The sequence below is a fragment of a genome, unplaced genomic scaffold, assembly GCF_019419815.1.
Source record: "Pyrus x bretschneideri cultivar Hongxiangsu unplaced genomic scaffold, Pyrus_bretschneideri_v1 Contig1, whole genome shotgun sequence".
Taxonomy (NCBI): Eukaryota; Viridiplantae; Streptophyta; class Magnoliopsida; order Rosales; family Rosaceae; genus Pyrus; species Pyrus x bretschneideri.
The window spans coordinates 8,525,365-8,577,005 of record NW_025999390.1 but is presented as its reverse complement, the minus strand read 5'-3'; the positions used below and the strand labels follow the sequence as shown (position 1 = coordinate 8,577,005).

At 36.3% G+C, this 51,641-nt stretch overlaps 5 protein-coding genes and 1 non-coding gene across 7 annotated transcripts; 3 read left to right on the top strand and 3 right to left on the bottom strand.

The window, feature by feature from the left end:
- Window positions 1–600: 600 nt before the first annotated feature.
- Window positions 601–1,302, bottom strand: LOC125477994 (VQ motif-containing protein 31). Its single transcript, XM_048585781.1, has one exon. The coding sequence runs from the start codon at window positions 1,261–1,263 to the stop codon at window positions 601–603; it is 663 nt and encodes a 220-aa protein (XP_048441738.1). The 5' UTR covers window positions 1,264–1,302.
- An 8,729-nt stretch (window positions 1,303–10,031) lies between these two features.
- LOC103967920 (cleft lip and palate transmembrane protein 1 homolog) lies at window positions 10,032–17,213 on the top strand. The gene is made up of 12 exons (XM_009381248.3): window positions 10,032–10,362; window positions 10,850–10,996; window positions 11,109–11,223; window positions 11,318–11,412; window positions 12,308–12,411; window positions 12,705–12,742; window positions 13,605–13,840; window positions 14,537–14,630; window positions 14,720–14,910; window positions 15,222–15,441; window positions 15,859–16,026; window positions 16,764–17,213. Exons 1-12 carry the CDS (start codon window positions 10,156–10,158, stop codon window positions 16,931–16,933), a joined length of 1,785 nt encoding a protein of 594 aa, XP_009379523.1. The 5' UTR covers window positions 10,032–10,155; the 3' UTR covers window positions 16,934–17,213.
- A 2,767-nt stretch (window positions 17,214–19,980) lies between these two features.
- LOC103967921 (MACPF domain-containing protein At4g24290) lies at window positions 19,981–25,398 on the bottom strand. Its single transcript, XM_009381249.3, is given in 8 exon segments — window positions 19,981–20,424; window positions 20,427–20,904; window positions 21,390–21,556; window positions 22,312–22,504; window positions 22,928–22,990; window positions 23,822–24,023; window positions 24,158–24,396; window positions 24,959–25,398. Coding segments are annotated over 8 exon segments (1,833 nt in total). The 5' UTR covers window positions 25,244–25,398; the 3' UTR covers window positions 19,981–20,218.
- A 3,171-nt stretch (window positions 25,399–28,569) lies between these two features.
- LOC103967922 lies at window positions 28,570–37,481 on the top strand. The gene is made up of 12 exons (XR_007258227.1): window positions 28,570–29,249; window positions 29,418–29,743; window positions 29,844–29,936; window positions 30,035–30,125; window positions 31,159–31,228; window positions 32,281–32,378; window positions 33,474–33,543; window positions 34,444–34,547; window positions 35,822–35,938; window positions 36,248–36,324; window positions 36,458–36,502; window positions 36,616–37,481. It is a non-coding gene; the product is annotated as a protein PSK SIMULATOR 1 (transcript).
- Window positions 37,482–38,908: 1,427 nt separating this feature from the next.
- On the top strand, window positions 38,909–43,734 carry LOC103967923 (probable LRR receptor-like serine/threonine-protein kinase At5g63710). Of its 2 annotated transcripts, none has more exons than XM_048583628.1 (11): window positions 38,909–39,227; window positions 39,921–40,075; window positions 40,208–40,340; window positions 40,427–40,498; window positions 40,943–41,086; window positions 41,273–41,338; window positions 41,444–41,514; window positions 41,602–41,745; window positions 41,964–42,305; window positions 42,470–42,864; window positions 43,135–43,734. In XM_048583628.1, exons 1-11 carry the CDS (start codon window positions 39,085–39,087, stop codon window positions 43,444–43,446), a joined length of 1,977 nt encoding a protein of 658 aa, XP_048439585.1. In that variant the 5' UTR covers window positions 38,909–39,084; the 3' UTR covers window positions 43,447–43,734. The 2 variants fall into 2 exon arrangements, with proteins under 2 accessions (XP_048439585.1, XP_009379527.2); XM_009381252.3 differs by having other exon boundaries at window positions 38,912–39,223.
- An 828-nt stretch (window positions 43,735–44,562) lies between these two features.
- On the bottom strand, window positions 44,563–49,885 carry LOC103967924 (ammonium transporter 3 member 1). Its single transcript, XM_009381253.3, has 3 exons — window positions 49,001–49,885; window positions 46,581–46,866; window positions 44,563–45,368 (listed from the first exon to the last, which is right to left on the bottom strand). Exons 1-3 carry the CDS (start codon window positions 49,664–49,666, stop codon window positions 44,848–44,850), a joined length of 1,473 nt encoding a protein of 490 aa, XP_009379528.2. The 5' UTR covers window positions 49,667–49,885; the 3' UTR covers window positions 44,563–44,847.
- Window positions 49,886–51,641: the final 1,756 nt, after the last annotated feature.

The following is a 51,641-nucleotide window of genomic DNA, read 5'->3' as shown; positions in this document are numbered from 1 at the left end:
CTCGAGGCGTGCCTAGGTGGCTTTGGAGGCGTGGTCGAGGCATGCCCTTGGGCGTTTTGAGGCGGTTGTAATCCTTGTTTAAAATTTTTGAAGGTTGGGCCTCAGCGTTCTGGATTTTTGTTTTTGTTTTTATTTTTATATATATATATATATATATATATATATTGTAATCAATTGCAACGGCAACGTCTTCACTAAAAAGACGATTGCGTAAAAGAATATTTTTCTTAAGACTTGGCCTGAAACAACATTGTTTTGGTCAAGTCTTTAACTTTTTTTAAATGACTTGGTCTAAAACGACGTCTTTCTGACTTAGTCTATTTTTTTTTTTTTATTACCCACAGCAGTTCCTAATTGTTTAGGTCCCCTAAAGCTGAGCCTCAAGCCTGAAGGCTTTTGTCTAGGCGGAGTAATCTATGAAATGTCTTGGTTTCGCTTTTTAAAACATTCGTAATGGACACTAGGATTAAGGGGGTTGAGCAAAAACAGACTATAATTGAGAAGGAACAGAATGCTAAAAGAGAACCAAAAACTGAGAATTAAATGACAAATAATTAAGTTGAAATTAAGCATATAAATATTATATAAGGAAACTAATTGTTATTCGTTTTGACTTGATTTGGGAGATGTTAAAGGGAACAAGGTAAGGAGTTCTAGTGGCCTGCCCCCTCTAGGTGATGGATGCATGTAAAATCTCCTCTCTTGGATGGCTTTCTCTTCTTCTTTTTCCTGTTCTTGTTCTTGATGATGAGCATTCATTACTGCTTGATGATGATGGTGGTGGTGGTGGTGGTGGTGATCCGACGATCCAGATGTCATCTTTAGCGTCGGTGATGACGACCCTAATAACAACAGTTTTTTTTCTTCAAGTTGTTCCTGCTGCAGAATGGACAGCTTTGAGAACATTGTACTTGGGCTGAGTACTGATGGGGACGGCGGTTTGGAATGGAAGGTGGTGGTTGTGGGTTTAACAATCTCGAGTTTGGGCCTCATCTTCGCACATTGCCTTCTCTCATGGAGTTTGCTTGTCGAAGAAGAAGCCGCCACCTTCCTAGTACTACTGTTATTAATCGTATTGTTGGTGGTGGTGTTCTTGTTCTTCCCTAGTACTTGTGGTGTAGCTGTTTCATGATGATGCTCCCCGCCGCTGCTGCTGCCGCCTGTTAAACGCTGCACTATTTCTCGGAAAGTGTTTGCGTCTGTTTGGACAAATGTGGTCGATGGACTGGTGGTGCTAGTTGTGCGTAATTCTGACGTGGCCATCGACGCCGATGGACTGGATTTGTGAGAAATTGACAATGTTGAACAAGTAGGAATAAAATTAGGGAGAGATTAAGGAGATGTACAGAAGTTAATGTATATAATTATTATATATAAGAAAGAAAGAAATTAGTTGAAGGAAGAGTGCTAAAAATGAAGGCATGGTGTGGCTGGCCTACACTCAGAACAGAAGCCAATTAAGGCAGTGAGGGAAGGAGGACAGGCAAGGCAAGGCAAACAAAACTATCTACCAGATTTGCTTAATTTGTTTTAACATTTTCCATTTTTGGAGGATTTTACCACTAATCACCCTGTCGTGTTGACTATTGACTTGGCTTTTTTTTTTTTTTTTCATAACCAATTGTTGACTAGTAAAAGAGCAAATGAGTCATGCTTGTTGGTTGGTTTCATTTCCATTTTTAGTCTAATTATTTATGAAAAATGGACACCGAAAAATTTACGTGATTCTACTGTACCTTTGTCCATGGAACAACAGTAGAAACTTCTTCCACAATATCAAATAACTGGTACAACAAGAGCTACCCTAGACTCGATGAACATAGGAGAGTACAAGAACAACAATCTCACACACTTAACAGCATGTTTGTTAATGCGTGATCGGAATGAAATAAGAAGTGAATTAACAAAAATCTAATTTAAATTAAAATTGTTTACTTAAATTATGTGGAATCAAACTAGGATGGAATTGATTTTATTTAAATTGTTTGCCAATTCACCTTACTCAAAATGGAAACAAATATGATTGCTAAATTGTCGTTATTATATATGGATGTTAATTAATTATTTTATATAATAACTATTTAGTCATTACTTTACATAGTAATTAATAGGGAAAAAAAATCCCATATTAAAATTGGGATAGGGAGAGCTTTAGAGCATATTCAAATGAAATGTCAAAAAGTCTACATCAGCAATTACGGTAAAAAGAGATATCACTAGTGTTTTCCAACCAAAATATCAATTCCTATGTAGCACGACATGGAAAGGCAGCATGTGAAGTTGCTGTCAAATTTGACAGCAGCTTCAAATCTATTTTTAGAAACTAATAAATGTTTTTAATAATTTTTGTACTTATCTTTGGTTTTAAAATACTAATTACAAACTTACAACTATAAAAAGTAAATAATGTAATAAATAATTGTGACGACCCGTCCCAAATTATAATATATTTTATTCTCGAGTGCGCTGAAATGACTATTTTGTCCTTGTGGGCCTTGTGACGTGGATGTATGTATATGGTCTTCAATCATTTTTCCATCGACATGAGTAAGTGGTATTCGACGTTACGAGAACGTGGATGCAAACTAGGGTCGAGTCGAGTACGTAATGGAGATGTTGTAAAAGAATAAAGGAATTGGGTTGGGTTTAATTGCATGAATCCAAAGCATGTAGCCCAATTAGGGCTTGAGGCCATTTTAATATGGCCAACCTGTGGCCACACACACACGCACACACGTGCAACCTGCATCCTCTCTCTCTTTCTCGAATTTTCTTCCCAGTCCGTATAACCGAGAGCATTCACCCTCAAACTAAACCAAAACTCTACGGATCGAACTTGGTGTTTCTAGATTCTTATTCTTCTCGAACCCTAGAACACGGTGATACCTTTTGTTAAGTGGTTTGACTTCGAAAACCCGTGCCGTGACTCCATAAGCTCCGGCGAGGGGTGTAATTTTCTCCGACGTGATCGTGAAGGTTTTAGCTAGTTTTGGGACTTAATAAGGTACTATTCTTGCTCCACTAGCAATTTGTAACAATTTTAGAGCAATTTTGACGTTGGGACACTCAGGTTTATCGAGTTGCAGATTTGGCTGGATTATCGAAGAATTTTCCGACCATATACTGTTGATTTTAGGACTCTAAATAGGTAAGAACATGTTCTACTCATTTAGAGCTTCATTTGGTAAAATTTTCATGAAAATTGGTTGAAAAACGAAGAAGATATTAAGGTTTAAGAATTTTCCAGTTTTCAACGACGCAAACGACGGTCGACGACAGAATCCGACGAACCACCGGAGAATACAGAGCATATTCCGTCAACTTTGACGGAATATTCTTAACGGCGTTAGGTATATTTAATGGAATATCCTATTATTTAACGGCATATTCCCTAACGGTGTTAGGGTTACCGTCAACATGCAGGCACGTGACCGCGCGTGGCCAGCGTGTATAGCCACACCTTAGCCGGTGCGTGAGGGTGCATGGGACGTTGAAAAATTATTCTATATGGGGATGCTCAGGGTGTTGAGTAGGCCACGATAGTATATTCAAACACCCAATTGAGCAACGTATGAGAAGTTATTTCATAGTGATGGTTATGTGCTTAAAAATAACATTAAAATAGTTGTTTCACATATAAGTGAGACGTTTTCATAGGACAAGTGCAGCCAGGCGAGACTTGGGGGTTACGACCCGGGTACATGTCACATCCCGGCCTGGACCCTCACCACATCCCGAGTTCGACTCTACCGTAGCACAATATTGTCTATTTTGGGCCCCGACCATGCTCTCATAATTTTGTTTTTGGGAACTCACACGAGAACTTCCCAGTGGGTCACCCATCCTAGGATTGCTCTCAAGCGAACTCGCTTAACTTCGGAGTTTCTACGGAACTCGAAGCCAGTGAGTTCCCAAAAGGCCTCGTGCTAGGTAGAGATAAGAATATACATATAAAGCTTACAGGATTCACTTCCCTGGGCGATGTGGGATGTTACAATCCACCCCCCTTAGGGGCTTAATATCTTTGTCGGCACACTTCCAACCAGGGATTGGTTCTGATACAAAATTGTCACATCCCGACTTGGGCCCCCACCACATCCCTGTTCGACTCCACTGTAGCACGATATTGTCCGCTTTGGGCCCCGACCACGCCTTCATGGTTTTGTTTCTGGGAACTCACACGAGAACTTCCCAGTGGGTCACCCATCCTGGGATTGCTTTTGCCCGAACTGGCTTAACTTCGGAGTTCCTACGGAACCCGAAGCCAGTGAGTTCCCAAAAAGCCTCATGCCAGTTAGAGATGAGAATATACATATAAGACTTACAAGATCCACTCCCCTGGGCGATGTGGGATGTTACAATACATACCAGTGAGTGGGCTTTTGGGTTACACACACACACACACACACACACACATACATATTTATGCCTTATGTTTCCCATAAACTGTTTAAATGGTTTTTACGTTTTAAATGCCATGTCGTATGCATTACATATTAGAATATGCTTTAATATAGTTGTGCATATTACTACTCAACATTGTGGATGCTCAGGTAAGCTTCAGGTGAGTATATGGTGATGGTTGTGATGGTAGTGTATATGATTATGATGAGTTGCTTTTAGCGATTTATATCCTGCACCCTGGTGTTAGTGCTTCGCCCAAGGGTAAGGCCTAGCCTTCACGTGATCATTCACCTCCCACACCATACGCGCACCTTGGATCCAAGGCAGGTGCCAGCCTGTCATACATACCACATTAGGTGGTTCCGACTCATAGGTGACTTGCGATACTTCACACAGCCTTCACATGATCGTAGCACTTGAGCGTACTTATTTACACCTAACCTGTCGTACAGACTACATAGGTGGTTCCGACTAGTGTGCAGGATTTGATTTGATTGTTGAGTTATAAATTCAATCGTACATGTCACGTTAGGTGACTCCGACTGATACGTCACTTTATATTAGTGCAATTCACCTGGCTTCCTTTTTCATGGTTGAGATGATTGTCATGGCATACACATGGTTTGGTTATTCTCGAGTATAGTTTTCATATATGTTTACAGTATTATTTTCTGGGAAACTTATACTGGTTTTATAGTGAGGGTTATTACATTTGAAAAGATAAATGGTTTTGAAAGTTTTGTTTTTACCCACTCACACTTTCTGTTTTACGCCCCTCCAGGTTCTAGATAGAAGTTCGTGTCAGTGGCTCTCGAGGACTTCACGGCGGTTTTGGCAGACATTCACCAGTGTAGGGTTTCTTTTATGATCTGTATAATTAGTAATTAAACTTCTGGACTGCATTCTGATACCTACGCTCTGGTTATGTGTGTCCTTTACTCTAAACATTTTCACTCGCACTGTTATGTTAGTATAGTGTAATTAATTAGCAAGTTTTTATTTATCCGTATTTTCATATCACGTTTACTTCCGCACATTGCACATGACTATGTCACCCTCACGTGATAGCCAACATGCCTCGATTGGGATCGGGACGTGTCATAATGGTTTAAATTTGACATATCAGTTAGAGAACAAAATTTAAAAATAAAAAAAAAAATCAATGTGCCACATAAGCCTTCAAATTTAAATTTTATGTTTAAAATTTGACATCTTCTTTGAAAATGATCTTATTCATCCAACGTGCATTGTGCATGATGCATTGACCAACAAAAATGCATGAACCAGCCCCACTTCATTCTCCAATGACGCCAATTCTTAATGAAGGAATTTCCACCGAGTTACTTTGAATTGTTCACGTGTTCCAAGCAGAAACCACTCTTTTATTATCATTCATGCTCCTTGATGAAAAAACAATTATTATAAATTCTAGCAACAGGAACACACGTAATGCGTTAAAATTAGTTTCGAAAAGAAATACCAAATATTGAATAGAGAAACAAATATTGGATAACACTTGCATCATTCATGGGGAAATGTACATATCTCACAATTTACGAATTATTTATTAACAGTATAAATTTCATATTTTGAACCTTTAAATCTTGTAATTTTCATTTAAAGATATTTTTTTAATATAAAAAAATCATTTAAATCAAAAATCATTTAACCATTAACATGTATAAAAATATTAGACGGTTGATGATGTTACTTAGCACTCACACTTCTAATCTGTTTCATACATTTGAATGTATAGACAATCTTCAATTCAAATGTTTATTTGAATTTGTTCAATAATAATTTAAAAAGTTTAACAGTCTTGATTATTAAATTTATAAGATGAGAATATAATACAACAAAAGGTGAGATACATGTGTTCTATGCGATTATCCAAAAATATTTATAACAAGGAGTCGCGGTTCACGGGGCCACCAGACAGGTTTTGGCGGGAGTTGTTGATCCCTCAATCGTCTCCCCATGTTGTTTTAAAGCGCCCAAACCCAAACCCTACCCTCAGACCAAGGAAGGAAGCAGAGATAAGAGATATGGCGACTCCGAGCTCAGCCAAGAAGTCGTACGAGAACGCCAAAGCAGAAGGGAGCCGTCGGTAACATGTTGAAGAAGAGAGGGCATTAGGCGGAGGCCCTCAAGTGGCCAACATCGACTGCCATCTTTCTGTCAAGTACTTGTGCCAAACGTATTTCCTCCCCGCCTGGCGCTTGTCAGTCTATCGGCGAGCTCTATCCTTGCCTCGAGGTTTTCCACACGCTCTTCTTTTTCAGGTATACATTTTGGCTTATGGCTTTTGGCTTTTCAGTTGCATTCAATCTTCACATATTTTCAGTTATTGAGTTGAGAATTTTGTGGTGGTTTGCGTGCTAAGAAATATGGGGAAACAGAAATGTTTTTAAGATCTTGTAGAGCAGCAAAGAGCGAGTACTCAACTAGGTCGAACCTGTCATAAAATGTTTTTAAGATCCGAGGATGGTCGTTACTATGTTCACATCAACGCTCAAATTTATTCTTCATGTTTAACTGCAAATTTATTACCATGAAATATAACTGTATTCTTCATATATAATTAAATTTGTTCCTGCCTTTATTGTGAATTTATTTTTTAGCTCTGTGAGTTTGCAAACATGAAGAAGATAATAGCAAGTGAACTTGATGACAAAGAAAGGGTCAGCGATTCATTTTGGTTAATGAAGAAACATACGAGAAGCTAAGAGAGTTCGAGAAAGCGCTTGAGTGGTACAGAATGAATTGGAGAGTACCGGTTAATTGGTGACTTGGAGGTACTGTTGGCATTTTCGATAACATTGTACAACACGCCTTGTGTTTTGTTCTTTTTAACAAAGAAATATCATAGGTAGGATTAACAAAAATGCTTTTATAATTTTCTTAATGTGAATTAACATGATTTGTACTCTTTTCCGTTTGGTAGATGCTTACGCTTACGCATAATCGCTATCCTCAGGGGCAAACATTAGCTAAAATTAATACAGGTAATGTTCTTGAGAGCACTAACAATCGGCAAGGAGCATTAGAGGCGTACAAAGAAAGCTGCAGGTATGGTTTTTCTAAAGAGTTACTGCATTCATGCTTGTGGTTGTGCATATTTGAAATTGTAAAATACAAGTTGGTGTCTTTCTTTTTTTTATCTGACCTTAGATGTTTATTGTATCAAAAGCTTGTATTTTACAATTTCAAATACGTACAACCACGAGCACGAATGCAGCAGCTCTTTAGAGAAAACATACCTACAACTTTCTTCGTATGCTTCTAACGTTCTTTGCCGATTGTCAGCGTTGTTTAGAACATTACCTGCATCAATTTTAGCTAATGTCTACCCTAAGAATTAGCGATTATGCATAAGCGTAAGCATCTACCAAACAAAAAATAGTACATATCATGTTACTTTACACTAAGAAATTATAAAAGCATTTTTGTTAATTCTACCTATGCTATTTCTTTGTAAAAAGAACAAAACACAAGGCGTGTTGTATAATGTTATCGAAAATACCAACGTACCTCCAAGTCATCAATTAACCGGTACTTTCCAACTCCTTGTGTACCAGTCACAGGCTTTCTCGAACTCTGTTAGGTTATCATACATTTCTCTAATAACCAGAATGAATCACTCAACTTTTCTTTGTCGTCAAGTTCACTTGCTATTATCTTCTCTAGTGAACAGCTTGATTCAGGCACAATGTCTCCTCTGTCAGATTTCGAACACCAATCCTCTGGCACATTTTCTTTTTGAAGCTCTTTATTTTTTTGCCGTTTCAATTTGTCAACTAGCAGCTTCACTCTCCCACATGGAGTTACTTTCATTAATGGTAACAAATACTTACATCTTATCGAAAATGAGTATTAACCGTTCGTATTTAGTTTCCTTGGAAGTTAGAACATAATTCCGCTTTAATTTATATGATTAAACGCATGCATCAAGGAATCTTCAACTTTATCAAATCTTATCATGTAGCTATGGTGCGTATTATCTAGACTGGTGATGTTGCTGCTGTAACCTGTTGTTGTGGGCACAATGGTCTCTCGACTTCCTTAATTTCCCACACTTCATCACATTCACTGTTTTACAGCGAAATGGTCTCTAGATTGGCGACGTTGCAGCCCGTGTTGCAGGGAGATTTGATAGCAGGCTACTGCAATTCAAGTTGGGCTGTTTCTTGCCATCTGTGAGAGCTCTCTCGGGTCATCATCTATGGCGTTCCTTTCTGCTGCTCCGAAAACGATTCTCTTCAAGTTAAGAAGAGAGGTAACATGTGCTTATTGAAACCTCCAGTTAAAGAAGTCACCATACTAGCCGACCTGAAGCTCCACAGTGACGTGTGGACGACAGAGCGAGCTGAGTTTTACCATCACATGATATTTAAATACTTGAGCCTTAAGAACATGCATTTTTTCTCTATATTTTCAACCAGTCTCTGCTCAATTGAAAACGGTGATCTCTATTCGGAATATGGACTAACAACGTACATGCAAGAACTAAAACGAAATTAAAATAGTGGAAGCGTTGCATGCACTCCACTTTAGGCCGAGCGAGGTGCTTGGCATGTGTTGGCCCAGGAAATCTTGTAACTAGCTCTGAGCAATTGTTACTTTATCTCCATGGATCAATTGAATAATGGAGTAGCCAGCAAGTGGTGTCTACGTATTTAATTCATTTAATGCTAAAGCGGTAAAATAGTTGAAATCTCAGGATTTTTGGGGCTCACTAAGAGGCTACATAAGAGGGATGAGTATCTTATATAAGCGATCAAACACACAAAAGTAAATTTACATCACACTGTTGTGGAGCATTTTTGCAATCCACGTCAAATGTATACAATTGATGCAACTCAATTTTTAAGATGAACCACTTAAACTTTGTGTTTCTTATTTATTTAACCTTTACCCGAGTTCCATTGAGGGTTGATTGTACTGGTCTTTTGACTTCCCAATTTTGAGTATTAACAAGAATACAAAAATTTGTGAATTAACATATTGTATATAGGAAATTTTTTTATAACTATAATCATAGGTTCAATCTAGAATTTCAGAATTTGATCCTAATTTTTGGTAGCAAACATATCAATATGATCAAAGCAAAATCTGTAGACAATGACATTTTAGAATGAACTCACCGGACACTACATAATTTACAAGTAAAATAAAATAAACAACTAAATAAAACACAAATTTATAACACTCACTCAAGAGAAGCAACAGTTAGATTTAGTAATTATAAACAAGTTAATTTAGAAGATGATGAGAGTGAAATTCATTAAAGTGTTAGAATGCCGTTTGATAATCTAGACATTAACATGGTTAAGCAAAATTTTGGTCAAAGTTTATAGAAGATATTGATAAACTGTTAGGATTACGTAAAATATCAAATGAAAAAATAATTTGAACAAAAGTATGGAACGTACTGTAGGAGGAGAAAAAGTATAACAATATTTAGAATTAAAAATTGAATATAACACAACACAAGAAAGTTTTGTAAACAGTATTCCGATCCAGTGAAAGTGATAATTCTTAAATTAAATTAAATTAAAAGAGCGGAGTGGAATTAGAGATTCGCCAAAGCACTATTTCCATTCCTACTTTTTCGATAGATCATCAAATAATAAACAACTACAAATATCTCTCTCACACTCCTTCACGCCTCTACTTCGATCTCACCGATCTCTCTCTCCCTCTCCGAAACCTAAACCTCCAACTGAGAAGGAGAAGAAGGAGAAGAAGAAGATGGCGCCGCCAGTGGCAGCGGCAGCGGATGGTCAAGTCCAAGGAGGACAGCAGCAAGGAAGAGGCGGAGGGTTTGGTCAGAGCATCACTGGAATCATACGGATGGCTGTGTTTTGGTACTTCGCTTCCAAATTCTTTTCTCCCAAGAAGGCTCCTTCTGACCCCTCTCAGCTCAGCTCCAATCTCTTCCAAAAGGCTGAACCCCTGGTCTGCATCTCTCTCTCCATCTCTCTTTGTATTTATTCTTCTAAAAAAAAGATCTCTCTTTGTTTTCACCCATCAATTTCAAGTTCTGGCTTTGTTTCCTCAAGAAATTTACAAATTGAAGTTAATATTCATTACTTGGTGGTTGTATCAGATACATATTTGTAGCAGCCACGAGATATGTGTGTGTGTGTGTCCGTGTCTGTGTATGGACGTTTGAAGTGGAAAGGAAATGAACACATACGTTATGATTGTAGAACCAAAGTGGATATACAGGGAAAGATATACACCGAATGAAAGTTTTAGTCTTGGTGATTGGTTATGGAAAAGAGAGCATTTTGGGTTTAAATCTTTGACAGTTAAAAGGGTTAAGTCAATACTGCGGCTAAGTGTTATTCTTTTCTGGAGTATGCCTGATTTTGCCTTAATACTATTGTTACTTTTCTTATTATTAGAATTAAATTTATTGTAATTTATGTATTCTCCTCAGGATATGTGGTTGTATATTTCCGAACGCGAGAAGTTCAATGAATTCGGCAGTGAACGTGAACTTGTGTGGCATGAAACTAATATCCCGTATGCTGTCTGGGGGCCAGAGAGTACCCGGACTCTGTCTACGAAGTACTATCCATCTGAGGTATTACTTTTAAACTTCTGTAAATTTGACACGGTCCATGTGTTTTCTCATGTACTAGTATTTGGTAGGCTGCCAAATTCAAAGGTATAAGTAGAAATATTTCTTCTTTCAGGCCTTAAAGCACAATGGAAGTCTCTATGCTCATGTTTTCTTTGCACGCTCTGGATACCCTCCAGACCCAACTGATCCGGAATATCAGCCTCTTGCTGCATTTGGAAAGACACACTGTAAGATTGTCTCCTAGAGTTCATTTGTTCATTTTCTTTTCAAATTCTTCCATCTCATCATGAATAAGTTAATTTCTCTTTTTGTTGCTGTCAGCTATTGTGACACACCTGCCAAAGTCGAAAGCTGATAAAAAGAGGAGTTTGCTGGGGGGCTCAAAAGATTCTGATGAGAAGGAACCACTTGTTGAGGTACGTTGTATTCTTTTCTATTTGCTATTTACAGAAATTGTTTGGATTACTGCTTGGTTCCAGTTGCTTCTCTTCTTGACCATTTTTTTATTTTTATTTTTTGCTCCCTCTAGTGCTATTGTTTGTTAGCAATAAAATTGTCTGTATCTCAAATAAAAAGAAACAAAAAGATTACTATTAATAAATGAAATTTGAATACTAGAATCTCTATCTATATGTTTGGTCTTTTTCTTGCGAGAAGAAACAGTAGTTTTATAAAGAATTACACCCTGAACAAGGGGTTGGGTGGGCTAGAAGAGTCCACCTGAAAGGGTTGAAAGTGATATTTGCTGGATTTTAATGGGAACTATGGATACGGATGTAGATATGGACTATTGAGTTCTAGACTTAATGGACCTACAAAGAGCTTCAACTGTTGGCTTTATATCATGGTTGGTTGCTAATTTAAAAGTTTTTTGGTATAGGTCACTGTCTGAGTCCTCTTTCTCACTTAAAAGTGGTTTTGAACTATGGAGATTGGAACATTGTGGACCCAGGGGGGTGGGGAGGAATATTTTTTAATAGTTCAAGGCTAGAAGGTTGGTGATATTCGATCAAGGGAGTCGGATACTGTGGCTGTTGGTGGGGTGATTGGGAGAATGAAGAATAGCCTAATTTGTATCTGAAATCTTACAATTACTTCAAGTTTGGTGTCGATTGGTCCTTGACCAAGTTCTTTGTATCTTTGTCTTGGTTTTCAATATATTTGTATTTAAAAAAGAAAAAAAAAGAAATAGAGAAGTTAGAACAGCAACTTCAAATTCTCATGATAAGAAACATGAGTTTCTGTCCTTTTTTTCTTCTTCTAAAGTGCTATGGTTATTTATCCTGATGAAATTTATCTTGGTTACTCTAGGTAGTTGATGATACTCAAGGTGATTCTGAAGATGATGGTCCTGTGGAGTGGGTATCATATTGGAAACCAAATATTACTATTAATTTGGTCGATGATTTTACACGGTAAGCTTTCTGAGTATGATGCAACTGTAAGGTTTTGCAAGTTCTTGACAGAATATCTTATTTAGAAGAACTTGCTTCCGAATTCGAAAGTTAAGATATTGTAGGCTAATTTCAATGGTATTTCATTTTGCCAAGTTCCCAAAATAAACTATTTATAAAATTGCAATTGGTGTATTATATTTTAAAGAGAAAATGTGCTTATTTCATATTGCTAGCATTTCTTTCTCCCACGTACAAGCATATTTTTCTCAAATGAATTTTCCATTTTTTTGACTTTATTTTTTCCTCTGCAGGTACCCTCATAATGCTGTTCCACCTAATGTTGCCCCTTGTATCCTTCTAATTTGCCATACTGTCTTTCATAGCCATACTTTATGGTCTTTTATGAAATTTGTTTGGTGAAATATCTGTATTGGAATGTTTGTTAATGCAACAGTTCGTTGCATTACATGTTTCTGTGGCGTATACTAATTTGACTGTGAAGTACGTTGTGTTTGTCTATGTGCATGTAAGTATACTCACCAACAAATATTGGCATATTGTAGAATCTAGTGCTGTACACTTTCCCCTATTAATTTGGTTGCTGGTGATGGGGATCGATTGGACTACACCATATCATTGAAATTTCTGCATGATTGGTTTCATGATAACACATTTTAGTTCTGGACATTGGCTGAATAATATGTTTCCCTTATTCATTGTGTCTAACTACATGCTACAACAAAGTTATGCCTGGTGGTTAACAGATACCAGTTAAAAACATCTTAGTTTTCTGCCACTGCACAAAAACTAGACACGTACCAACATTATAATTTTCTTCTGTTTTTTTATTCATTCATTTCTGTTTTTGGTTTGCTTTCTGAGTTTCATGTTTTTATGACAAATTACAGCTCCCAATATATATTAAATCCCTGCAGGGGGATGAGGGTTTTAGATGTGAAATAAAAATTGTATTCTTGGTGGTTGTATGCATAGGTATGGTGCTTTTCAGTATGGAAAAAAATAATTTGGAATTTGTGTTTTTATTGTTAACATCGTCGATTGAAAATATGTGATCTTCATAAGTTCTTTGATTTATGTTTGTCACCTTTGTCTTTTGGTTGTAGCAAGCATTAACTTGACTAAAATGTGGGGTGTCTGAGGTAAAATATCCTAAGACTGGAGCTTTGGTTTTCTTAACTTTAGATTGGCAGACTTGAATGTTGAGCCTAGTTCAGGGGACTACTTTCCAACCATTTTCTTCAATGAATTTTGGTTACTTCGAGATAAGTTGATACCAATTAATGAGACGGTGAAAGAATTACCTCTAAATCTGGAGATAGGTCCCATAAGCATGACCAAATGGCAACTATTCCTGCAGATTGATCAGTCTTTCCAGATTCACCGTAGTTATGGAAGCATGCTCGAGGGTGAGGCTGATGAACTGAAGGTATTGCTTATTTTTGTTACTGTAGGAGATTTCTGGCATTTGCCTTTAATAAACTCAGTTATCAGATTTTGATATACTTCCTACAGTGCTTGAAAAATGGTAAATCAGATTATTGTTTTGGTCGATAAAAAAATTGGGGAGTTCAAAAAACAAACAAAAGATATGCAATGTATTGTAATATAAGCATTGTATGTGTCTTCATCCTCTTTCCTATGCACTGATGTGGAATTCTGGGTTTCATATGGATCTTAGTGATGAGGAAACTGGGGGAGTTTCCTTTCTTTTTTTTTTTTTTTTTTTTAATCACAATTAGTGTTAAACTGCATCCTTCTAGGCAATCTTGGAAGAACTGGAAGTTGGATTTTTCAGGGGCATTTCTTGTAAATCTTACTTATGAAGGTTCTTTGCTAATGGGAGGGTGCTGAGAGTGAAGATAATTTGTTTCTGCACTGCCTTGGCTGTTTTGTGCTTCTGGTTTAGGCGGTTTTGGTAGCCAAATTTGAGCTGGGTTGTTCCAGGATTGTGTGGCTTTGTAATGCAAGATGCATAAGTTATTTTGGAGGGAGGGGTGTGGTTCTGGGGATATGTGCTGTAGTGTTATTGTTTTTCATGAATCTTGCTGCTTGAGGACGAATTTGTGATATTTATTGGTTTTCTTGTTTTTTCAAATGCTAATTGATTTATTATGCATTCCAGAGAGTATTCTTGGAAGGAAACCCCTACCTCCTTGTAATCACAATGGTTGTTTCTTTACTTCATTCAGTGTTTGACTTCTTGGCATTCAAGAATGGTAAGTATAGTTCTTTTTTGTCTTTGCTTGCTTAAAAACATATTGAGGATATGTCATGGATTTTTAGTCTAATTTTTCTTTCTCTGCAGATATTCAATTCTGGAACAAAAATAAATCTATGGAAGGACTATCTGCAAAGTCTGTTATTGTGAGCTTCATATGTCAGCTCATTGTCTTCCTCTATCTACTTGATAATGATACTTCATGGATGATACTTGCAAGTTCTGGAATTGGCTGCTGCATTGAGTTTTGGAAAATTGGGAAGGCGATGCACATAGAGGTATCGGATTAAATTTGCATAATGTCACAGAAGTGATTAGGCTAAATAAATCACCTCACTTTGTTTTTTGTATTGTTTCTCCTCATTTTTTGACATTCTAGCTACTCTTTTGGAGTTATGCTCATGAGTTTGGAATGTGCGTGTAGAACGTTTGTTTGCATCTTTTAAATTTATTCCTGCAAAAGATCAGGAATCCTCTATACGTTTGAAACTCTGCAGATTTGAAACTCAGTGACATAACAAAGCTATTTTAAATAATGATCCTGATCTCTGGCTTATAAGCTTAATATTAGTGTCTTTTCCATCTCCAGATTGATAGAACCGGGAGGATACCTAAGTTGAGGTTCCGAGACCGTGAGTCATATGCAGGGAATAGGACAAAAGAATATGATGATATGGCAATGAAGTATTTGTCATATGTGCTCTTCTTCCTTGTTGCATGCTCTGCTATTTACTCGCTTAAGTATGAGCGTCACAAGAGCTGGTATTCTTGGATTCTGTCTTCACTCACAAGCTGTGTCTACATGTTTGGTAAGTTCTTGGTTCCCCCCCATTGTTTTTATATGCTAATATTTCTCATTACTGTAGTCGAAAATTGCACAACTTGGTCATCAGTTTAAACCATTTCAGTACTCTGTATGATTGTATCAAAGACGGTATGAGGGACCTCATATTGAGGCTGCACTAATCACTATAATTTATAACTGTATTTCAGGATAGCTTTATATTTTTCACTCTCCAGTGAGAATTAAGTTAGTACTACCATTTTCATTAACTTTGGTAACCCTGGTTTAATTGACTTTGAAAAGAGTCTGCACTTCATAATAATGAGTTGACGACGTAAATGTCAATCTTCCTATATTGCATATATTGGTCGTTAGTCTTATTTGTGGTTAAAAATTGATGATTGCTGGTGTCACACTTGTTTTTAATACATTGTCACTGCAGGTTTTATTATGATGTGCCCTCAATTGTTCATTAACTATAAGCTGAAGTCAGTGGCTCATATGCCATGGAGGCAGATGACATACAAGTTCCTCAACACCATCATTGATGATCTATTTGCCTTCGTCATAAAAATGCCAATGCTACATCGCCTTTCGGTCTTCCGTGATGGTGAGTTGTGGTTTATTTTCTGCAGTAGTCATATACCATAAAATCTGTGCTCTTTTTTGGTCCATAACCTGTGTTTGCGATTACATTGTTACCTTGTTGAAATTTGAGTGAGCTAGTAAACATTGGTGGCAGAATCCTGTTTAGGTTACCATCATGTTGATATGTCAAACAGTGTGACGTAGCTCATAAAAAATAGTTCATCCTTAAAAGCTCTGTGTGGGACTGAAAACCCAAACAACCCGTAATCTTCTTGTTTGGGAAGCAGTGTGCAGATGCTTAGTTATGATATTTGAAATGCTGTTAAGATTAATCTTTGGAGGGTAAACTGTCAGTGATTTGCATTTGTGTTCTGGATTCTCCTTTTGTAAAACACTGCTACTAAGCTAGAAATTTGTGTCTGGCTTTTTCTTTCTCAAGTTCGAGTGCCGGGAACACAGCGCGGTAATACCCACTGTAATAATAAAATTAGTTGGACACTTGAAAAAAAAAAAAAGTTTTCCACTTGGTGATACACTTGGTGGACTGGGCTGTATTCCTGGCACACTGAAAAATTTCTACTCAAGTTCGCCCATTCTTGCGCCTAGGTTAGCGTGTTACATTTAAGCGACTCTCTTATTCTGAATGCTTATTTGAAAGTAGTACGAGAGTAGCTGATTCTTTGTTTGTTTGAATGCTGGTTGGACTTTGGTTCGTATATTTATCTCCCCGTTTTACTGATTTTCATTCTTGGCTGGCAGATGTCATATTTCTGATATACGTATACCAGAGATGGGTCTACCCAGTGGACAAGAAGCGTGTCAATGAATTTGGTTTCAGTGGTGACGATGAGGTCACGGGTGGTGCAGAGGTCACGGATGGTGCAGATGTCACTGCTGTTAAGGAAGAAGAAGAGAAGAAAACCAAATAAGCTGTGATGTTTTATAGATGATTTCGGTTTTGTACAACGAATTGTAACTCAATTAGGGTAAACATTATTCTCTAAATCTTGTTTTCTCCTTTTGGGTTTACGTATTTAAGTTAGGTCTTGTTTTAGTAAAGGTTTGGTTGCAGGCCTTGGCCGGTAGGGTAAGCTGTTCCGAGTAGGTGATCATATTTTGGTCTGGTTGGAGGGAGTGTTCTAACTTGGTCCTTTGTTTGAGCATGTTCACTTTTCTGTCCCATTGATAATGCCACATTTTGAAATTTCATTTTTTTCTGTAATATTTTTCTTACTGGCTCTGCATAGAGTAGTGGAGCATGAAATATTTCATCAATTTGGCGACATGACTATTAGGTTGATAGGCAAGTTGAATTATTCGATTTTAATTGTACTTTTCGCCGTTTAGTACATTAGTCTAGTGGTATTCTTCTTAATTTGTAAGTGAAAGGTTTTAGGTTCCATTCTCATTGAAGGTGAATTTGAACCACATTATTGATAGCTCTATGTGAGGCTAAGCTCACCTTCTTCTCGATAATATTGTTTGTTAAAAAAAAAAAAAAATTGTACTTTTCAAATCCTTTAGGGTTGCTTATTTTTATGCCATCTTCAACCAAGGGTTAGTCAGATGGCTTGTTTTAGCCCTCTGGTCCTCTAAGATATTAATATTTTAATGAACAGTACAATGTCATATTTGTCTCCATCTCCAACCAAGGGCCAAAGCACCATAGGGTTTGTTTTAGCCTTGTCACAAAAAACTATCTTCAACTGAGGGTTATAGGGCTAAACATAATTTATTATTGAAAAAATATTGAAGGAAATTTTTGAAAATTTGAAAGAAATATTGCAGATGAAGGAAATATTGAAAAAAATATTGAAGGAAATTGTTGAAAAATTGATAGAAACATTGTAGATGAAGGAAATATTGCAGATGAAGTGAAGAATTGAAATAGCTTCACCATATATATAGAAGAAAAAAAAGGTTTAAATTCAAAAAAAAAAAAAAAAAAAAAAAGGAATAAAACGGCTAGCTGCAGTCAGCTAGCCGTTGTATTCAAATTTTTTCATACTATTTGTGTCGGTTATAACCGACGCTATTGCAATTCAAATTACTATTCATGTCAGTTATAATCGACATGAATAGTAATTAATAAAAAATATTCATGCCTAGCCGTAATATTTAAATCACTATTCGTGTTGGTTATAACCGACACTATTGAAATAATCTAAATTATTCTTATCAGTTATAACCAACAGGAAATCCGACACATTTAAGGCCATCTCCAACCGAGGACTGGCCAGAGGGCTCGTTTTAGCCATCTGGCTCTCCAAGATTCTCCAAGATATTAATATTTTAATGAACATAACATGACCATATTTGCCTCTGTCTCCAACTGAGGGCTAGAGGGCTTGTTTTAGCCATGTCACAAAAAACCGTCTCCAACCGAGGGGCAAAGGACCATAAGGCCAAACATAGTTTATTATTTAAAAACTACAACTTAAATGTTGTTTAAGTTTCATGTTGTTAAATGTTTTTTTTTATATTGTATAATTTTTATGTTGGTTAATGTTATTAATATTGTTTAATGTTGTTTCACTTTACTTAATTTAATTTAATGTTGTATAATGGCTTAGGAGGTTATAGAAAAAAATAGAATTAAAAAAAATACAAAACAAATTTTGTGAAATAGAAGTTATAGGAAAAAAAAAATAGAATTTAAAATAAAAGGAAACAAATTTTGTGAAATAGAAGTTATAGGAAAAAATGAAATTTAAAAAAAAATGAAACAAATTTGTAAAATAAAAGTTATAGGAAAAAAATAGAATTAAAAAAAATATATGAAAAGAAAAATAGAAGTTATAGGAAAATTTTTGTAAATAAAAAATAATAATAAAACTTCCTATCAGTTATAACCGACAGGAAATCCAACATAAGCAAAAAATAGATAGCCAGCCCTCTAGCCCTTTTCGATTTCGTGGGGCCCTCTCAGATTCCAGAGCCCTCTGGCCTAGCCCTCGGTTGGAGACGGTTTTCGGGCTATTTTCGACCCTTTGGCCTTCTGGACCCTTCAGTTGGAGATGGCCTAAAAAAATTATGGTCAGCCTGGGGCTGGCTGGAAGGGGCCAACCCTCTAGCCCTTGGGCCCTTTCAGATTCCGTGGGGCCCATGAGCCCTCTGGCCTAGCCCTCGGTTGAAGACGATTTTCGAGCTATTTTTGACCCTCTGGCCCTCTAAACCCTTCAGTTGAAGATGACCTTATCTGCTGTCGGACTACCATGTATCGGTTTTTAGAGCATCGTCGGCATGTCGTGTTGGGAACTCCAATTATTATTTTTATCCAATCTGAAAATTTTGAAAACCATTCCTAGGGGGAAAAAAAACAATTTTAGACAAATTTGAATGTCCATGAAACCGTTTCTGTAAGTTCTTAATCCAAACTTTCTTTTTCACAGTTGTAATTTATATTTTCCATTTTCAAATTGCTAACAAATATAAATCAAAATTCCCTTTCTTGGAACCTAAAAACCCCTTCATCTTTGGAAAGGTTTCCTGTCGGATCCTTTTCCTGGGGATCCTAAGGATTCTGTGATCGTGATCGTTCATCGTACATGGTCAGTTTTCGTTAGGTACTATTTATATTTAACTTTAAATTTTAAATTTTGAAATGATTTTTTACCGCACAATGTATGATAAACGGTCACGAACCGAACGAAATTCCTTGGATCCACCAAAAACCCCCATCTTTAACCCCTTCATTTCCTACTCCCATCCCATCACTAGTAAATTCCTTGGATCCACCAAAAACCCCCATCCAAAGTAAGATTATGATTTATATGATGAGTATGCGACACTTATCATATTTTTCATATCGTATTTCTACCTATTCTCTAGTAAGAGTATAACTCACCTACACATATAAATCTCATCTTTACTAGAGAGGTGTGATGCAAACATGGTGTGAAAAATGGGATAAGAGTAGCATTTTTGTTGTACAATTAGCCAAGGAAAAAAGAAACAACATAGCGATTCAAAAACGAAACCACAACAAACCAACCTAGTCAATTAACTCATCCAATTCAAATATCCAAATATCACCACAAAGACAAGTTCAATCTACTTAACAAAAGAATAAAGAAGAATTTACATAGGAAGTTACATATTACAAAATAAATTATGTACAACCAAACCCAAACTCGACAAACATTCCAACAGAATCCCTGCCCTCCATCTGAGAGATGCGAATACGAACATCCGAGTACGTGCCAGACGAGCTTTCAGTAGTTATCTTGCATCTCTTCATCCGGCAAAATCATGGTCAGCAGAGAATACTTGACTCGTAGAGATATTTTACCATTCTCAGCGATAAGCCTTGCCCCCGACACAACCCAATACCCAGGTGAATCCTGCGGTCCTCTTGTCATTTCGGTCGTATCCACAAACCTCAATAGTTTAGGTGTCTGTGTTGGCACTGGAGGCCCCCAGGATACACAGCCGAGTTTATGTTCACATCAGCAGGCTGAGGAGGTGGCTTCTTAGCACTCGAGAAACGGGTGCTAATAAGGGTTGAAATTAATCCAGATTTCTGCGCCAAGCCGGGGGAACCATCCCACTCAGCCTGTCTAACATTAGTCGCACCTATTACTTTAGAAAAATGAAGCCGTAAAAATAAAACTTTCTTCAGGCCAGAGTCTCCAACTTCAAATTGAGCGCCAGTGACAACGGACAAATCATCATTAGCCTCAACAGGAGCTGTGCAGACATGAGAGAAGCTCTTCCATTGAACCTTTTCGAAGTATCTACGGTCTGATGAAAGTCGAGAGATATTTCCATTCACTGCATCCTGGAGCTGGAAGGTCTTTGGCAGCGTAGAGAGATGCTGCAGGTGAATTGCCAAGCAGTTGCTTCTTTTTCCCTCCAAATACAACCGGAGGCCAGTCACCGGCTTCTTACCCACATCAACCTATTATGTAATTCATCAAAAATCAATCACCATGATGCTAACTAAATGCATAATAAACCATAATCTACCACCATAAGAACTCTGCAATGTCATTTCCTGTAAATTATTTAAACACATTTTCCCGTATCATAAGGAGATAGGGAGGGGGGAAGAGACTAACCGCAACACTCAAGTTTTTGGTATTTTAACTATGAATATGCATTGTTGAGAGAGTGAGGGTTTAGGCCTAAATAGCTGCTAATAGTGTAGAGGAATCACCAGTAAAATATCATAATCAAGCTTATGCTAACAGAAAATAATGATCATGCATTCCCTAAATTGTTTGTGAATGCTTAATGCTTAATCTATCGTCTTTTCAGTCAACTTTAACTAATGGAAAATCCAGGACAATACATCCATTTTTACATGCATTATTAGGACAAAGATCCAAAGAAAACACAGTAAGCTTTTCTATCTTTAAGAAAACACAATACTAATACCATTACCGGATTTTTGTTAACATAAAGCTTAGGACCCATGAAGCTAAACTGTAAAGATGCACCGCTTTGCTGCTGCCTCTGAGGACCAAGAGCAAGCTCACCAAACACCGGTGCCCATTGCCTTGGAAGTTGAAACTCCAAAAATTGATGCAGCTCTTCAATTGGCGGTTTATCTGTGCTTGATGAAAATTGGAAAAGGTAAAACACTTGTACTACATTTTCCTTTATTTCTTGTATGTTTGTACAAAAAATTAAACAGAAATTTGAGAGAAATTTGGATTAGTATGAAAATGGTAGATTGTCGATTTGCTACTAAGAACCAGGAGAAAATATAAGATAAAGAATCTACCTCTACAGAATTGGATGTTTATACATTTCTGGGATGGAGTCACTAACATAGGTTTAACCTTTATTCTGAAGAAACTCGGCAAATCACAGGAATAAAAATCCAAACACTCACTATTATTTATGTCATTCTCTAGAAAGTGCATTCACTAAGATAGATAGTCTTATGTAAAGCATGCTGTTGACAAAATTATGAATACAAAAGCTATTCTGTTATCACAGCTATCCAAGCTTAAGCTGTCAGGAGGAGAACCCGACAAAGCACATGGAGATTACCACAAAACAGGACACCTACATACTCGCCCTCCAATGAGTATTGGATTCAGATGTACCTCACAAAAAAGGACACCTTCATCGCCCTCAAATGAGTACTGGATTCAGATACAACTCACAAAAAAGGGCATTATAAAAGCTAAGCATAACTAGGAGAATTTTGAAACTGTAGGGCACAAGTAAATTTCATAAAAAGCCTGTTGTGTTGTGTCATATTGGATATTATTTTCAGAGGATATTAGTTCCCTCGGCAAGCAATTAGAACTTTATAAATAAATTAATTTGCTAAGGAAAGTAGGATTCAGCTTACAACGAAGATAGAGATTAATAGCATGGCTCAAAAATCCACTCCCATGTATCCCACTCAGTAAGGATTGGATAGGAACTAATGACATAGAGATCACATCAGGTTCAGTCTGAACTGTTTGACACCAATCAACGTGAGGCAGATTTTTATACAAGCTTCCACCCTTCCGCTTGCACATGAATTTAATATCCTGAAACTGAATTACAAACCCAAGATTTAAGACATTAAACAAATGAGGCTAAGGACATCCCCTGCATAACTGCATACAGTTTTAACCTCTGCACGCTCCAAGATTTAAGATGCTGATGGTATTTGAATTTTATGGTTCTATAACCAGAAGCCGTTACCAACTAGAAGCAAGAAATTATATCAAAAAGCTTACAGCAAGAAAAGATAAGGACATCTAACATGTTATGGGTAAACCCAATATGAAAAATATGATTTTGGTAAGCACCACAACATGATGACAATGACAGCATTGTTACTGATACAGATGGTTACAGGAGTGTTCAATAACAATCAGAACCTGCAATGTACACTTGGTCTAAGTTGTACCAAGAAGGATCTTTGACCCAACAAAAGTCCAATTTAAAAAGAGATCTTTCTTATCTTTTCTCACCTCTACAGTAGCATAAGAACTGGATGGGATATTATCCATGATAGCCCTTGACTCCTTGACTAACTGAAACAAATTAAAACAGAGGTTAAGTAAGCTATAGAATATGACATGATATAAATCTGGCATTATTTTCATTGTATGAAGGCACGGTAGCAAAAGAAATGCATCTGCTAAATCAAACCAATTCCATTATACATTCAATAGTGTTCTATATTGAGTCTCAGTAACATAATATGTTTGAAACTGTACTCAAATTTAAATTAAAACTTTAGTTTTAAGAAAATTATAATGAACAACCACAAAGAACCATCACAAAGTGACAAGAAACGACCTCTATAGTGAAATCACACATGAAAGCTATAAAAAAGAGAAATGGACAAAATTCACGAATACAATTTGACAGGTTTGAGCAGAGATCAACTTAATTAAGTCCAGGCACATAAACACGGTCCAAAATAAATTTCAAGAACCTTCTTACTGTTACAGGTGAAAAAAACAAAGGATGCACAAAACAATAGTCTGCATCTAAATTGATAAACAAAATGTAAATTGTACATCTTCCTCAACAGTGAAACACGAAAACCTGTAGCAATCCAATGATAGGAACAATCCTTTATTCCGGTTCTTTTTCAAGGATCATAGGTTTCCACTAGGGTTTCTGACAAAATGGTTTACATGACCTGCAGAAGCATTACTAGTAAAAGTGCTAGGTTTGCTCCTGAGTAAAACCTTCTGGCACAGAAACACTCCCTAAGTGGTTTCTTAGGAAGCACTTCCAAGAGAGTATGTAAATGCATGTGCGGTTTTAAAAGAAGTTTCTATGTGCTACAACCAAAAGCACGTTTGTTTGAATTGAGTGGTATTAACCGTAGCATAGGATCGAATTGTTCAAACCTTGTCTCTCTCATTCAACTTTGCGGAAGTGAGACTAGAGTGAGCAGTTGCATCTATATACATTTTATCAGCCATGTCCTTCAATTTTTTCTGAACATCAGCAGGTTGGAGAGGCGAGGAGTGCTGCTGCTTGGCATATATGGTATCCTTTCCACCCATTTTGATCCCAACGATGACATGTGTGCCATACTTGTCAATAAACCTGGAAAGAAAGAATGGATGAATGAAATGTTAAATGAAGAATGGATGAATGAAATGTTAAATGAGTCTGTTTGTTTGTTTTGTAAAGTCATGTGGTATGAGCATTCGATGGGAATGGGAGGATTAAGCAATAACCTAGCAAGTGCGGCGGGATCCCAGGAGGAGGGGACAGCTTGTTTGATATGGTCACACAAGGCAACCTGGGATTTATCGAGAGCAACGCTGTAGAGGGTGATGGAGACTCCATCAAAAGCAAGTGTTTTGGTGTTGGCAGCGTCCTTTTGCCATCCTCCTGTAAACTCAAAAGCTGTATTGAACTGCCCCGTTGGTATTTTACCTGACACACCCACTTCCTGGTTGAATTGCTCCGACATCTATAATCAATTAACAATTAATTAATTCTCACAAATTCTTATTAAGGGGGTGTATTTAATTGGATTTATAAATCCATGAATTTTGACGGAGTTTAATTGATTTGTAGAGTCCATGTAAAATTTTAGTAATCTTGGGAGAGATGTGAGATTTGTGAAAGCTTAACCTACACCACAAAATCTCTTCAATTTCCTCAAATTCCTAAACCTTTTAAAAGTGAATACACCGGAATGTTATAAATTTCTTCAAAATATTAATTGAATACAGGATTTTAATCAACTATCTTATAATCATGATTGAATACACATTAAATTTCAGAAAATCACTTAAAATACTAATTGAATACACCATATTTATTAAAAAATAAAATCACCAAAATTTCTAAGAATTTTAATAAACCGACTTAAAATCATGATTGAATAACCGTTAAATTTCATAAAATCACTGATTGAGTACCCTTATATTTATTAAAAAAATTAAAACACCTCATAACCCCAACTGAATACACACCCAATTTCGATTTTCAATTTCTAATTAAATCTCAAGTAAAATGGTGAATTAAACCTGTTGGAAGGAGAGGACGTCAGAGGCGAACCGCATGCGCTCGCCTTTGTCGCATTTGATGGACTTTGGGACATTGGGTATGCAAACGCCGCCTGCGCCCGGAACCGCAATCTCTCGAACTTGATCATCATCGATGACGATCAACCGACTATCAAGCCCTGACTGCTGCCTCTTGCAGTACTTGAGCTTCAAGTCCACGGTCAAATCATACCCCAACCCTATCGACTGTATTGCAAGCTCCGCCTCCGCCGCCGCCCTTCTCTTCCCACTCGTCCGACCGCTCATCTCTCTCTGTGTATTTTTCCCTCACTTTCTCATCAACCAAACACCTTTAGCAGGATGGATGGATGGATTGCCAAGCGAACCGGCGGCCGTCTTGTTCGTTTTTCTTCTCTTGGTTGCCTTCGTTTTATCAAAGACTGGTCAACACAGATACAAATATTATTACAACAATATAAAAATGCATTAGTTATTTATTGGTGGTGTTGTGCATTGTGTTCATGCATACAGGGTGGGCCCCGTGGGGGCGGGGGTGGGTGGCGTTTGATTGGGTGGAGGCTAGACTAGAGGCACCGGTATGGTTTTTGAGAGAGCAAGTCAAATGTTTTGTGCTGGCGTCTGCTTCTGGGAAGATGCTGCTGCAGCCCAATTAGCTGCCTTTGGAGTTTTCGAGCAGGTCTATCGTTTTAGTAGAAGGAAAGACCATTCATATGTCAAATCTTGGTAAATCAAATTTCTCAAAAGAGAATAATTGAAGGTAGAAAAAAGTTTCAACTGGTATATCAATCTTACGTGAATTGACATATGAAAGCATCTTTAAAGTAAATGTTAAATTTTTTATTTTTATTTTTGTCAAACGATAAATTTTGTTAGATTAGGTGTTAGATTAGTTACCGATAGAGTTCAAACCTATGATATCATGCAAGAGCGCAACACTTTTCCACTACTATGGTAAAGAGCCACTTACTAAGTAGATGTCAAATTTAAACATTAATATGATATTTGATGGCTTATGTAGCAATTTAACATTTTTTTTACAATTTTTTGCTCTACCTGATATATTAAATAATAATGTTATTCTATATTTTATTTTTATCTTTTTTTAGGGTTCAATTATTGAGATAACCAATCAAATACTTATAACACACAAAATGTAGGTCCAAATCATCTCTAATGAATGTATTTTGGGATGAGAAAAATGGAATTTTGGGTTTAGGGTAGGTATTTATGTCTTTTACCCATCCATTTGTTCTCTAATCCATTAAAAATTAATTTTCTCAACAATTTTTTTGTTCAAATTTTGAATTTTTACATCGAAATGTTTGCAAAAATAAAACAAGATAGATTTTACAAAAAAACTAAATTCAAAATTATTAGAAAAAAAAAATCAACAAAATGCAAAATCTAACCAATTATAAAGTTGAGGGTGGGAATTATCGGTCCCATCCTGTTAGATGTAAATACAAGACTAAAATTTGGAATTTCCCACTCTTAGCTTCGAGATAGCCTTGTCCTGGACTCTTGTCTTTTTCCTACCATGCTTCCACCCTTTTCCCCCCATATATTTCTCATGGCTCCGCACCTGCTTTCTATGCTCTAGGAGACTTATTTGTTATCCCACTTGCGACTAACGAACATTTATCATTTAAATGGAAATTGTTTGTTCTTTTTATCATCATCTAATTTTTTTGAATTTGGAAGTCATTTAGTCATTTATGTGTGTTAAACCAATAAATTGTTTTGGTAACAAGTAGCATTTTCATGATAAACCGTCAATTTGTTTTTATGCATATGAATAGATAAAAGATCTCTAAATTAAATAATTTTTGGATATATGATCTTTATATAATAATAAAGATAATAAATGATTGTTGGGATGGAGGACATAAGCATTATCCTTCACGTAGACCATCTCTAACCTTTGACTTAAAACCTAAAATTTTTAACCCATCAAATTTAGGTTTTAACTCACAAACAGTTTTTATGTTCCAACTCTTTGGATTAAATTTTTAGCCCAAGATTATTAAATAATGAATTCAGGATAATATTTTTTTTCTTAAAGTAACTTTAAAAAAAAAAAAATTTATGTAGACCATCCAAATTTAATTTTATGAACATTTTAACCTAAAAATATTTAGATTCCAATAATACCAAAAAAATCACTAAATTGACACCATAAAACTCGTGGAACACAATGAAAGAATATGAAACACATGAAAGAATTTTTTTATATAATTATTTTAGCAGTTGATTTAAAATTTGGACTATTAGATCTTTTTTATTACCATTGGATTTGATAATATTAGACCTTAACCGTTGGATTCAGTGAATTTATAAATATAAAAAAAAATACACATATATAATGGCCCAACCCACTAATCCAGGGAGAATCTTGGCCTAAATTTGTCCCTAATGAGTTTTAATTTTGGATTAACTCATATTTGACCCAATAGTTAGCAAATTGGGTAGGTTTACAAGCTAAAATTTGAGTTTTACTTCAATGATTAGAGTTTGGTATGACTCAATAAAAAAATGAAGCCCAAGAAAAGTTAAATAGCCCATTATTTTTTAAAACAGAAAAAACATAAACATGTGTTAAATTCCATTGGACAAAATCTAAAACTGAGTAATCACTAATTAGTGTTCAAGTATTATCATAACTTTCTTTGCAGAAGCATGTTCAAGAAATTTGTTTGTGTAAATTGTCTTATTTGCAATGCTAGTAGTTTTTTTTTTTTTGAAGATTTATGAAACTCAAGTGGAGTATCCAGAAGTCTACTCACTTAATCGTAGTGTACTTTTTTCTCAACAATCAGGATTATTTTGTCTCGTTAGATTTTTGTTGCCTTCTAGTGCGTTTTAAATACGTTTAGTTTTTATTTAGGTGATGCTTTCCATACACCTATTTTTATCTTACACATACTCCTATCAATTTGTACCCTTCGAATCTAATAAATTCAAAAAGATTAATAGACAAAAATTAACCACTACTCTTTTGACTTAATTCATCTTCTCACTTTTTTCCTTAGTTTATGAGTTTTGTCTTGCCTTGAGTTTTACCACATTCAGGTTTTGTAAAGTTTACTTCTATATGCATTTTTTCGGTTTGTTTTGAGACTCACCTTTACTCAATGTGCTAATTAGATGAGATGACTTCATCAATTGCGTATACATTATTCAAGAAAATCTGATGCTAAAACTACTTGAGTAATTACACATTCAAAATAAATGTTATGGTATTACTGCCGTCTCTTCTTCAGCAAAATAGCCCATAACAGTAATAGTAGTATTACTTTGATAAGATTTTAGGGATCCTCAAATCAAGTTTGTTTATTGCATATTGTACAATTAGTTTTTATCACGTATTATTTATATTCAATGTTAAATAAAAAAAATTTACAATAATTTCTAATTTCTCGATATACGATAAACTGACGTGATTGGATGATGCTCTTTCTTACTTTGACAAGTGAAAGAAGAGTAACTTAAATGACAAGATCGTAATAATAAAATAAGAAGGTGGATAAAACCTTCCACATGGCAATGAAGGTGGTCAGCGTTCCAAGTTTGACTATTGACCATTTCTCTGTCTGACCGAAGTTTCACAAGTCTGAGCGAGAGCGAGAGAGAGAGAGGGGACTAGACGGCTGCTGAAATTCGTCTCCTATGATGAATTTGAGTGCGCTGCTCTACCAAATTCTTATGCATTTATTTAATCTTGTTATTTCAAACTCTAAATATAATAAATTAAAACAACAGCCAAGGCTCGGCCTGCTTCTTTGGCTGCAGCCGCTGCTTCTACTTCTGGGCTTCGGCTTCTGCTTTTGCTTTTGCTTCTGCTGGCGGTGGTGGACTTTTTCTGAATTGGGGTTTCATCATCATCAATCACTTGTTCATCTATCAAAGTCCCAATCTCTGTCGTTGCGGTGGTGATCATTAGGAAATTAAGAAGATGGGAGCGGTTTGTTCCAAGAAGTCGAGGAGTACGAGCGTGAAGAGCGCCGGTTGGGATATCAATCGGCAACAAGTTCAAGTTGATCAGCCCAAGTCAAGCTTGAAGACCAGTGGCGGCGTCACTCAGTCCTCGCCTCAGACTCCGCGCACGGATGTGCATTTGCAGAAAGACAAAGAGGAACAGTTATCAGACAAGGAAGACAATCAGATTCAGATTGATAGAATTAATCCTCTTGCGTATGAGTCTGACGATGAATTCTACGACGGAATTCCGCGCTATCCCGCCTCCTTGTCTCAGAAATCCAGCTCCTTTCGCTCTAAGCAGGCCGCCACTAAGGTTACTTGTTCTTCCATTTCTCACACTCTGATATAATACTTACTATTTGTACTGTGTGTGTGAGTTGTAATATTGATTGCTTGCGTCTCTGCTGCCCCTTTTTCGGTATATAGTGAGTAGGGGTTAAATTTCCACTTGAAAATGGTGTTACTGCAAAAAATGCTGCAGGTTTCTGAGGTGAGTTCGCGTTTGGGCAGAGCTGGCAGTGCTGGCCTTGGAAAGGCAGTCCAGGTCTTGGACACACTCGGGAGCAGCATGACAAATTTGAATTCCGGCCCTGGTTTCGCTTCCGCAGCACCTGCCAAAGGCAATGAAATTGCAATCATTTCGTTTGAGATTGCCAACACTATTGTTAAGGGTTCCAATCTAATGCAATCCCTTTCCAAGCGATCTATGCGCCAGTTGAAAGAAATGGTGCTTGTTTCACAAGGTGTGCAGCATTTGGTGTCCAAAGATATGGATGAATTATTAAGGATTGTTGCAGCTGACAAAAGGTGGAAGCTCAATCTAGTGCCAAATTCTTACCATTTTATTTTTCTGCCGATAAGTGAGCTTTATTTTATAAATTTGTACAACTTTACCTTTGGTTTATAGGGAAGAACTACAAATTTTTTCGGGGGAGGTTGTTCGTTTTGGAAATCGATGCAAGGAGTCTCAGTGGCACAACTTGGACCGATATTTTGACAAGTACTATAGACTTGCCTTGCATTACTTATTTTAGGAATGCCGTTTTCATTTTTTGTATACCATGTCTTTACTTGGTGACGTCTTATTTTGCTCTACAGAATCAGCAGGGAACTTACCCCTCTGAAGTATCTGAAGGAGGATGCAGGTTCGTTGATGCAGCAACTGATGACTTTGGTCGTGTTTACTGCTGTAAGTATCATCTTGTTTGAATTTGAGTGGAACAGAGTTCTAAGAATATTCAGATTCGTAAATTGTTTCTTTGAGTGATCTTTCTTCAACTAGTTAATTGGATCCACGCTTTGACCCATATAAGTTGTTCTGCGAGTTTGGTTCTCCAAATAAAATGCCACTTTTCATCTGGTTGGTGGTTCATGGGAAAATATTTACTTGTGACTTCCTCCATGAGAAGACCTGTTGTATGTTGTCTTCACAATGGTGTGAGTTGTATAAATAGGAGGGGAAGAGCTGTGACCGTACATTTTTACAGTGCAATTTACTAGGAAAATTTGGGCTGCATTCTTGGAGGTTTTGGATTGTTTGGTAGGAAATGCATAAGGATCTTTGAGGAAATGCAGTAACTTTGGGATGTGAATAGGATTAAATATTTTATCTTTGCATTGGCTTAAGCATTTTAAAGACAATCTTTCTGATGCGATTCTTCTTGATTTGGGAGTATTATACTGAGTCTAATATATTTTCTTGTTTGGGGATCTTAAATTAGATTTGACTAAATTCTTTTCCATCTTACCAGTATATTCTTCTTCTTTTGTTGTACAGTTGCGGTCTTACATGGAAAAATAATTAAATAGATCTTGCCATTGTTTCCTAGAAGTGTTTGTTTCCTTTCTCTTGAAAGATGGTCTTCTTTGATTTAGTTATCTTGTCAGAAACTAGTTCCTCATTACTAGTCATCATTTGTAAGAGATCTGTTGTGAGTGTTGACTGCTAATCATCTAATTTTTTAAATTAAGCAATCTGATTATTTGTAATTACTAATTACCAATTAGCATAAAATAACAGAAACAATATTTAGTTGTTTGACTGACTCGTAGTAATATTTAGAGCATCAGCTTTGATTATAGTTGACCCATAAAAGCTTAGGAGAGTCCCTTATGAAAGTTTCTTCCGTTGTGTCCTCAAATACTGTATCCAACACTGAGCTCAGTGTTCAATTTAAAGTGATCTGACTTGAAAATCAAAACATTTATATTCATCTCCGCAGGAATTATACAATGAGTTTCATGCGTTGGACCGATTGGAACAAATCTATGCACGCAAGCGTCAGGAAGAAGGTAATTCAGTTTCCACACAAAGAGGGTGATGAAATGATTTGTTTTCTTTTTTAGGACATTTTTTTATACAGGTTGAACTGTAGGCAGAACCAATTAGATGTTTAGACCATTTGAGGAGTGAACACTATATAGGCATTCCAAAATAATAGAATCCGGAAAATGACAAAATATTGCAAGGCATTATAATTGAACCTTGAAAACTAAGTCCCCAAAATACTAAATAAGAAATGAAAATTTTATCCTTATAATTATATGCATGCCTAAAATAAGTATAAATTTCTGCATGCCTAAAATAAGTCTAAATTTCTTTGTTGTGTCCATCACAAATAGGATATTGAACGGACATAAAATCTCCTTTTCACATAATTTATCGTCTTGTAGTTTTATCGTTCCATTTATTTATTATTTGACCACAAAAGTGACTGTAATAGATTTTCTTTTTTTTTGTATTACGTGTATAGTGATGAACCTTGAGACCCTAGAGTCTATCACCATGTGCTACTTTGTGCATTCATGTGAAAAAGTCGTGATTTATGGTCTGATGTAGAGTAGTCATTATTTTTCCATATTCATTAACATTGCATTAAGTAATGCATGTCAAATAAAGGAACTTTCATGAAAAGGACTTGGGTTAAGTTTAAACTTTAATAAAAAGGACAAAAAACTTAAAATTTTAATGAAAAGGACATAATTTTAATATTAAAAAAAAAAAAAAAAGACTCGTGGGACCCGCTCGTCATCACACATACCGTTTATGAAACTTAACGGTACTACACTGTTTATGAAATTTACTACATTGTTTATGAAACTTAACAGTGCTACATTGTTTATAAAACTTAACGATACTGCATTGTTTATGAAACTTAACGGTACTACATTGTTTATGAGACTTAATGTGCGCTGGGCACACATATTTATATTTTATGTTTTTTTCTTTTTGTCTTTATCATTAAATAAAGTTATTAGATGGTTTTTGGTTAAAATGCAAAGTTTTGAAGCCCTTTTCATTCATTTTCCTGCTAAATAATTCAGTGTTTCTGTTCATCTCATAGGTGACAGCCTTGGAAGCTTGAGGTCAGGATTAAAAAGCCAAAGGAAAATAGTTAAATCTTTAAAGAAAAAGTCGCTTTGGTCCAAAAGTATGGAAGAGGTAAGAGGTAACCATAGGAAAACTTCATCAAGTTTTATTTTTAGGCATTTGTCTTTTCCTGTTACTGCATTTATATATGGCTGCTTTCCTATTATGTGCTGTCTACCTTTAAAAGTTTAAGTCTGTGCAATAGGCAAGATAAATGATATTGCTAATCCATCCAGTGCTAATTAATGTGTAATATTACGAAATTTTAAGTTTACTTTGTAAAATATGTTCTTTTGTTTGTCAGAAATTAATAAGTTATTCAGTACTCTAATCCCCAAAATACAGAGGATGAGCTGGGGCGCATTTTGTAAATGAAAACAAAATAATCTTTTGTTTTTGAATTTGGTTTTTAAGTAAATATAGAAGACATTGATGAAGTTGTCCTTGAACAAAAACTAACATGTGAGGTACGTGACTTAGTTAACAAACAGGAAATGATATCCACACTCTCTTTTTATCCCCTTGCATTCCCCCTCTTGTTTCTTGCAACATGATTGAATATATCAACATTCAACAGTGAATGAAGGGACAAAAACAAGCACAGGAGTGCAGGAGAAGAAAAGAGTAGTGTTAAAATCATTTCCCCTAACAAAAATGTTGACAGGAACGGGACCTAGGTGACATGTTGCAACAAATTTTGGGTCTGACTGTTATTTTCTTTTCGGTGGGTGGTTGGCAATCACATACCCCTCATATTTCAGGTGGTATACGTGCAACTTTCCCAAAAGAGAGTATTACTTATCTATTAACATTTCTTGTTTTAAACTATGCCCTCTTTTAGGTAAACTCTGATATGTTTTGCACCGTAACTTTAGACTGCTTGTTGCATTCCAGAGCGCAGAAGAAATATGGAAAAGCTACTAAGGACAGTGAAATAAGTATAAAATTGAAAATCTTAACACATCCAAACAATCTGTCTTCCTGAAAGATCAATTACATGGCCTAGGTTTTTTGTTTCATCTTTTTGGCACTGTATTGTTAATAATATGTTTGCTGTATTATGTATCTTTTTTTTGCTATAGATAAATAATTAAATATAAACCTGAAAGTTCATTAAAAAAGGAAGGGCATTTTGTAATTTGGAAAATTTGACATTTTGGAATACAGGTGATGGAGAAGCTTGTTGATATTGTCCACTTTTTACATCTAGAAATACATTCGGCCTTTGGTGGTGCTGGTATGTATCTGTTATGGTTTTTAAACTATGCATATGCCTGCCTTGGTTAATGATTCATCTTCATCTTTAAAGAGCCTAGTGTTTCAGGCTCAAAAGGTTTTCTAATTAATGAAATTCATGATCACATCTAAAAATCTAGAGTGTGTGAAGCGCAACTACAATTTCTCTTTTATCTTGTTTAGAAAATATATTTCACAAAGGGTACTTTGCACCATGATATACACTATCCTGGACCTATCTACCCAATTACAATTAGGCGTGCTGAGAATATAAATACCACTTTGATTATGTCAAGTGTTGCACCAAATATTTTATATCTTGGGTGTCCCTACCTATATCCAATTCGTCTGGAGTTGCACAAAGAACTATTAATCACTCTTGCTTTAATAGTTGAGTTTGTGGTTCAACTTAATCTTATTTTGCATATAATTAATCACTTTCTTACTACTTAAAGAGCCATTTTCTTTTTAACTTAAATAAATTAGCTTAAACAGCCTTTAGTTTAGTTAATAGCATTTCATGCTTGGTGTACTTACAAGATAAGAAAGATATTGATACAAAGAATAGATGACTGTTCAACAAGCTTGTTCAGAAGTCTTATTAATAGATTAGTTTGTAGGGTTTAGTCCATTAGCCTATAGATAGGTGCTTAACCCTTACCCATGCTACTTTTGAAGCTATTTAGAAGGTAGTTTTCTTCCATCCCATAAATTCTCAAATACTCTCTCCCAAATTATTTTTCAACTCTGTTCTTTGCCGCTGATAGTCATCGCAGAGATGTTTTATTAAACTGTAGGAATAGTTCTTCAATGAAAGTGAATTGTCTTTAAAGTGTTCTATATAATTCCTCTTCCTTTGAAGAGAGCTGATGGAAACGATGCTTCTTCATTACATATGCAGATAGTCATGAAGCAGTGGAGGGACCTACAAGCAATCATCAAAGACTAGGACCAGCTGGACTTTCTTTACACTATGCAAATATAATCCTCCAAATTGATAGTCTTGTGAGTGTACTACTCTATTCTGTCCTTTTCTTGCATTTCACATGATACTGATGAAAATAAAGAGTTTTACCGTTGCATCATTTACTTGTCTGTTTTTACTCTTTCAGACTTTATCTGGGTGTATTAAACTAATATGAACAATGTTTAGGGTAGCAAATCATAGAGATTGGGGGGATTGTTGATGATTCCACAAAACTCAGGCATGAGATGGCCTGAACTTCCGAATATAAGGATATGCTTTCAATATGAATGTTGAGGGAGGAAATTATCTTTATTATTGTTTGTTCGGGGGCTTTGGCCCTCCTTAGCAATGAGAGAAAACAAAATGTTTCATCATGTTTTGGAAGGAGGTACGATAATTTGGTGCCATATTACTTAGAAAGGTAGGTTGCTTAATCAAAGTTGGTAAGTTGAACAAGGAGACTTTTCTCTTTCTCGTTCTTTCCTCTTTCTTTCAAAAAAAAAAAAAAAAAATCCATTTTGGTCCTTTTTGTGCATGAAATTTGATGGAGTACATTTAGAAACTTGCTTCAGCTTTTCAAAGGCATGTGGAAACATAGGATGGTGGTGCCTGTTACAAACAAAATGGTAGATACCCAGTAATCTTGACTTTGTCTTTGTCATCAAATTTGGTACATACACCATGGTCATTAGGTCTATACCATTTTGTCTGTATAACTTGTGTCAAAACTTATGCATGACTCTCTACCATATAGAAACATTATCGGTCTAACAGAATATATAATACATTGTAAAGTCAAGATAATATGAAGAGATACTCTGAAGTTCAAACCATAATGTAGACGTCGTTTTTGTTGTTAAAATTTAAATATAGTACACCATAAAGTCAAAATAATATAAAGAGGTACTCTGAAGTTCAAACCATAATATCGATGGCATTTTTTTTTTTGTTACGCCTTATATAGTTGTCTTTACGGACTATTATTGGAGATATTTGGTGCAGTCCTAACTTAGCATTCACGCTCCAAGTGGCTTCTTTATCAGGGGTCGAGCGTTGCACTTTCTCATGGTGACCCTAGATATTTCTCATTGCACTAATGACATATGCATAATCAAACAAATAGATTATGGGTTTTATAATCAAGTTATTTAGTTTGGCACGCACTGACATTACGCAATTTATGTAGATTAAATTATGGTATTCTAGCAGGTAACTTCAGATCTTTGGGCTCAGCTGCTCAGGGATAAAATTATGGGTATTATCTATTGCAAAAGATATGTATGTTTTTCTGACTCTGCTTCGGTGTATATAGGTAGCCAAGTCAAGTTCTATGCCTCAAAATACAAAGGATACATTATACCAGAACTTGCCGCCTAATATAAAATCATCCTTGCGCTCCAAATTACAGTCTTTTCATGTTAAAGAAGAGGTAATATCTCATTTCTTTATCTTTAGCTATAAAATATATTCCGAGGCCAATGTTCTCTTGCCTATCAGGTTGGTTCTTGTTTGAATGTGCGGTTCAAATTCAGTTAGGTAAATATGTAATTGTATGGCAAGAGAACTTTACTCTATTTCTATATATATAATTATAATAATGCACCTTGAATATGCATAACATAACTTTTGACTGCTTTTGGTGGACAGCGTTTTGGTACTTTGGTTCTTTTGTTGTTGCAAATCATTCTTGGGAGAGATTTGTGTCCACTAAATTGTTCGACTGAATTTTCTTCTGCAGCTTAGTATTACAGATATCAAAGCTGAGATGGAGAAAACTCTACACTGGCTTGTTCCAGTTGCTACAAACACAGCAAAGTAAGATGGCCAGCTGTTCTGCAAAACATACATATCTTTTGTATTTGTGAAACTCTTTTTGTAGCTGTAAGCTGTAACGTTTCTATGTTATTGATCATGGTTTTGTTGGTTTGGATGCAAAAACTAATAACAGAGCGCATCATGGTTTTGGCTGGGTAGGAGAGTGGGCGAGTTCTGGGTGAGCAACAATATACTGCTTGTTTCGAAGTTTGACTTTTACAATTTTTTTCATTTTTGTGTGTTTTGAAGGCTTCACTGTTTCCTTAGTAATTTATACTTCTGCTTTTATAGTTCCGCGTCAAACCGAAAGCCAGTGTTGCAGACTGAAGCGATTCGAATTGAGACATTCCATCATGCAGACAAGGAAAAAACAGAAGCCTGTATACTCGATCTAATCTTATGGCTTCACCATTTGGCTTGTCAAACCAAGTCTAGTGCCGATAACTGGGGGCATGAAGTCACCTGTCAAGTCCACAACCAGTACAACCCTTGTGAAGACAAATAAACAGCTGCCCACCGGTGTTCAACCAAGCATGCTAACAACTGAAGACGCGGAGATGCTGCAGGATGTGAGCAAGAGAAAACGGATTCCAGGTAATAGTAAGAGTCAGGACTTTGACAGTGCCAGCTCCAGTTCAACAGAGGGCCGAAAATTGAGTAAGAGTAACAGCTACTCACACGGGCAAGGAAGTGACAAATTGTTACATTTGAGTAGGCCCTCGTCTGGCGTTGATTTTGGTATCGATAAGGAAAAAGCACTGGATGTTATAGATAGAGTGGACGGACTCACAGTCACATAGAGTTTACAGAATGTTATGTGTTATAGACGTCATTCGGCGGAGACAAGTCAAGTGGTACGTGCGGCAAAGTGGGAGAAATTTAGTGTGCATATTTTCACCATGCTTATACATCGTGAATGTTTCGTCCAAACATGAAAAAAAAAGGGGAAGGAAAATGTACAGTGTGGATGTAGTGAGTGGTGAGTGACTGATTTTCTGAATGAGGGTGTATAGAGCTCAAGGATGGGTGCTTTTGGGCACAAACATTTATATTTGTTTTGTAGATTTTATTTGTTTATTTTTAAATTCTCTGGATATCGATGTATCTGTGTGAGTTATATTGCACTATTACTAGTACAGTAATTCTAATAGGTGCCATGTTGTTGGGTGGTTTTCAGTATAATAGCAAGTTAAACTATTGCGCAAAAATCCTCGACCGGCTTTAATAAAAAAACATTTAATTCATATGACGATGTTAAAGTGGAAGCGAAAAATGATATGTGATATTTATATTCACTTGTTAATCCCGACTATGTTAAGTGGAGGCGAAAAATGAAATGTGATATTTATATTCACTTGTAAATGTCAAGTTGGATATTGTAGCCTAGACTGAAGGAAGGAGAGAGGGTTTGAGAGTAAGTCCGCCGGTTGTGCCTTTGGAGGGCAAGGGCTTTGGAACTGCCCCTTAACCCAAAAACATGCTTCTAGTAGGTCATTTTGTGGAGGGCAATTGGTGGGCCAACACATGCCCGAGCAATTTGAGCCTGGCCTTGTGTCAGCGGGCAAAGCTGACGTCAACATGATATCTGTCACGTTTTGTAGGTACATGTGAATGTAATACACGCGCGAATTGGGTGAGTGGGCTGACAACTTTTGCTGTTGTGGCCCCATTGCTAGAGCTTCAAGAGAATTCCTAACGGCTGCATGACGTGACACGAGGAGCTATTGGACTTCCAACGGTCTGAACCATTAGAAAATTTTTGAAAAAGTTATTATCGTGCCATGTGACGCGTTCTGGAACGTCAGATTCAATAATAAGAAAAATCAAACGGTCAAATTAATTCAATCGTTAAAAATGAAAAAAAAAGGGTAAAAAATAGGAAAGAAATTTAATTTGTTTATTCTATAAATATCCATCTTCTTCATTCGCCTTTTATTTTTAATTAATTATGCTTTTATAATGCTACGTTTTTCTTTATTTTTAATTTACATGCTATTTCATTCGCCTTGTTTTTGTTTTGCCCTTACCCTCCTAAAACGGGGGAACTTACTCTTAGTTACACAAAGAATAAAAGAGGGTTTGAACATGAGAAGTAATGGGCTAACGGGAAGAATGTGTATAATTTTTTGGTTCAAGTAAGGAAGAACATGCACCAATTGCTAATGGTTGATATTTGATTTGAATAAAAAGGACGAGAAGAAGAGGTAGTAGAAGATAATGATCTTGTCTTTGTCTTGCCTCTGCCTTATCTAGCCCTCGCCCTCTTAAAATTGATGGACTTGCTCTAAGTTACAAGAAAAATAAAAGAGCGTTTGGGCCCGACAGCAGTGGATTAACCAGGAAGAATAATATTATACAATAAAAGTATAATTTTTTAGTTCAAAAAAGGAAGAACATGCATGCACCACTTTCTAATGGTTGATATTTGACTTGAATAAAAGAAAGACGAGAAGATGATGCAGCAGAAGATAATGGTTGTTGTTATCAGGTTAAAGCACGCAATAATAACGATTAGTGGGATATGGGATGGGATGCCATGATTTTGATTTGATGGATTCGAATTCTCATTCCACCCCCACATCCACACACCCACACCCCCACACACCCAGCAAGCAACCAGTAGCGCACAACTTCATATTCTCTCTACTCTCCAGTCTCCTCTACTCAACCAAATCCCCCTCTTCTTTTTCTGATCGATCGATATATTTTCCTTTTTTACTCCAGTGGGAAGGTTGTGGACCAACCTGTGCACTAACAATCATGATAAGTTATTTTAATTATTGCTGTTACTGGATTATTGGATTATTTAACTTAAAGGAGTACTTCCTCGTCCTTGTCCTTTGGTGTTTCCTGTGGTCTCCTGGTGTGCCACGCCCATGCCTATGCCTGCCTGAAACCAGCAAGTTCTTGTCTTTCCCTCCATTTGTTTTAGTTTTTTATATTCTCTTTTCTTTTATTTATTCATGTTTTGTGTGTGCCATGCCTCTCTTGTTGTTTTATTTCTCAGGTTTTTAGTGGTTGTGTTTGTATTGGGAGGACTACTAAACTACTCTCTCTCATACATATATTTCTGCCTTTTCTTTTCACCCGAGGGATGATTAATTGGCATTATCATCTGATTCTTCCCACCTTAGACAAGGAGGAATGTTTTTTACTTTCTCGATTCTTATTGGCTCGGTTCGGTTTGGTTGAGTTCTTACTTAGCTAAATGAATTTTGATTCTGGTAAACTAGTTGGAAACGTACATGAATTTGAAGGAGAATTATCTAACTCGATCGGAAGAAAAAACGATCAAATTAGACCTGGGAAGTGGGAACACATACATAATCCTTAAACACAGTTGATTGCAGGGCAAGCAAGTGTCAAATTAGTATCACAATATAATAAGGAAAATTAATGAAAAATACTTGAAAACTTTGAGTTTTAACGATAAGGACAAAATAAAGGGTGAGGTGAATAGTACCATGATTGACTTTTTAGTGTAAAAATGAGGTTTTTCGTTAAAGTGAACAATACCGGGAGCTTTTCGTTAAAGTTTAGTTTCTATTGATTCTGGTGTATTTTGATTTTCCCTCTCTGATTGATTTGAACTCTAGTCTGCTCAAAAGGAGGAGGCTAGAGCCTGGAGGTGAAGTCGGAGACATGTCTCGTGTATTTTCTCGCTCGCATCCTTTCAAGCCAATCATAAAATGGTTAATCTTACTCCTTTTGCCAACAATCGGGTTTGCATCTACAGAGCCAGATGTGGAAGGTATATATACAATGCTAGTGGTATACTCTTTAAGCAAGATTTTTTGGTCGTCGGTACATGTTCTGACATCGTCGATATGCATGGATGTAGTTTATATTTAAGAACTGCATTCTTCACTTTGATAATGTGCAGTTGAAGCATTGACCGATTTGCTCACCGCGTTGAAAGATTCGAGCGGCCGAATAACAGATTGGAATTATAATTTCGTGAGCCCCTGTTTTAGCTGGTCTCATGTCACTTGTAGAAATGGAAATGTCATATCCCTGTAAGTGCATCTAAATGTAACACATGATTTCCAGGTCCTTAATTTTTGTGATCATTGCTGTATTTGAAAGTGATTTTTCTTTGCAGGAGCCTGGCTTCAAATGGATTTTCTGGAACATTTTCTCCTTCGATTACTAAGCTGAAATATTTGGCTAGCCTGTAAGTAAACTTGTCGACGCACATGTATGATTTTCAGAAATTAAGCTTCTGAAACTTGAAGGCATCTGGACCTCACTCAAATTTGTGATGGTATACTTTTTTGGAAACATCATCGACTACTATAAATCTGAGTCATGTTCCTCGCCATCACAGAATACATTGCCTATACATCCGAGCAGCAACTGTTCATATCTCCTTTTTTTTTTTTGTGTCCCCTGTAAATAAACCTTTCCTAATTCTCGTCACACCGAGTTCTAAGCCAAGACATAATCGCTGACTGTCAATATCCTATTTCCCCTAAATGGTGTCGTCCAGAGTGTGCTAGTTTCTCTTAAATAATCTTGCAATACCAACACCTTTATTATTTAGTTGTTTGCTTAGTTCTGAAGATAGTGTTTTTGCATCGGAGTCATGAATTTTGATAAAACAATTTCGTTTATGCAGGGACATCCAGAATAATAATCTAACGGGCTTGTTACCCGTTTATCTTGCAAACTTGACATACCTACAGAATCTAAATCTTGCAAATAATAATTTCAGAGGTCCTATACCAAATGCTTGGGGTCAGCTTTCCAATTTGAAGCATTTGTAAGAGCTGCAATTTCTGTTCCTAGTGAGCTTGTATATCATATGTGCGACATTACGTTCTTGTATGTATTCTGTTATATCCGAGTGTTGCACATTCCTTGTGGTTGACTCAACTGTAAGCAATTCTTGGTTCAGAACCCTGCTGTTGGTCTTGTTCTTTACCGATTCTAAATCTTCTTTTGGCAGGGATCTTTCATCGAATGAGTTGACAGGAAGAATTCCAATGCAATTCTTTACCATTCCAAATTTCAAGTACGATTCCTATCACCAACTCTGATTCTCGATTCCCGCTGCTGCATTATACATTGTTAATGCCTCGTTATTAACTGTTTATTAATTTTTTTTTTTCCCATACAGTTTCACAGGATCACATCTTGATTGTGGTTCTAGCTTGAAGCAGCCTTGTGTTTCTGGCTCTTCTCTCCGAGGTTTATACTTTGTTCAACTCTACTGTTTCGGTTTACCAATTATGTTTGAATTGCCTAGGAATAACCTAATACTTCAAAATTTGGCAGCTTCAAACAGGAAATCAAAACTTGGAACAGTTATAACTTCAGCAAGTTGCAGTGTATCAGTAATTCTGTTGATTGGGGCTCTTTTCGCATATCGATACTATCGCATGCACAAACTAAAATATGATGTCTTTGTTGACGTTGCAGGTAAATTTTCCTTACCTTTTAACTTTTGCGATCAGTTTTTCTCTCTACTAAGCATCGTTATGGAAAATTAAATTGAAATCATCTCAACCGAATTAAGTTAGAACCTATCATGTCCCTTTCACAAGGTAAGAATTGATTTGTACGAGGTTAGTAAATCAGATGAATAAATATTTCTTACCGATAAACTGCATTGAACGTTCCAAATGCATGAAATTCAGGTGAAGATGAGTGCAAAATTTCCTTTGGCCAGTTGAAAAGATTCTCTTGGCGTGAAATTCAGCTTGCCACGGATAACTTTGATGAAAGCAACATAATTGGACAAGGAGGCTTTGGCAGAGTTTACAAAGGTGTCCTCTTAAACGATGTACATGTTGCAGTGAAACGCCTTACTGATTATAACAGTCCTGGTGGAGAGGCTGCATTCCTTAGAGAAGTACAACTCATTAGTGTTGCAGTTCACAGGAATCTTTTACGGTTGATTGGATTTTGTACAACCCCATCCGAGAGAATCCTTGTTTATCCGTTCATGAAAAATCTTAGTGTTGCATATCGCTTGAGAGGTATGTCCCCAAACGAGCATTGCGTGAGTTCAATTTTCTATTTCCTTGTTTCATAAATGAGTGGCTTGGAACGCAAGCATGTTTTCAACCATAATTTGAACTTCTATTTGTGCTTGACTGTTTAATATTTTGATTATACATTTTATCCCTGATATATGTTTCAGATCTAAAACCTGGTGAGAAAGGGTTGGATTGGTCGACAAGGAAGCATATTGCTTTCGGTGCAGCCCATGGTTTGGAGTATTTACACGATCATTGCAATCCAAAGATAATACACCGTGACTTGAAGGCTGCAAACATTCTTCTAGATGATAAATTTGAGCCTGTTCTTGGAGATTTTGGGCTAGCAAAGCTGGTTGATACAGAATCAACTCATGTTACCACTCAAGTACGCGGAACCATGGGGCACATTGCCCCGGAGTATTTGTCCACCGGAAAATCGTCAGAAAAGACCGATGTTTTTGGATACGGTATCACACTTCTCGAACTTGTCACTGGTCAGCGTGCAATAGATTTGGCTCGGCTGGAAGAAGAGGAGGATGTTCTTCTGCTTGATCATGTGAGATTTATAGTCTCTTTTTATAATTTCTCGAACTCTTTCGCCATATGTACAAATACTTCAATGGGATTTTTTTTCCTGTTAAAGTGGTACGTTTTATGGTTTAGGGTAAATTGTCGTTTTAACTTCAAACTTATTCGGGTTCCAATGCAGCTCTCGATATTTTGGGAACAAGTTTCAACCACATTGAACTCTTATTTCATATTTAGTGCTTTAATTGTTGCTACTTTCTGTTTGTTGTGTTGAATGACCTAAATACGATGTCGACAGATCAAGAAGTTGCTGAGAGAAAATAGGCTTGACGACATTGTGGACAGAAACATGAAGATGCATGATCCAAAAGAAGTTGAGACCGTCATTCAGGTTGCGTTGCTGTGCACTCAAAGCTCACCAGAGGACCGTCCAAAAATGGCAGAAGTTGTTAGATTGCTACAAGGAGTGGATCTAGCAGAGAGATGGGCCGAGTGGGAGCAGCTTGAAGGTGTAAGGAATCGTGAATTCTCACTCTTGTCTCACCAGTTTGCTTGGGCTGAAGAGTCTACACATGATCAAGAAGCTATACAGTTGTCCAAGGCAAGATAGTGTTCCTTAATAATTAGATGCTCTAATCTAAATTAATCCAAAAACTCCACTTCATATCTCGAATATTACAAATTATTAATTGTCTCATATCTTAGTAATAATTATATAAATCTGTGTGTAAAGATATATAAGAGAGGAGAAAGGAAAAGAAAGGTGTGGGATATCATACATGCGTTTGGAACATGTTCTTATGGATATGGTCTGTATATGCATGAGATATTTCTTTAGGTGTTGAGTCGGATTGAACCAAGAAACTTGATCATCAATTCATCTTTCCAATAACATCCATTATTCGATTCGATTTGGAGGCAGTTGTTTCGGAAAATTCACTTTTGTGTGTTCGGAATCGGAAACAAAGTAAAGTTTCCCCAAATTGGCATTTGAAAGAAGATAAATGCTAGTTTATTAACAGTACTAGCTTCAGTTGAACGCCTTGTAGTTAGCCACACTTAACAAGTTTCGATTCGTTTAGGATTATTTATAAGAATATATTTGTTGTAATCCAACTTTTTATTTATTTTATTTTATCTGACATTGATTTTAGAAACTTCAGCGGTACGAAAGAATATTATCGTCGTAAACGAACTTGATCTGTTTGGCTAAAAGTCAGAAGAAAAAAGTTGGCAAACCATCATCACCTTCAATTCTCTGTCAAACTCATATCTCTTACATGAAACGCATAAAACGAATTTGTCGTTGTAACGCTTGATCCTAATTGAAACCCATAGATTGGGACGTGTCGCTCTATATTGCGCCAAGGCGCCATATGGCCCCATATCGCTATTTCTGCCATGCAAAATCTTGAAAGCTCCCTTGGTCTATAGGAAAACCCTATGCCCAAAATGACAATGAGCCAGAGTTGATTAAAGATAGAAATCTTTTTAGGGAGACTGAATTCGGATCCTATACATTGACATCTTGTGACTAAAATCTTAATGGTTTTCAATTTTTTGATCAAAGCAATGTCATCATTAGGGATGTGAGCCTAATTTCTTCTTCTTTTTATCAACACATAACAATTCTCGATCCCCGAAATGGGTGGATAACTGTGGCTTACCACTTGTTGTCCCCCTTATAAAAAAAAAAAAAAAAAAAAAAAAATTCAACACATAACAATTGATTTAGTTACATCCAATGCAAATCGAGAAAGCAATATACAATTACAAACAATTTATGGGGACTGGCTATAGTACTTACAAGTACTTAGTACCATCGTACAAGGGGTGATAAGTTGTGAAACATACTAATGATTCCCTTAAAAGGAGAGAGAAGATGTACATAAGGAAAATGTTCGAAACTATTCCAATAATTTAAGAGATGAAAGAGTTTCAAATCACAGATACATGAGTAGAAACTCAACACACTATTCACCAGTATAATGCACCGCATGCAATAAGAAAGCTAGACCACCTGAGTGGCACCACTTGATGGATGGTTATGTCGGTGTGACGTGTCATCGGAGTAAAGCTCATGCCTAGTAGCATCATACTTCTCACCGTCACCCCACAATGCGTATGCCTCTTCCCCATGCACTGCGTCGTCCCCGATCAGCAATTGTTCCTCCGGCATACGCAACGGAACTACAAACCTTAAGACGATGCAAATAATGGAGGTGACCACAAGGTTCCATCCAATGATAAACAGCCCTCCTACAATCTGCTTGAGGATTTGCATGCCTCCTCCGTAAACCCCTCCACGTGAGTTTGTGACAGGTAAAAAGAGTGCACACAGTTGGGGCTCTGCGAAGAGACCCGTTAAGATGCCGCCAAGAAAGCCGGCCACAGCGTGGGTGTGAACTACGCCGAGGGTGTCGTCAACTGCGGATAACATTTTCCACCTCTTGTCTACGATCATCATTGTGAACCATGGCACACTGCCTGACATAATTCCCATCACTATAGCGGCCCATCCTTGAACAAGACCTTATTCAATAGCATATACACGCGACAATTTTCTATCAGTACTTTATGGTTTAAAAAAAATAAGAAGAGAGTATATAGATATAGATGCAGGGGGATAACAATCCTAAGGTATGCTTGGGTGAGGGACTTCTAAATTCTAAGACATTTAGGCAAACTGAAGAAGAAACGAATCACAAAAACTTATCTAGAAGGAATTAGAAATGCATTATATGAGTATTACAAAGATATGTAGGAAGAATTTATAAATGACTCATTCTAAATAGTCATCTGTAAATCCCTCACATATACCTTTTGTAATGCTCATATGGTGTATTTCTAACTTTTCTGTCATTTAATTTTTTGTGATCTATTTTTTCATCACTATACTTAAATCCATTAGAATTTGGAAGTTCCTCACCAAAACATTGTACATTATAATCATGATTTTCTTTTTCTGTCTTTCCGCACACACACTAACGTAATAATTTTTTGATTTAATTACATTGTGGACTCTTGTAAATAGCTCCAAACCCATAGAAGTGCAAAGTATAAATAGGAAATATTTTTGTTTCAATATTAAATTCAAAGAAAACTTTTAATTAAAATATCATATTTTTAGTTTAAGTACAGTTGGAAAGTCAACCAAAACAATTCTATACATATTACTATAATGCAAAATAATTACAATGATTGCCACTCAATCCTATTACATTTTCCGACTGCTCAAATATTTTTAGCAACTGAAAGGTCAAATTTTTCAATCTCAAGGTCATGGTCCAAAAATGACTTTAGAAAAATGTAAAATGATGAAACAGTTGCACATATTGTTATTTTTTATACCATTATTGCACAATGACTTAAAATTTTCCGCCAATTGGAAAATTTTTCAACATCAATGACGGTGACTTGCAACAATTTCCGTCATTTGTGCTGGTGGCATATGTGCCATGTGCCATAGGGCAAATGTATATGTTCATATGCATAAGTGTTGGTCTACAAATTGTGACGTATATAATCCAAATAGAATTAGTTGGACTTGATAATTTCATTTTTCCTTAAAACCTATACAATGAATTGATATTTAATCTGAATATGCTCTATAATTAGATTTTTTTTTTTTTTTTTTTTTTTTAACAAAGGATGTAGGTATGTATGAAATTAGACGAAAAATAAGTGTCAACTTTGCTTAACTTGTTTTTAAGGTGCCTCGCTAGTTATATAAGACATATATACCTGCACCAGGAGTAATGCAGACGAGGCCAGTGATCATTCCCTGGACAGCTCCGATGACGGAGGGCTTGTCGAACAAAATGACATCAAGCATAGTCCAGACCAAGAGGCTCGTTGCAGCGCAGATGTTGGTGTTGAGGACGGCCATCGACGAGTCCGTGTTTGCCGCGTACGGATCTCCGCCGTTAAAACCCGCCCATCCCATCCACAGCAACCCGGCTCCTGCCAACACCAGCAGTACATTGTTTGGTGGAAATCTCTCCCTGTCATTCGTCACTCTTGGTCCTACCTGCATGTCAATTCATACAATACAACCTTATATTGTCAACTCTTACAATACAAACTTACATGTCCGTCCACATCTCACAATACTATATTACACATAAATATAAAAAAATTATGACCACGTCCAGGGTCCACCCTTGTAATGCTGGTATTAATCTAAACCCTAATTAAGATTCAAAATTAGCACGCAACATCTTAAGCACAAAGCTTGCAACTACGACATATAATACTAATTCATATAGAAATATTTTCTTTTTGTTTATTTGCAATTAGATGTGTTTTTATTATTTTGATGTCCACGTCCACGGTCCAGCAGGGTTGAGTAATTTTTAATCTAAACCCTAATTAAGATTCAAATACTGACATCCAAGCACAAAGCATGCGGCTGCAACTTCAATTAACGCAGCATGATCTGGAATTCATTCTTTAAGCTCCTAGTCAAATCAACTTTGTCCTTCCAACACGTTATACCATCCATATAGACAACTGTTTTTTTTATGAAGAGAAAGCACAATTTGTATGATGGAGTTTTGAACATATACTCATTAATTCTTTTTTTTTTTTTTCCATGGTTACAGGAACATAGTTAGAATGGAAAAACTTTTTGTAAAGGAACAGTGTATATCTCTAGAGAGTTTGACCCGGCCCATTTTCTTGAAACAGTCTGTATATCTCATCGCCATTAAGATAAACTTGTTGTAAAGGAAAAAATGGTTTTATTCTAATTAAGTGCGTAACGATTTTTGAATTTGATGAATTTTTGTAAAGATTAATGAAGTAAGAAACAAATATTCAACAGTTGAATTGTCAAAATTCATTATAAATTAGGCCCCATAAGAAATCCCTCAAATAAATTTATTTGCTGAATCCTTCAACGGAATGACCCACATATGTACAGGAGTCTAACATGTGAAATGACAAACTGTTAATGTGATTACATCAACTATCACTATTAAAATTAATTCTTATTTGAATACAGTGCATAATTGCTTGTATAAGAAAGGAATTAAGATTCTCTCTCCCTCCTCTTTCTATCATCTTTCATTCCCTTCTCTTACATTTTCTTATTTTATTTTTCTTTTGTTATCTGTACTAATTAATGAAATATTTTTTGTTAACCAAAAGATAGTGAAAAAATAAATTAGTTTTCTATCACATAAAAAAATATGATAGGCAATAATGTAATTTCATAAGTCCAATTTTTTTTTATTGAAGTATCACTACAAGTGCTGTTAAAATACCTTCAATATTAAAAAATAAAAAAACAAAAACCTCTCACTTCCCCCCCCCCAACGTTCTCACGGTCTCTCCCCTTCTCATTTAAAAAAAAAAATGTTCATACATACAAAGTGTTTAGGTAAATACTAATGAAAAATAGTATAAGATATTGACATAATTTAACTATGATTGTTCAAATATAAGAGAAAGAAAGAAAGAAAAGAAAAAACAAAAGAGAAAAGAGAATCCTATTTCATGTCAAAGAACTAGTGTGATTGATAGCTATCTAGTGCAACACAACCTAAAAGACACCGAACGTCAAATCAAATAATTAATAATTTTTGGAAGATACAAAAAGAAATGAAAATTTAAATCTCCACTCAATCATGCAAATTAAAGAATAATGTTAAGAAGATTAATTTTTAAATTAAATAATTTGTTATTGAAAGGAAATAAATACGTTAATTAATATTTGAATAATAGTTTAATCATCAATAATTACATCATTTGATTTGCAAATTTGATTTAAATTTTTGATCTTCCTAACATTAGTCAAAATTAAAATAAGAAAACAAGTTAAAGGAAAGCCAGTATTTTCTGAATGAGATTCTCTTCGGATTCTTTTTGTGATGATCCTGAAAACCTTCTAATTATATTTATTTATCGTATATTATGCGATCAAAAATTATTTTAAATATTATATTTAAAATTGAATACAAATAATATCTGATAAAAATTGATCGCACAATTTATGATTAAAAGATTCCTATTCGAAAAAGATCCTCATTCCTTTTTCCTAACTGAGGGAAGGATTAATGGACAAATAATTAATTTAAATAAAGGACAGCTAGACTTTGACTAAATGGGAAGCAATTGGTGAGTTGTGGAAATTTGGTTTTTACAGTATCAAATTAACGTACCCAGTACGCAGTGGTGAAGCCGGCAATCCCGGAAGAAAGATGAATGACGTAACCCCCGGAGTAGTCCATGACACCCCATTGGAACAAAAATCCGCCACCCCACAAGCTGAAAGCACCCACCGTGTACGAAAACGTCAGCCACAGAGGCACGAACATCATCCACGCCTTGAAGTTCATCCTCCCAAGCACCGACCCCGCCAGCAGAATCAGTGTGATGGCCGCGAACACACACTGAAACCACACCATCGTAGCCATCGGATACAACGGCTCGGCCTCAGGGGTTTCGACGTCGCGGTGGTTGCTGAAGTAGTGGGTGCTGGCGGGGAGAGCTGCCCGGTTGATGAGGAACTTCTGGCCCAAAGCCGGGCCAGCTTTGCCCCAGAACGGGAGGAGTTTGTGCCCGAAGGACATCTTGTAGGCCCAGCATACCCAGCAGAGGACCACAGCGGCAAATGCGTAGAGAGCCATGAAGGCTGAGTTAACCGCCCATTTCTTTTTAACGATGCTGCCGTAGAGGATGACAAGACCCGGCACACTCTGCAGACCAACGAGGGTGGCAGATACCATTTGCCATGCGTTGTCCCCTTTGTTCAACCATACTGGCACTGCCCCCATGCCTCCCTGGTATGCAGTCGGCACTGGGTTTGGAGGAGGACTAGCCATCATGCACCAACTGGATAAATCGAGACTACTCCAGTATTTTTGTGTGTGGAGACTGAAGGGGTTTCGATTATTCAAGATAACACTACAGCACAAGGAAAAGGCGGTTTATATAAACGTAGATACCGCAGATTCTAGTACAATTCGACAAATAAAAAGAATAAATAAAACTTGTAGATAAAGAAGTGGAGACGGGGTTATAAATCAATTTCATAATTGGTGGATGATAATGAAATGAGGAAAAGTCAGGCAGTGTAATTTCGCACAGAAGTTTAAGGTTCTAATTCAAGATACCAAATAGGACGGTTTTTGTCGTATTATTGGGCCATTGGAATTTCTTTCTTTATTATAAATCAAAATAAATTAAGGACAACTGGCCTTGAAGATGCAAGTCGTCCCGCGAATCTTTGCTCAAAAGTAGCAGAATCTCGTCGCCTGTATCATGAGCTGACACCTGAATATTCAATGAGATATCCCCTTTGCTCTCGCTATGTGCTTAGCGCAAACTAAGATCGCCTACCATGTTCTTTTATTTGGTCAAAAGCCTACCATGTTCTCACGTGAAGCATCCTATATGATGCTTCCCATTCTACAATTCTATTTCACATTTTTAAAAGAGCCAATGCATTCTTAAAGCAAATAATTAAAGTTTGAAAGAGCCTGAAATTAACTCAATGTATCTACGAAATTTTCTTGATGAACATTATTTGAATTGTCTTGATGAGTAGTTTGATTATGTAAAAATATGACTACTTGTATTAATTTGTGTAAAGTATTACAATATTTATATATGTGTGTGGTTATGTCAATCCCTATTTAGTATTGAAGTAGGAATCTTACACTAATTCTCAAAAATAATAGGTTGTAAGTTTCTCTTCATTTTATTACATCGGCTTTGTAAGGAGCCCTTTATGTCACAAACTATACAACTAATATCTAAAACCATTAACTACAAGTTTCCACCTCACTGGACAACATTTCTTGTGAGCAATAATTAACATTGACAATTGCCATGTCCATGTTGACAGACAGCCAGTGGCGGAGCCACTTTAGGACCAGGAGAGTTCCTGGCCTATCCTGAAATTTTTTATTTTGTAGTTTATGTTTGTATGCTTTTAGTTGGATACTCTGTATTCTTCTATTTATGTGTGTTTGCTCTCAGCTAGCTTTATTGTGTTTCTCTATTTAACAAAAAAAAAAAAATTGTTTTTACAAGTATTGTTATGAAACCAAAGACATATATCAACTAGCCTTCCTTAGTTAGTTCCTTATTTTGCATGATAGAGTGTTGTTTTACAGTGAAACCACGCATATTTAGAATAGAGGAAGAATTTGTCTTGAAAGACAATTTTCATAGCTGGTTTTTTGACCCATGATTATTAATTTTTGTTCAACTTCATTAGGAACTTATAAAGAAGTTCGGTGCTTATGATATAATTATCTCTAAAAAAAAAGTTTGTGACTTTATTACTCTCTTTTGATTAAAATTTTTTATTCCACTACAAAAAAATGAACCTTTTCCCCCGTTAGTTATATTATAATTTTTTTTTTTTTTCAGTTTCTTTCATATGGCTTAGAGGCCCTTCTTAGCTTCAATTTCTGGCTCCACCATTGCAGACAACAACTTCTTTTGTTTACAATAACAGCAGCTCTTGTTGACACTCCCCCTCAAGTTGGTGCATAGATATCATGAATGCCCAACTTGCTTAGCGAGCTGTGAAATACTGTACTTGTGATTGCTTTGGTGAAATGTCTGCTAATTGATCTTCAAATTTTACGAATGGTACTTCAATGAGTCTTGCCTAAAGTTTTTCTTTAATAAAATTTAAATGTCTATCCACCTCCACATGTTTGGTTCGATCATGTTGAACTGGATTGTGAGCAATGTTAATAGCAGCCTTGTTGTCACAATGTAGACACATAGCATGCTTGGTCCTAAATCCCAAATCTCTCAGTAAGTTCCTTACCCAAAGCAATTCAC

Excerpts from the sequence above, each read along its gene's own strand:
- LOC125477994 (XM_048585781.1), bottom strand. The coding sequence starts at position 1,263 with ATGGCCACGTCAGAATTACGCACAACTAGCACCACCAGTCCATCGACC.
- LOC103967920 (XM_009381248.3), top strand. The coding sequence starts at position 10,156 with ATGGCGCCGCCAGTGGCAGCGGCAGCGGATGGTCAAGTCCAAGGAGGA. Across the intron at positions 12,743-13,604 it reads TCCACCTAATGTTGCCCCTT|ACTTGAATGTTGAGCCTAGT; the intron begins GTATCCTTCTAA and ends TTAGATTGGCAG. Across the intron at positions 13,841-14,536 it reads GTGAGGCTGATGAACTGAAG|AGAGTATTCTTGGAAGGAAA; the intron begins GTATTGCTTATT and ends TATGCATTCCAG.
- LOC103967923 (XM_048583628.1), top strand. The coding sequence starts at position 39,085 with ATGATAAGTTATTTTAATTATTGCTGTTACTGGATTATTGGATTATTT. Across the intron at positions 41,515-41,601 it reads TTCTGGCTCTTCTCTCCGAG|CTTCAAACAGGAAATCAAAA; the intron begins GTTTATACTTTG and ends AAAATTTGGCAG. Across the intron at positions 42,306-42,469 it reads TGTTGCATATCGCTTGAGAG|ATCTAAAACCTGGTGAGAAA; the intron begins GTATGTCCCCAA and ends TATATGTTTCAG.
- LOC103967924 (XM_009381253.3), bottom strand. The coding sequence starts at position 49,666 with ATGATGGCTAGTCCTCCTCCAAACCCAGTGCCGACTGCATACCAGGGA. Across the intron at positions 46,867-49,000 it reads GCTTCACCACTGCGTACTGG|GTAGGACCAAGAGTGACGAA; the intron begins GTACGTTAATTT and ends ATTGACATGCAG. Across the intron at positions 45,369-46,580 it reads CTGCATTACTCCTGGTGCAG|GTCTTGTTCAAGGATGGGCC; the intron begins GTATATATGTCT and ends CTATTGAATAAG.